This window comes from Alexandromys fortis, unplaced genomic scaffold (assembly GCF_014885135.2).
Source record: "Alexandromys fortis isolate MF-2015 unplaced genomic scaffold, M_Fortis_MF-2015_v1.1 scaffold_5, whole genome shotgun sequence".
NCBI lineage: Eukaryota > Metazoa > Chordata > Mammalia > Rodentia > Cricetidae > Alexandromys > Alexandromys fortis.
The window spans coordinates 10,350,979-10,422,732 of record NW_026067924.1 but is presented as its reverse complement, the minus strand read 5'-3'; the positions used below and the strand labels follow the sequence as shown (position 1 = coordinate 10,422,732).

Genomic DNA, 71,754 nt, shown 5'->3' with positions numbered 1-71,754 from the left:
CCTCACCTCCTCCCAGTCTCCCCACTCCCCCACATCCCCTCCTCAGAGAAGGTAAAGCCTCCCATAAGGAGTCAACAAAGTCTGTCACATCACTTGAGGCAGGACAAAGGCCCTTCCCTATGCATCTAGACTAAGGAAGGTATCCCTCCAAAGGGAATGGACTCCAGAAAACAGTTCATGTACTAGGAATACATACTAGTTCCATTGCCAGTTTCCCCACAAATTGCCCAAACCACACAACTGTCACCCGCATTCGGAGGGCCTAGTTTGGTCATATGCAGGTTACCCAGCTGTCAGTCTAGAGTCACTGAGCTCTCACTAGCTTGGATCAGCTGTTTCTGTGGATTCCCCTGTCATGGTCTTGACCCCTTTGCTCATATTATCGCTCTTCCCTCTCTATGATAGAACTCCAGGAGCTTGTCCCAGTGCTTACTTGTGGATCTCTGCATCTTCTTCTGTCAGTTACTGGATGAAGGTTCTACGATGATAACTAAGGTAGTCATCAATCTGATTACAAGGGAAGAACAGTTCAGGCACTCTCTCCACCTTTGCTTAGATTCTTAGCTGGGGTCATCCTTGCAGATTCCTGGGAATTTCCCTAGTGGAGTAAGGAGGCTGCTTAGCCTCAAAATAATCACACAGTAATTGTATTATTTAAAACACTGCTTGGCCCAATAGCTCTAGTTTCTTTTTTTTTTTTTTCTTCGAGACAGGGTTTCTCTGTGGCTTTGGAGCCTGTCCTGGAACTAGCTCTGTTGACCAGGCTCGTCTCGAACTCACAGAGATCTGCCTGCCTTTGCCTCCCGAGTGCTAGGATTAAAGGCGTGCGCCACCATCGCCCAGCCTAGCTCTAGCTTCTTATTGCTAATCCTTACATCTTAATTTAACCCATCTCCATTAATCTGTGTATTGCCACATGGCTGTGGCTTACTGGGTAAAGTTCCCAGTGTCTGTCTCCGTGGTGGCTACATGTCTTCCCTCGGACTCTGCCCTTCTTTCTCCCAGCATTCAGTTTAGTTTTCCCCACCTACCTAAGTTTTGCCCTATCAACAGGACAGGGCGGTTTCTTTATTCATTAACAAATAAAAGCAACACATAGACAAAAGAACCTCCCACATCACCCTAGTTTTAGGTTTCTCACTAACCCCATAATGGCTCTACCAAAATATTGCTTTCTTGCTCTCCCTCTTTGACCTTTCCCCAATTTGACCTTCCTAATTCCTCATGTTCTCCTCCCCCTCCCCTTCAGCCCTCTCTCTTCTCCCCACCTTTCCAATTTACTCAGGATAACTTGTCTATTTCCCCTTCCCAGAGGGATCCATGTTTGTCTCTCTTAGGATCCTCCTAGTTTCCTGGCTTCTCTGGGGTTGTTATCTGGTTATTCTTTGCTTTATGTTTAATATCCACTTATGAGTGAGTACATACCATGTTTGTCTTTCTGGGTCTGAATTACTTCACTCAGGATTTTTTTTCCTAGTTCCATCCATTTGCCTGCAAATTTCAAGATGTCATTTTTTTTTTTTACCACTGAATAGTATTCCATAGTGTAAATGTTTCCTTTATCTATTCTTCAACTGAGGGGCATCTAGGCTGTTTTCAGGTTCTGGCTATTACAAATAATGATGCTATAGGCAGAGGCTGCTCATGTGTTTCCCGGCTACCCAGACATGAAATAATTACACAGAAACTATATTATTTAAAGCACTGCTTGGCCAATAGCTTAAGTATTGTTAGCTAGCTCTAATATCTTAAATTAACCCATCTCTATTAATCTGTGCATGACCACAAGATGGTGACCTACCAGCAGGGTTTTGTCTACCTTCTGTCTCCTGCAGTGGCTACATGGCATCTCACTGACTCCACCTTTTATCTTCTTCTAACTGCTTGGGAGTCTCACCTTGTTTTATCCTGCTGAGCCATTGGCTAAAACAGCTTTATTCATTAACCAATAAAAGAAACACCTATACAGAAGGACTTCCCAAACCATTTCCCCTTTTCTGTTCAAATAAAAAGAAAGATTTTAACTTTAACACAATAAAATTATATATAACAAAACAGGTATCAAGTAAGAATTACAGTTATAATATTTATACATACTTTATCTTTTATAACTAAGAAAACTGTAATTATAATTATCTATTTTTTAATTCCATCAAAAACCCCAGAAGGATATATTACCTAAGTTAACAGGAAGTGTATTGTAAGCAACTTCCAAAACTCTAGAATTGACAGAGACATCTTGCTATCTGGACAGTCACTCAAAGATCTTTTGTAATGTTGTGGCATCCATTTTTAGCCTACAGGCCCATAGTATTCAGCAGACATTTTTATGAAGCAGGAAATCTGAAGATTTGTTTTGCCTTGAATTGGCAAAGTCCATTAGTTGCTTTTGTGTGTGCCCTGAAGAATGTCTGGCAGACTCTTTCATGAAGCAGGAACCCCAAAGGATGGTCTCATCTTTAGTCAAGTTTAGCAGTCATTTTTCTGTGGGCCCTGCATGTACATTTCATACAGCATACCATCAAGCAATCCAGGCAAAAGCAGTTTCTTGTCCAAATGGCTAGTAAACTCCATATGGAGCCTCTTCTATACCTATCATCTTTTTGAAATAGACTGGTCCTACCATAAGTTTCATTGTCATGAAAAGTCCTAAGTTCTTAAAACATTTTAAATGCCATATTCTATAGGTCTTTGAAAGGTTTGAAGATTATTTAACTGAAATGTATCTCTATATCTCTAGAAAACCTAACTAACATGAGTATAAGCTTGACTATTATAGATGGCTATCTACTAACCTGTATTTCTTAATTATGCATTACATTTTAAGTAGCTATACAAACACAATACCTTAACCAAAAGCAGAAATATGCATAGAACAAAACTGACCTTAAAGATGCATAACCCCTTTAAATGTAAATAAACATTTATAAACAATCATTTAGGGAATTTGGGTATAGTTTTTTTTTTAAAAAAAAAACTGTTTTTTGTTTTTTTGTTGGGCAAAGTAATTTGAGAGTCTACAAAAACCTTTTGTGGGGTCTTAGTCCATCAAACCACATTAGTTAGTCAGGAAAGAATCCATAGGTTCTCATCCTCTGTGGAAACAAAAGAAGAATCTCTTTTTTGAAGCAACATATCCTTAGACCCAAATTTTGAAATCAAGATACCCTAAAACTGTATCTTGAAAGCCTATACAATGAAATGTCTCTCTGTATTTTATTCATTTACAATCAAAAAGTTTAAATAAAACATAATAATAAATATAATCTGGACTCTCTTTGTACATTTTATCGTTATGTGGCTTTTTTTACTCCTTTAATCTATGACTGTCTGTACTCTGTCTTTTTAAAAACTTTGTTTTATTTTTTTAACCGTTTATTTTTTATAATTATTTTTTCTTCCAAGCCTACATATGCCTAGTAAAATCATTGTTTTTGTTATTATTAATTTTAACATTCTGGTATTTATAAAACTTAATTAATATTAAAAATTAAAACACCAAAATCAGAAGTCAATAGTTCGTTAAAAGATCCCTTTGTTGGGTGATGGTGCTGCACACCTTTAATCCCAGCACTCGGGAGGCAGATGCAGGAGGATCTCTGTGAATTTGAGGCCAGCTTGGTTGGCAAGAGCTAGTTCCAGGACAGCTAGGGCTGTTACAGAAAGAAGCCCTGTGTTGAAAAAAACAACAAAAAATACACTTGTGAAGAGAAACAGTGACTTGTTGCACAAATAGAAGTCAATGAAAGCACTGTCCTGAGGTCCTACTGCCAGACTACCGTGTCCCTGCTATTGACTCAAAACTCAGAATACCCCAGAAGTAAGTGCTCTTTCATGGGATAAAAAGAAAACAGTAAACATTACTACTTTTCAGGTGTTGTTAATGGAAAACCTTAGCCATACACACTATTACTTGGCAGATCCATCAATTTACGACTTTATACTGTCACATTAACTATAGCTCTTATCAAACAAGCTGGGATCAAATCATTGATTTAGTATACATATTCCAAAATCATTTGGAGAAACTGCTGCTACATCACATTGTATTAGTCATGGATATCAAATACAAAAATAAATCATATGATGGTATACATGGCATATGTCCATTTGTTTAGATAAGTTTTACTTTGGAAGGTTCACATGTTGAGAATACCCAATACACCTATCATGTTTATTGTTTTAACTTATCCAGGGTGTCATCTAGTTTGGTTGTCATTTTTCATACTACTGAGACTGACTGGGCCTTGTGGCTTCTGCTACTACCCAGAACCAGGAGAAGATGGCATTGTATAGCTATAGTACAAGAAAAGACGAAGACTCACAACTTGAGATCTATTTTCTACCTAATACCCATTGCGGTGGCATTATGATGGGGAAACCAACAAATGAAACCTAATGTCATCATTGGCTCCTTTGCCCTCTCATCTCCTACTTCCAGCTAGTCTCCATAACTAGTGAATCTCCTGCCTTATCCTCTTCAGCCCCTTGTTTTCTCCCACCCCTAATGCCCATCTTGACTGAAGGCCTCATGACTCTTCTTCATTTGGCTTTCTGTACTGATTTTCTCACTGATTACACTCCCTTCCGGACCAATGTACTCTTTTGGTCTCAAGGTGTTTATCCTATAACCAAAGTCTTCGCAAAGTTTCTGGAATTGAGTTTGGGAGTACCGAGGACATGTCCAGGCCTCCCGTCTATCCATTTCCTTCCTCCATGCTTGGTCCTCAGACTTAGGCCCCAAAGCACAGAGTCTCTCTTGCTAGCAGGCTTTTGTAGAGATGTCTCTCCTTTTGGAACTGTCCTTTTCTTAGGCTTCCTTACCTAGTTAGTGACTGGCACTCATGGGCTGCAACCTGGATTGGTGGCTCTTAGGAAGACAGGCCTGGGTGTGAATGCCACCTTGATCATTTCCTTGGCTTCCTAGAACATAATGTTCCTATTCATTCGTAGGAGAAAATAATAACAACCATATGACATTGTTAGGAACTAAAATAGTAACATAAAGGGTCTTGTAGTTTAAAATACAACACTATGAAACCCTGAAGATACAGAGAGGAAAACACCATGCTGTATCATATCTTACCCCAAAGGCCCTGCTTTACCTTAATTATCTTGACTTTGACTCTGAATTCAATCTTAAATGTGAGCAAACTCAGGTACTAGTTTAGGATTTCAACACATGAATTCAAAGGGACACATCAGCTCAACATAACACTCCTCAACTCTGGTTCCTACTGGGCTCCAACCCATCCATTCTAACCAATCCATTCTTTCTCTGAAATGGACTTGGACAATCAGCAACCACACTGCTCATGGCTACCAGTCTCTGAAGCCTTTGACTGCTTAGGTTCTTTCAAGCCTGGCCCACCAGCCATTAAGCAAATCCTTTCTAAAGTCCCGCAGCCTCTCTGGGTGGGTTCACTTTCCTGCCTGGATGTTGCCTTTCCGGTTTTACCAATACTTAGTGATACAGCTGATGCCTTCCCTATGTCCCTTGTGGTGCTAAAAGCTCTTTAGAAGTAAAAACCATGATGCTTACCTTTATATCTTTGCATCTGCTGTATGTAGGTAATCGATATTTGTGGACCAATTTCCCCGCTGACTAAGGCTCTGCTCTTCATGCTAGCCTGGCACTCTCAAGCTCACTGACGAAACTACAGAAGATAAGCTTAGAGTCGGCAGACTCTACAGTGAGTCAGACAAGGACCCTTTAATTGCAATAAAACTAGAAGAGGGAGGGTTTCCAAGGAGGGGCCGGTGATGGAGTGAAAATTTAGGACAACAAACATTTCTCTTTCTCCTTACTTTATGTGGCTTGAAAAAAATTTCACTTCACACTTCATTAGCCAGCTGGTTTAGACTAGAATGTGATGATCGGTGAAGGCCTTCTAGCTCTCCAATCTGATTTCTGTTCATGACTGCAAAGGCGAATTTCCTGATGTAGCTTATTGTTCCTAATCAGGTCCTAAAGCCGGGTTTTCCTTTATAAATGTAGGATAAAAGGTTTCTCTCCCAAAGGTTGAGCACTATCAACTTGTGCCTGTATAATAAGTTGCCTTTGCTGCCTAAATTTGTGGCCTCTCTAAAGTCCAAAGGTTTTTCTTAGCAATGTACCTGTGAGAGCCCCATGGAAGGCAAATGGGTGAGGATGAGACCCCACAAAATCAGCTTTGGCTTCCAAGGATGAGCACATTCCATACAGCCCTTACTCTTCCAGGTATGATGCCTGCCTCCCTTCGTTATGTTCCCCTTTGGAAAACATCATTTATTAATGAAGATCTCCAGAACACAGCATGAGGATGTGCCAATCTTACAGCTCTAACCATCGGTCACCAAAGTTGTTGAACTTGAAACCCATATGGGAGCGTATGTTGGAAAATTTTTTGCATAGAAAAAATAAACGGGGTCATGGAGGCAGTTTTAAAGCTTGGCAAGATATACCAGACTGTTTAGAGATTGTGTACATGTCCTTCTTTCGGTAGACTTATCACTGGATGTGTACTAAACACGGGAGACGTTTTGTTTTCATTTTCGTGTCTCCAGATTTGGACACAAAGCCCAGAACATGGCAGGTTCTTGCTAAATATTGGTTGAATGAATATAAAAGACTCCCAGTGCTTGAGATGGGCACCGTGCCTGGGGTATTTGACACCAAGTCATTGAGTGAGCTGTGGGCAGCAGGCCGCAAAGGGATTTCAGTAAATATGATTAATTGAGGCTTTTATGCGCTAACCCACCACACTGTGGCCCTCTGAAAGGCTGTAGGAGAGTGTTAGTCTTCTTTAAAGTGTCCTTTTAAGCACCATAATCTCCATTTGACAAACTCTCTCCTGGGCTCTCTCATTCTGATTCTGTGAGGGTTTCTAAAGAAAACACTCACAAGGAAGCAGACACGAATGTTGGCTTACTGTGACAGAGATCAAAATACACTTCTCTCCATCAACAAACACTGGTTCCAACTTTCCCTAGCAGCCAGTACTTCCTTTCCAGAAAGCAGAAGAGTTCTCGGCATGAATCCCAGGCCAGTGTTGCCCGTGCTGTGCAGTGATTGAGGGCCGTCATTCTCTCCCCACATTTTACAGGTGAGATTTTCGTAAATGAAAAGGAAAGTGCTTAAATGATAGTTTTGTTTCTCATATAAAGGTAATCCCCATTTCACCAAAACATACCACAGATTTAAGGGAACCAGCTGTCCTGCATTGCTCAGGACCAAAGGGGTTCCTGGTACATTGGGTTTTCAGTTTGAAAATGAGGAAAAATGTTTGGCAAACCAGAACAAATAAGTAACCTCACATGTCACAAATCAAGGAGCCAAACTATTTCTTCTTTGCCCCTGATAAACCAAACATCAAGAAATGTTATTAAGTTTAAGATAATAGAGGGCAATCTTGCAAACAAAACCACTTTTATGTACACATAAATATACATGTATAACACATATATTATATATATCTTTGAAGGAATACAAAAAGAGTGGTAAAAGATTATTACTCTACTTAGCAGAACTACTACATTTAATAGCTGATTAGATTGTTAGAGGAGACTGTTAGTTAGTTCCCAGCTGCTTGGACCCGAAATAATCTCACAGAAACTGTATTAATTAAATCACTGCTTGGCCCATTAGCTCTAGCTTCTTATTGGCTAACTCTTACATATTAATTTAACCCATTTCTACTAATCTGTGTATTGCCATGTAGCAGTGGCTTACCAGGTAAAGTTTCATCTGGCTCCGGTGGGGCTACATGGCTTCTCTCTGACTCCGCCCTCTTTTCTCCCAGCATTCATCTTAGTTTTTCCTGCCTAGCTCTGTTCCCCTATAGCTCTGCTATAGGCGCAAAGCAGTTCTCATTTATCAATGATATTCAAGCATACAGAGGGAAATCCCACATCATTAGATGGCAGATGTCCTGTTTAAAACTCTAGCTCTGTCCACCACTTCACTAAGCAGTTGCTTCTGTTGCTCTACGGTGCTCAGATACACAACTGTAGACTTTGAAATCAGCACCACTACTGGCCCTCAAGTGCCAGAGATGCTATCAATCAAGAGAAAAACTGAACTTCCTTTTGTAGCAAGAAGCAATGGCCTGCCACGGTATGAAGAAAATTCCAGCAATACCGAGAGCCTGCAACTGTTCACTTAGCAGTTAAACACTGCAAAATGACAAGAGTTTATCTCACGTTATGCTTATTTGTAAAAGCATTGTGATGGGGAAGGCAGCAGCATACCACCTAAGTTATGTACCAGTCATCATCCTGCCACCCACTCTATACCTGCATCCCTACCTGCATCTTTCCCTGTCATTGGACTGCCCTTCAACCCCTTGAAAAGCGTGATGGGGAACTGATACTTCCAAGTCACAGATTTGCGTCTGGGGAGACAGAGATCTCACATCACCTTGGAGACAGATTGTACCTTCATTTGAGAAAAATCACCATCAGAGACCCTTTAGTGACATATAAGGAGAAAGAAACATTCTCTTGCATTTTGTAGTGAAGCAAAAGAGGAGTCGAGGCTATGACTAAACTAAATATAAATATTCTAGTCTGTTCAGTGACACAAGATAAGCAAGCCAAATGGGGCACTCTGCCATAGTCTTCTCAGGTCCTTACAGAGGTATTAAGAAAAATCAATAATAATCTTGTGTGACTCATATATACCTCGGGCCTTACTTGCTTAATTTTAACTCTGTGCAACAGCTTTTCATGTGCTAGTTGGTGTCTGGAGAAAGGTTATGAACAAATAACAAAGCTATTAAAAACCCAGGGCAACTAGTACTTTATTGATGGGAAGCCCTTTTCAAGAAAACACAAATTACTGGCACTGGGTGGCCGCTGTGGGTGAGATTGTGGCTTTTCGGCCCCATCCTTGAAGACGGGCAGTGCTCTGTAAAAAAGTAAATCTAAGTGTAGCATAGTGGATAATGGATTGTTGGTCCACCATCAACCTGAGATGTGTTCAGTGTGCGATGAGCTTATCAAACTTATAGCACGTCGGTGATGACTAACTAGTCAAAACAATGATAACTATTAACAAAGGTAAAACCCAAGATAGAATGTCCAATAACAACAGTGTTATTTCATGCTAAATGGACTTCCCCATCACAGTGAGTGAAATTTCTCTTGGGACATTCCATTCTCTCAGGAAAGCCCCTCCTCCCTCTGGTCCTATCTAGGCTATGTGTGTGTGTCTTCACTTCCAATTCGATTTTGGTTTCACATAGAAAAATAATTTTTTTTTGTGAGCAAAACAAAGCTCAAGCCCTTCTTTTGGGAGGAGTTCCAAAATTACATCCAGTAGACCAGTGCAAGATGGCTAAAGCCGCCAGAATCACTGCCCGGAACCACTCTGACTCAAGACGCCCCTTGCTGCCTGCACTTCTAAGCTAGCCTCTACCCTTCTGGGCATGGGGAGAAGCAGAAGTGAGTCTCAGAGAGCAGGTGCAGTAAGTGCCAACGGATGGAGGTCTATGACCAGGGACACTTAGGGGATATCCTACACTCCCTCACACGGCAGCTTTTAGGGTCAGTTTGAAGAGGGTTTGATGAAGATCTAGAGACTGTGCCTAGTGTACTGGAGAGAGGCAGAGTTAGTTGGCAAGCCTCCTGGGTGTGACTTGAGCCCAAGTGAATTGAAGCGCTAGCAGGGGGGGTGGGTGGGTAGCAAAGCGAGACTCAAGTTTGATCTTACGTCGGTTCTGACCTGCCAAATACCAAGATAAAGTCAAATATTCTACAGGGGCTAAGAAGACACCAGTGGTTCAGATATTGCTAGTTGTTTGGATATAGAGTTACCAACCATAAAAAGGTTTTGTTTATGCATTATACATTTTAAAGGAACACGTTCATTGTTGCTGAACCTTTCTTGGCAGGCATAGAGAAAGAAGGACTTGAGTCAAACCATTTTCTGCAAAGAAAATAACCACAAACAATATCCATGATGAAAGTCACTAGGCCAGACAAAGTTTCTTATGCAAGGCTCAGACAGCAGACTATCAAGGACTGGAACTCCAGAAAGCTCAGGGATCTGATCTGATACATCAGCACTGCACCAGGTGGAGCCCAACAGTGTGGAAAGCACCCTTACAAGATTAGCACTCTCTTCCCCAGTCAGTCAGCCTCCTCCTCTCTCTTCTCTGCCTTTCTACCCCCTTTCCCTGCCCTTTCTATCCTTACCAACCCCCTTTTCTCTGTTAGAGTCACATTGTATCCGTTTTTCAAAAGGGAAGTCAATAGGAGTTTGGTTACTATTGGATCATAGAGGGAGCCATCACTGTATGGCTTTAGGGACATTGATACTTGCTCTAGGGAGAAAAGAAAAAGAGAGTTGAGTGCATACATACATCCTCCCAGCAGTTGGGAGGCAGAGGCAGGAAAACTGTGAGTCTGAAGAGAGCCTTGGCTATAGAGAAACTTGCGGGCTAGCTTGGGCTACAAAGCAAGACCATATCTCTGACAAAAAAAAAAAAAAACATAGAAAGGAAGAAGAAAAGGAGGGTGGGGAGCGAAAGGAGGAAGACAAGTAGCTTCAGGGTTGACCGAGTGTCTCGTGTATAAATACATGAAAGATCAGTGGAATTTATGCCTGCCACAATTTAACAGCATCCTGGCTCCGCTTCTTTCCTTACCTAATAGAAATTTCCCCAGAGTGGAGGTCTGACCAAGAAAGGCCCCCTTAGGCTCATATGTTTGTATAGTGGGTCCCAAGTTGGTGGAATTGTTCAGGAGGGAGGTGTGGCCTTTATAAAGGAGGTTGTCACTAGGGGTAGGCTTTGGGGTTTAAAAAGGCCACGCCTTTCCAGTTAGCCTGCTCTGCCTTGTCCTTGTGGGTGAGGATGCAAGCTTTCAGCTGCTGCTCCCACGCCACGCCTTCTTGCCTGCTGCCTCACTCCCAGCCTACCTTGATCTCCTTAGACGCTAACCTGGAACCATGATCCCCAAATTAAACACTTTCTTTTATAAGCTGTGTTAGTCATGGTGCCTTATCACAGCAACAGAAACGTATCTAAGACAGAGATTTAACAACATCCTGGCTGGGCATGCTCCTTTCCTTACCTAACAGAAATCTTCTCAGATTAGGAACTATTTTGTGTGCCTGGTGCCAAGTTCAACAACAACTTTTCCTGGGAACGGCAGTATAACTCAGTGTAAGAATAAGTGTGAGGCCCTGGCTTCAGTCATTAACACCAAAACAAATAAATAAGTAAATAAGCCGCTGGCCTCTGCCTTCAAGAAACGACGGTTTTGGCAGTGGCTGGTTGTGCTAACGGTGCCCGGCAAGTAGTCATGACTTGTGTGTCCACCCACTGTTAGGAAGCAGTCTACTGTTGTTTCAGGACATTGTTCTATAATCTGCTCACAATTTCATTCCTTCTAGGTCTTTCCAGTATTCCTGTACTCTATAGGTCAACAGCCTTTCTTAATGCTCAGATAAAAGCCTGGCAGCATCTCCACAGATCCCAAGCCCTGCTCACCGCTCCACCCAGTCACCGGGGAACCAGGACTCTTGCCTCTCTCCTCTGAATCACACTGCACCTACACGAAGTTCTGAGATCCGAGCTCTGTAAGCCTCTTGTCCGAAAGTAGGAAGCTGCACTGAGTAGGCTGCCTGGGAACAGGTGACATTCTGAAGGATGAGGTCATCCTCTACGGAGGCCAGTTCTGTGGCTAGTCTGTCATGAAGGCTCAGAGGCCTAAGTGATCAGCTGAGCATCTTTCCTCTGGACAGAGCTACAGAAACAGAGAAAGCAATCTGTGCTTTTTCTTCTGGAGTTCTGAGCTCTGCCTTGTTTCTGCATTCCACACTAGCTGGTGTCTGCCTTTCTGTTTCTTTTAGTGCTTTGGCCAAGGCATATTGCACAACTATTCACTTGAGTAGAGGTTCCTCTGAATTCTCTGAAATTATCATTAACATACATAATGGCCTGACTTGTTTCTTGAAGTTCTGCTTGTGGACTTTTATATGTCACGACAAGTGTTATTGCAATCCACATGCAAATATGGGCTGGTGACATTTATTGTGTCATGAATGCTTTACTCATCCGTGATGTTGGCAATGCTGCGGGCGGGGGAATGGAAGGAAGAAAGGTTATGAATGGAATCCTTTATTGGGGTGGAAATATACTTTGTTTCTGGTCTTTAAAACTTTTATGAGTGTGTGAAAACACAAATGAACAAGTACATTGTATATTAGATATGAAATACACTAGGTCTGTTTAGATTTTTCCCTCCTTTTCACAATGAGAAGCTACAGAGAGGAAAACTCATCGAACTGCAAGAGTTGGAAACCAGGTCTTAATCATCTCGTGACGTTAATCATCTTTTCCTCCTCTTCTCAAAAGTGAAATTTGAGGATTTGAGATGAATTCTGGGCATGTGAGTATTCTAGAAAGAGCCATCTCCTACCTTCATTCTAGAACCTAAGGTCATCTCCCTCCATCATAACATGATTAGGATCTGGTTTTTCAACTCTTTGTAGCTTTTCACTATGAAAAGGAGGGAAAACCTAAACAAACCTAGTGTACTTCATATCCAATGTAGAATGTTCTTGTTCGCTTGTGTTCTAGAAAGAGCCAAGGCAAATGCAGGCAAGAGTACTAACTCTGTCAGGAGACAGATGTGAGGAAGTGTGAGCTCATGATCTAAGCTATGACAGCGATATTAATAATAACAGAAGCATAGGCACACAAAGAAGTATTACAAATGTATAGCAGAAGAAAAAAAACCCACATTTTTGCATTTGCCATTTATGTGTTGTGTACCAACCGACAGGCTAATTGTGCTTCGAGAAACTGGCTTTTTCCACGGGAATCAATGACCTAAGGACGGTGAGGAAGATTAAGCAATTTGCCGATCACCTTCATAAACTCATAGCCCAGTGAACCCATTTTAAAGAGGGAAATGCTAGGAAAGCGTTTCATCTTGCCCAAGATGTTCCTAAGGATTAGGGCTAGAAGCTGATCATGTGACTCCCCTAGGAGAGTCCATTAACCATGCTGACCCTAAGCAGCAGGAGTGATGACATCACGGCAGGATGGTGCAGAGGGAAGAGGGCAGGCTGCCCGATGGCAGGAAAAAGAAGACACGTGGGTGACAGGACAGGAACAGGCCCATAAAAGGGAGCAGAAGCAGGTCAGGGCTCATCCTGCGGGCAAAGACAATACAAGTGCACACGAGGGAGGGAATGCCTTTCATTGCCCAGAACAAGGGTGTCGAAGGGGAGAAACGACAGTAGACAGAGTCAGCGAGCTCTTCCCATGATTTTTTTTTAGCATTCTTTAAAAACTTTTAAAATATTTTTCACATATGTTTCTTTCTATTTGTGCATGAGAGAGCACATGCCTTGTGTGTCTATGCATGTGAACACTCACAGGTGTTGCTAGAGGCCAACTTACAGAACTTGGTTCTGTCTTTCCACCATGCGGTTCCCAGGGTTTGAACTCGGATGATCTGGCTTGGTAGCAAGAGCCTTTACCAGCTGGGCCAACTCAACGGCATCTCTTTTTTTTCTGATTTTTTTGTTTGTTTTTAGAACTTCCCCACTGGTTTCTCAGCCAAGAATTCATTAATTGGTTTAACAACTGTTTTGTCTATTTTGTGCTAATTGCTTTCCCAGGTCCTATGGCTAAGTAGTGAATAAGACAGAAACACCCTTTTCAGAAGGTTGCTCTCTTACGGGATAGATCAATATTAAGAAACCAAGTATAATTTCTGATCCTAAGTGCTATGGAAAAAATAAAATGCAGTAATGTTATAGCTACCTGGAGTATCCCTTATAAATATGGTGGCTTAATAGAAAGAAGGGTCTTTAAGATGGTCTTTATTCTGAGACCTCAAAGGAAGCTATGCAAAGGCTTGGGGATTGAGATGTCAGGAGCACAGGACCCTGGGAAAGATCTGGCATAGGGAGCCTAAGAAAGAGCAGGGCAGCCTCTGAGGCTGATTCCAAGTGGGCGGAGGGGCAAATGATCCAGAGCCAACAGAATCAGACCTGTCGCATCAATAGGCATGTCTTCATTCAACAAGTAGTTTCTATGAATCTACTGAGTGCAGGGCATTGTCGAGAGCACAAAATGAAAACGAGAAACCTCTAGCTCAGAGGTTCTCGCCCTTCCTAACGCTGCAACCCTTTATTTAATACAGGTCCTCATGTTGTGGTGCCCCCAATCATAAAACGATTTTCCTCGCTACTTCATAACTGTAATTTTGCGAGTTATGAATCGTAACATAAATATCTGTGTTTTCTGATGGTTTTAAACAACCCCTGTGAAAAGGTCATTTGACCCCCAAGGTTGAGAACCACTGCTCTAGATGAAGGATTTTTGTGCTTGTAAAAGGAAATTTAAAATTTAGGATGGGTGATAGATGGTCCTCAAATAATTTTATTACATGCTAGAATGCAACCTACCCTAGACACAGGTATAAGGGGTGGGGGGCTTTCTAGGAGCAGTAATCTCAATATACTTTCCTGATGGAGACCCTCGACCATTTAGTGCCTCCAGTTGCCTTCCTCTCCTCGATCTGGGTTATATCTCCGCAGAGGTGAGTCACCTAGCCCACCTTTCCCAGAGCACGCGCCTTCTCGGTCTGGGCTGGGTGGGGCAGGGCCACAGGAATCCCCACCCGCCTAAAACTGTCGGCTCAGAAAACCCAGACAGGGGAGCCCCTGAGTCCAGGCTCCGTTTAGCACCTGATTCACCCAGGGAGTCAAGGCACCGCATGCTGCCGGTAATAGGCATCAGGGAGCCCCAGGGGAAAACGTCTTTGGGGACGTGGGGACCCCCCCTACCGTAGCTACCGCCTCCACACACATCCCTCCCCGTCGCTCCCCCCCCCCACACCCCATACCGCGCGCGCGTGCGCGAACTGCGGGTTTAGGTGCGCGTGCGCGCTGGGAGTCCGGCCGCGGGGGCGAGGACCGGTCTCCCCGACCTGCCGGGCAGCCATGCGGTGTCTCCGGCGGAGCGCGCTGCGAGCGCCGCCCTGGCGCCGCCTCCCGCCGCCCCGCCCGACCGCCCGGCCGCGCGCCTTCTCCTCCCGCGAGCGCAGAGCGGCGAGCGCGGCACAGCCATGGGGAGTGGGATGAGCCAGGTAACGTCCGGGCCCGGCCGCCCCTTCCCTCTGCGGCTTCAGCAGCCAGGCCCGGCTCTGCACCGTCTGCCCTTTGAGAGCCCAGCCCCGTGCTGGATGTGGTCTGTCCCCCCCACCCCCCTTGAGACCGGGTCCCTTGACGCCTGCCACCCACAGCCTTGGCGAATCAGGCCAGATGGGCGGTTTCTGTAATTTCCTCTTCTCTTCCCCAGATTTGTGTGCGCGTGCACAGAAAAGCCGCTCTGGTGGGGAAGTTCACGGAAATCCTAGAACTGACCTGGCTTTCAGTGTCTGGAGTACTTGACCCCAGGTTGTGGGGCTTCCGTAGGGCAACCTGTTGGCTGGCTGTTGTGCACACTGGGCCTTTTAGAAAGTCTTTCCTTGACCCTGTTGCAGCGCAAACCCTCTGAAACGGTGTCTTCACCCCCATGCTCCAGGTTGAGGATGGTCTGGCGGAGACAGCCCTCTGGGGTCTGTTTGTGCCAACCTCAAGATTAGGAACTTGCTGGTTTAAAGGGAAATCTTACTATGAGTGTAGATGCCCGGGACTAAGACAAGCACATCTGTATAAGGATTTTAAATATTTCTGGGTTTGGTGAGCTTCTGGCCTTGTGTTCCACCTCCAACCCCCACCTCGTCTCCATGTTTATGGGCACTAATGGTGTGGATTGCTTTTTCCTTTCTCTTCCCTTCCTCATCCCCCTTTCTTTTTTGTCTCTGCTATGGGATGAGGGACACTGCAGTGGTTTAGTTATCTCCATGAGAATGAATGTTGAGGCAGGGATCCAAGACAGGGAACTGAATGAACATGCCCTTGGTGGAATCTTCCACGCTCCTTGTTTCTTCGCACAGTCTCCGTGCTTTTGCGTGTTGTAGACACCGAGGTATTTTGGTGGCTAGGATTTAGTTCACTTAAAATTTCTTTTGCCAGTGATCGAATTTGAAACAAGCTCCCCCTCTTGGATATATGCTTGCATTATGTTCCCATTAGCGCAGGGATCCCGCAGCACTGAGCCTTCCCGCTTTTAAAATCAGACCAGCAGAGACATCAGTCTGGGCTTGGAGGATCTGTTTGTTTTCCCACTAATCGTGGCTGTGCCTCAGCTTTCCTTTGGTATTTCTAGTTTGTTCCAGAATTCGCTGCTCCTTTCTGCATTTGGTTTCTAGTATTTTATACTATAATTGAAAGAATAGATTTAAATGTGCAAACGATCACCTAAGGAATATTAATTTCACTTTCTCAGTAAAAGTGGTAATATTCATATCCACATTGTGCTGTTTACCTTCCAAAGGAATGGATTTCTTGGCTATTTTATTATCATAACTGTCTTGTGCAGAAACAATTTCCAGTGTAGAGATGGAAAACGATAAACGCACAGAGAGATTTAGATGCTCCAGTGCTCCAGCACAGACTGACTATGTACTGTATATGGGCCAGGTGTAGTGCTTTTGGGGACAGAGGGAGGAAGCCAGTGCAAATGACAGAGAAGTCCTTCTCAGTGTAGGCCACCGCTTGTCCAGTAGAAATATAACTTGAGCCAGATATATCATTTAAAATTCTCTAATAAAATTTCTTTGAAATGTAAAGCAGATGGTGATTACCTTAAGAACATTATTAAACTGAGTATATTTAAAGCACTTTAACGTGTAACCTATAAGTAAAATTATTCTTCCAATACATTTTTTTTTCCTGCCGTGCCTTAAATTCTCACTAGGTAATTGCTGCACTTGAAATGCTCAGGTCGCTGGCTAATGACCACTGCGTGACACAGATTGCCGTGTCTCTGTTCCTGGCTGTGACTGTGTGGTGGAGCGGGGAGGGATAGCTCCAAAGGTGGAGAAATAAAGGCTCTAAAGATAATTTCCAGAGTGTGGGGAAAGTAGGTGTCAATGTAAACAATACCTTCAGCCCGGTAAAAGATCCCTGCTAGAGTAAAAATACTTCATCTGAAATAGAATTACCCAAATTACAAGGCAAGGCAGTGGCGGAGTAAATTGTTGGATGCTGGTGACCAAGATCTTTTTCTTCCATGTATTGCTGTCTGACTTTAGACAGGGTTCCCTTGTTTTCCCTAGCTGGGAAGAGAAGAAAAGAACAGTTTGTTTCCAGAATCAGCAGAAGGTGCTAACAGTGGAGATGTGATTCTAAGAACATAAGTAAAATGATGATGCCTTGGAATTTAAGAGTGTCGCTTAGAGGGTGTTTACGTGAGGTTCTTGGGGCAGAGTTCTTCATCACATACAAATTGGTCATCTTTGGCAAAGAATTACGGACTAAACAATGCACACTCCACTCTGACCCCTTGGGCTAGCAGTTTTTACCCTCTGCCCTCACGGTAGATCTTCTCTGTTTCCTTGCTGTTACTCAGAGGATGAAAGGGACATGGCCCGTGTCTTCTGTCCAGTTACAGATGGGAGAAAAGAGCAACAGAGAGCAGGCAGTGGAGCCATTCTTTTTGAGTTCATCTCATGTGCCTGTACTTTACATGCTCTAAGGAAGCTGCTTGCCCTCTTGGTGTGGATTGGGAAGGGAGATTTGGAGAGTCTAGATAAGACAATACATTGTGATGCAAGAGGTGGTAGGACTGGGTTTGGATCCCTGTTCCCATGGATTAGAGGAGAAGAGAGTTCTCTTTCCCTTGACCAAGGCTGCCAGTTTGTCTCAAGTAAATCCTAAAATCTCTTTAAAAAAAAAAGTCAGAAAAGAAGACCCCCATACATTAAGATTCATTGCAAAACAATGTCACTCTCTTCCTTCATGTTTGACTTTGATAAAGGAGGCGTTAAAGGCAAGCAGCTCCAGCTGCCTTTTTTTTTTTTTTTTCTGACTTTTTTGTCTAAGTCCCCATAGATGTTCTGAGCCGGCCAGGATAGCAGTCTGTGCTGCCTGGGTTTTTTTAGCAGTGCTTTGTTGCCGTGGGGTAGCTTGCTTGTTCTTCAGCAGCTGGGTGATGTGATGCTGCTCATTCCGTGCCTGTCTTTCACACGAGGCACACAAAGCTTAAGGAACCAGGGGCAGGAGAGATGACTCACTACACAGGCATGAGGATCCAGGTTTGATTCTCAGCCCCTGTCCCAAAAGCCAGGCATGGTGACATGTGTTTAGAACCCCATCCCTAGGAAGGGGGAGACAGCAGGATCTCTGGGGCTTGATGTTCAGCCCCAACTCACTAAGTTGTGATCCTGTCCAAAAAAACAAGTGTAGAGTAATTATTGATTAAGTTTAAATGAGCCACTTTTTCCCTCTATATATACACATGCTCACATACCCCCCACATGTGTGTTCATGCTCACAAATACACATACATGTACACAGAAGGAACTGGCTGATTTACCCACCTGATGAGTGGCAGAGCCTGCACTCAGAACTGGTTGGTCGGGCTCACAACCACAGAGCAGAGGGCCTCATGGCATGACTGAGGGACCAGCCTACTAAATGTTTCTGGTAATAGTGGGGCTAACTAAGCACACTGTTGTATGTACATGTCTTTTTTTCCGTGAAGTCTCTGAAAGGCAGTTGACTCAGTTTTCTCAAGGGTTTGGACCAACATGTTTTTAAGAGGCAGGATCTATAAATAGACCTCTCTCCTCACTGTCTCTTCTTAGTTTTTAAATACTGCAATACATCATTAAAAACAAAATAAAGCCAAAACGCTACTCTCTTTATTAAGTTTGATATCACAGAGAGCGGCCCCACGTGCTTCTGTGTTCTCCTTTAGCTTGATCAGCCTAAGATAATGACAGGTGGGCAGAAGCTGTGCCATCGTAGGTCGGGTAGTGAAGATCCCCAGGCTCTGGCATCTTGTTCTCTAGGACCTGCCAGTATTGTTTAGCTCCTTAGCTTTCACCGGACTGGTCTGGTGGCCTCTTCCTCCTCCTGCGCCTTGCCTGGGGAGCGAGGGTATTGTCTTGACATTTCGTGGGAAGCCTGCTATGGCCTCTGTTGGTATTTTGCACGAGAAGTCCTCTTGGCAGGAATGTCAGAAAGCCTGACTTTCTCTTCCTGGATTCATAAATACTTTGAAAGCCCTTCAGTGGTTAGCACAACCCAGTCTCCATTTCCTCTAAAACGGGTAGAACAATGCCTCTCCAGTTACAATTCACATTCTTGGGAGAAGCAAAAGAGAATTTTAGGTGACATTTTTACAAACTGTAAACGTGTACGCGAGCCCTGTGGTTAGTGTTCTTGGGTTTGTCTGCTGCTGAGCACAGGGATGTGTCAGACTTGGATATGACTAATATCTTCTCTGTGAGAAAAGAGGAGTGAAGAAAGATTGCTGTTCCGAGGAGATATGTGTCCCCAAGTAGAGCAGGGTCCCTCGCCCACCACCTAGTTTACACTGGACTTGATATTTATGTGCTCTGCAAGAATCACAGTGACCTAAATGGCTTGTCAGGCCTCTACCAGTGGGTGGCATTTGCATCTTCCCCTACACTGGGACAGCCCCCAAATCTTGATGTATCTCCTGGGGTCAAACTTGTCCCGGTTGCCAACCTCAGGCCTAGTGTTCTTTGTGTTAGGTCCCCTGAGGCTCATTTGACCTGGGACTGGGAAGTTATCAGCAGTGGACCTAACTCTGCTGGAAGTACTGTTTCAGTGTGGGAAGGGACCGGAAGTCTCACATCTCTGTCCTGCTAAACACTGTTTCCACTGTCACCAGGTACCTTGGCTGTTGTTCATGCATCCATCCACCCACCATTTAAATTGTACAACACACACCTGCTGCTGCCAAGCCCCAGTGCTAGTCCCTGTAGTAGGGTAAAAAATACTGAACCCAGAAGACGTTCCCCTAGGCATTGGTTCTGTCATGGAGGACTCCAGTTTAGAAGGTTAACATATCTGGGGCTGGTGGTCGGGCATGGCACCCTAACAGTATGCCTTTCCTCTACCCCTGAAGCTTGTCCTCACTCATTTTCTCTCAGTCTGTTGTACTGGGCATTGAACGTAGGTCCTCACATATACTAGGCAAGTGCTCTACCACTGAGCTGCATCTCCAACCCTTTTTGATTTATTTTGACTCAGGACCTTGCTATGCCCAGGCTGGCCTTGAACTTGTGGTCCTCCTGCTCTAGCCTCCCAGGTAGCTGGAATCATAGGCATGTACTAACATGCCTGCTCTTTTCTGCTTTACATTACATTTTCATTTCATGTTTCACAGAACAGATGCTTGAGGTGGTGTTGTAAGAATACACGGGGCACACTTAGTTATGGTTTTTTTTATTGCTTCATAAATCTATGACCAAAGGACATTGAGAAGTCTGTGATATTTCACTCTTCATGGAATTCACCAGAGTTTTTTAGATGTCCTTGGATTTGAAACCCAGAAGTCCTTTTGACCCTGGAAGAATCCAGAAGCCATATCTACTCGAAATACAGCTTTTGAGCCAGCTGCTTGATCAGGAGTTTCTCTCTTACATCTTTTGGATGGGGTTCTCAGATTCTGTGGCATCTTCCATTATTTTCAACGAGCAGCTTCTTTATCCACACTTTCTGATGCCCTGTTCTAGCCGCTCTCTGGGCCCCCGAGCTTCTTCCATGCTGGCTGGCCAAGCCCTGCAGATGCTGCTGTCACTGGAAGCTACCCAAGCAAGGGAAAGCCTTTGACCACTGGCTAAGCCTGCTTTAGGCTTTGCCAACTATGACCTTTATGCCCCCTCTATCTTTGATTTGCTTCTTTCTACCCTATTGATGTTTATTTGCTTGTTTATCATTAAAGAAGTACTTCCTTATCTACCTATGACAAAAACAATCAGATTTAGGAAAAATGTAGTCAGCCCTTGGTATCTGTGGTTCCACATCCATAGATTAAATCAACTTTGGATTTTTTTTTAGATCCTCTATTTTTATTGTTTAAGGTTGATAGCTTTCCTTTCAATATTTTAAAAGTTAAATTATAATTACATCAGTTTCCCCTTCATTTTTTCCCTCCCTGCAACTCCTTTCATCCCACCCCCCTTATACTGTGTCAAAATCATGGCCTCTCTTTTTCTTTAGTTTTTATTGTTATGTGTGTCTGTATGCATTTGTGTGTGTGCACACATACACCTAAATATGTAAATACAACCTGCTCAGTCCACCTAATATTACAAACACACACACATATACACATATGAATGAATGATTTCATGGAGATTGAACAAAAAATTTCAAAATTCCAAATTTGTATTTGTACCAGCCTCTTTATAGCTTGTTAAACTCCACATAGCTTCCAGCAAGAAATGTAAATCTTGTAGCCTGACAGAAAGACCTATCAGGATCAAGCTCCTCCGTGTCCTAATCCTCAGTCCCATACTAATGGGTACCTTCCCAATCTCATCCACATCCCAGAAGGTGACTGTGATGTTCCATTAATACAGCTTCAAGGGCGTGAACGCTGGGTCCACTAATGAATCATAGCCGTTTTATAGATCCTTGCTATTTTCATAGCTTTCATTCCAGTACTGCATAGTAGGCCTGTGATGGTTGCTTCTATCCTGAGGATGTATAGCTTTCTTTTCAGTGTTGATTGTAAACGTCTGTATGGTTGAATTATGATAGTCCACATCCATTTGTTGGTCCATAGAATGTGTAACTCAGACAAAAAAAAAACCTCATTCTTTACTATTTGGTATCATATTCTTTAAAGACCAGAGACCCTGAGAAATGGGCCATGAAGGTGGAAAGGCTCTAGGCAGCCAAAAGCTGCCGGGGAATCTCAGCTTGGTCCAGCTCCACGGTGAACACGCATTATTATATTGTCTTATGACAGGAATGCTATGATGCCTGTTCTGCCCTGCTTCATAAAAATAGGGACCTTGAGAGGCTGACACTGAGGAGGCAGGGGACAGGAGGACTGTGTGGCTATAGCATTTGCATGTGTGCAGAACCAGCAAGCCAAGGGTAACTGGAAATTGCGGCAAGGAGGTCACTGGACATACTTTTATTTTCCAGAGCATTTTTGTAATTGGATTTCACTGTCTTTGCAAAAGACTGACGAGGATTTGCTTGGTACTTTGAAAGTCATTGGGTGTTTGTGAAAAGTACCTTCTCTATGTAGCATCTCAGCCCTTTGAAGCCTTCATGGGGGCATGGGAAGTTTTCTAGTGCCGCAGAGAAGCCGGCCTGCCGCGGCATTACTGAATGGGCTCACAGAACACTGTGGCACTGTTAGTGGCACTTGGCAGTGAGCACTGTGTACAAAGATCTTGAGCATTGAGCGCGTGTTTGCCAAGGCAGTGAGGGAGGTGCAACGGGGAGTGCTGTTTCTGAGTCATCCCAGCCCTAAGCTCAGGGAGCCAAAGGGAGCTGAAGTTACAGTCTGTTCTCAGGGAAGAGTGGGAACTGGGTATGGTAGGTGAGGGGCCCCAGGTCTGGCTGGGAAACTTTGTGAGAGCCTCACCTTTTTAGGCAGCAACACTGTCCACTTGGCGTCCTGTGACAGTCATGTCTGTGTCTCTTCCAGATCCTGCCTGGCCTGTTCATTGGCAACTTCAAAGGTGAGTGATTGCTTTGTGTTTTATTGTTGTTTTGTTTTATGGCGGCAAGTACACATATATCACAGAGAGTAGCACTGCAGCCATCTCCATGTCCAGGTCAGAAAGCTCTAAGTTTTTCACATGTGTAACTATCACAACCATCTATTTCCAGAACTTTCCCTTTTCCCAGATTGAAAATCTGAACCCCTAGCCCTTCAGGGTTGGGCATATGTGACTCTGGTTTGAGACGTCTGACGCTTGCCAGGTGATACCTTTCTGAAGGCGCCCAGGAAGACCTGATTTCAGACTTACAGGCTTTTAAAGTTAGTGAGCTACTGTGCACATGTGCACAGCCCACTGCCACAGTGGCTGTGGTTGTGAGTTTCCGTTTAGAATGCCCAGTGATTTGAGGTCAGAAAGTCCTGAAGGTCCACTGTCATCATGCAGCAAAACTGATGAAGGATTTCATGCATGCTCACGCCTGTGCTGAGCTTCGTGAGAGAGAGTGATCCAGAGTAGGGCAACTGCGCTGGCATCTTCTGAGGCAGCAGTGGGCAGGAGGTGCGGCAGGAGCGGCACCAGCCAAGCCTTGCTTCCCTCTCTTTAGGGACCTGCAGCCCACTGGGTCATGTGTGGTAGAGTGGTCCTCTTTATTCAAGTCTTACCACCAAACCACAATTTAAATGGTAATCTGTTCTAAAATGTACTTCATGGCTAATGAGAAATTTTAAGTTGATTATGGTCATAGTTGCACAACTCTAAATGTACTAAAGAACCACTGACATGTATGTATGAGTCTATGGTGTGTGAGTCATGCTTGTACTTGACCATAGCCAAAGGCTGAGATGCTGCTGTGTATTACAACACGATAAAACAAAATAACAGTTTAAAATAGTTCATTAAGTACGCTGTCCCTCAGTAGGGGCTGGCTTTAGGACCCTCACAGAAACCAAAAACCAAAGTCAAGTCCTTTATTTAAAGTAATACAGCACACTCCTAGAACCCCAGTTGTTGAGATGGGGACTAACCAGCCACAGGCCAGTCAGGATCCCCAAGGCCCTGGCTGATAGGAAGAAATCCATGCCCTACCTGATGCAGTTCTGCTGAAGTAGAGTCTAGCCATCAGGGGTCCTCAAACCCTGGCTGGTGGGAAAACATCCATGGGCCCCATTATGGTAAGCAGCTATGTAGTGGAGAAAGAGAGAAAGAGAGAGAGAGAGAGAGAGAGAGAGAGAGAGAGAGAGAGAGAGAGAGAGAAAGAGAAGAATGGTTCATGTGCTGTGGGAAGAGGCAGAAAGGAAGAAATGAAGATGGTGAGGGGTAAGTTGATGTTGGAGGTCATGGTGAAGGCCATGAGGAGTAGGCTGATGGGGAGGTCTGCTTGCCACCCAGGGCCATGGTGACGTCCGGACCAGGCTGCTGCCAAGGGCCATATCCAAAGCAACCAGGGTCAGTGCTGACATTCATGGCTCCTGTTGCCATCAAGGACCATGCTTATTCCAAGGGTCTGTGCTGCAACCTGGGGCTGTGTTAGGGTCCAGGGACCACACTGCTTCTGGGGCTGTGACAATCTGGATGGCCTTTGCTGCTGCTGCCTGGGGCCATGGTGGCAATCAGACCCAGGCTGCTTATAAGGACTGTGTCTATATGTCTGTGATCCTACTGCAGGCAAGGTCTGTGTTGAAGACTGTAGTCCATGTTGCCACCAAAGGCCACATGAAGGCTGGGGTCTAAGCCCCAACATGTGGCCTTGTTCATGTCCGGGGCCACGTTGGAGTGGCTGGGGCTACCACTGGGAGCTAGGATGTGAACCAGGCTGTACTGCTGCCTGGAACATGTCAGGGTATGTTGTTCAGCTTCAGCTGGGGTCTTTGTTGAAGTCTGTGACCCAGGTGGCCACTAGGGCTCACACAGAGGCCCAGGATCTTAGCCACAGCCTGTGGTTTTGTTGGACTGGGTGCAGCCAGGGACCATACAGATCTGGGTGGCCTGTTGTGCTGCCACCAGGGACCATGGCATCATCTGGGCCCAGGCTATTAGCCTAACAACTGTTGGATCATTGTAATTAAATCTATTTCTTAAAAAAAGAAAGTTAAATTAAAAGAAGAATAAAAACCCCCATTGTCTCATCTATATGAAAGCCATCTCTACCTAACACAGGACGGATGTTGTGTGAGACTTGTACTCTATTGTTTAGGGAACAATGACAAGAACAAATGTCTGTATATGTTCAGTCCAAATGCAAGTTTTTCAGAATCTTTGATCCAATTTTGGTTGAACCTGTGGATACATTTCTTATGACTACAGGGAAGCAGATTTGTACAAGGCCAAGCAATGATTGCGAAAATGTAAATCTTGTTGAAGTGGGAGACCCTCATGTTGAGTGAAATAGCCAGGCTCAGAAGGACAAGTGTATCCTCTCATGTGGAAGTAGAGAAAAGTGGAGCGGGGTTAGTAAAAGGACAGGAGATGAAGCACAGGACACGAGTGGGGAATGGACTGCAATTTGAAGCCCAGGGTGGTTGAATCAATGAGGAGAATCTTTAGATTAAAAACAAACATTTTAATATTATATTTAAAGACTTTTCCTGACATTGACAAATATTTAGAAGATTGTTGCTTGGTTTTTGCTCTGTCCCAGGGCTTGTTGGGAATGTAAATGACCTAGTTTGACTGTAGACCTGAAACTCAGAACTAGTCTTTCCAGTGTGATGCCTAGAGAGATTGTGCATGACAGACCCTTAGATGCACACGCAGGGCACTCGAGAGAGGAGACATTCCCTCTTTATTCCACATTTTAGTAAGTATGTTTACTGCTTACCACACATATTCATTTCTAGCTGTACATGTTTGTACAAACTGTGTTTCTAGTGTACTTAAATTTGGTGCCTGAATTTTCCCCTTGTCCAGAATATTTTCCCATGTCACCCGATATTCTTGAGGAACAGTTTCATCGAGTACTTGCTTTCTCGTTCTTTTTCTCTTGTATCCCTTTGAAGAGCTTGGCGAAGGCCCAAGACTCAGAAGAGTGGGCCTTCTTCTCCTTGCTGGACTGTTTTGTAGATTACACAAGATTTCTAACTCAGAATATACCCCCAAATTAGTCTTTTTCCTATAGCTGGAAGCATGAGAAAGTGTCCCAGATCCTTATGAGGATGACATAATAGTCAGTTGGTAACTCTATGTAGACTTTCTGGAAAACCTTCTGGAGTTTTGTTTATTTGCTTTATAGATAGAGATATTGTAAACCATAGTGGGTGTGATGTGGATAGAGATATTGTAAACCGTAGTCCTATCTCAAACTTTACCACTGTCAGGGTAAGAACTGTTCAGTGTGCTCCTCTGTCTCCTACAACAAGTGGGTCCTTGGATTTTACTTTCAGCTTAAGTAATGATTACGAGGTGGCTTTTTAAAATATGTTTGTTATATGTATCTCACGTAAAAACATACTAGTGCATTATATTATAACATCTTGCATTTCCTCCTTTTAACAGCCTCCCGATTACAATGTTTTTTTTTAATTTGAGTTCTACACTTGAGCTATGAAGTTATATTAGTCAGAAATAATTTAAGGCAAAATACATAAAAGCAGTAGTCCTAAATTTACCAATCTACAGTATTCTGGATATGGTCAGTGATGAAGTATCAAGAAAAAAAATCTGTAAATCATATGCTGTTTTCTGCCTAGACTTTAAAAGTGACGAACTCATAGAAACTATTAAAATGTTCTTCTTTTATTTTTGATGGCAGATGCAAGAGATGCAGATCAATTGAGCAGGAACAAGGTGACGCACATTCTTTCTGTGCACGACAGTGCCAGGCCCATGATGGAGGTAAGAATTTGTGTTTGTGTGTCTCTGTGTGTCTGTGTGTGTGTGTGCCTTTGTGTCTGTGTGTGTGTGTCAGTGTGTATATGCTCTGTAGAAGTGTATATGACATTAGTGAAAGCAGCCATATTTTGACTCCAGTATGCGCCTGTGGTCACTGGCTGGATTACTATGTACTCAAGTTGAATTTATTCTTGTGTCCACTTTGGACATCATGTGACCTGATGGAGAAGGCATCCTTATTGTGCCCCTGCTGTATTGCTTGCTTGCCTTTTTTTTCCCAAATGCCAGAAACTAAACGTATGTTCCATTCCCTTTGAATATGAAGGATATTTAAAACATAATATATGGTGGTTTATACATATGCTCCCAGCACTCAGGAAAGAAGATGGCTTTGAGTTCGAGGCCAACCTGGGCTACACAGTGAATTCCAGCCTGGCTTAGGCTATAGAGTGAGACACTATGTCAAAAAATAAAATAAAATTCAGGTTGAGGGTGTCTTGGTGGTAGTGTAGCCAAGCACTTACGAAGATGTAGGCTCCATCTCTGGAACTGCAGGAAAAAGGCTAAGTCAGTAAGACCTATTGCTGCTTTCAAAATTATTTGTCTAAGGAATTCAAGTTGCTCATTTCCTGGTGTTTTCCACAAGAGTTCTAATACCATCTGTGTTCAGGAGGAAAGGACAAAGGAAGGCAAAGCATCCCTGTGATTTTTCCCAGGCGTGGTCTGAACAGGCACAGTCAGTGGAGAGCTGTTGTTTTAGATTCATTAGTAAACAGGGTGTGTCTGCTTGTACACTAATTCCAAAAACATCTTCAATTTTACCCTGACGGACGGTTTGAGCTGTTGCTCAGGACCAAATCTATTTCTGTTTCTACTGTGACACAGCCCAGGTTAACCTCCTTTTAGAAAACAATGCCTGTGTGGTTGTGATACATGGTTTCTTCTATTTTAGGGTGGGGTGTTGGGAAGGGAGGGGTACTTGTTCTGAAAGAAAGAATCCTGGTTTAAGCTGTTTTTATTGAAAGTCATATCATGCAAGAATAGGTAGTGTTTATTTATGTATTTTCCTCGGCCTTTGGAGCGTCCAGGTTTTAGCTAGAGCAAACCAATCTAACCTATGTAGACAAAAAATAGAGACTGTGAAGTGGCTCCTAAGTGTGACTGCAGCAGCTCTCACTGCTTCCCAGCCGTCTCCTCCACTCCATCTTCCTGGTGGGAAGCTCACACTTCCTTCCCTCTGCCGTTCCCCGGGGTGTTTGCTGGGCCCTGCCTTAGCTTCAGTGGGAATGACAACCTTTTTTCCCCCCCAAGTCCGGCAGTTACTTTGAAAACAATTATTCCATTTTTAAATCTGTTAATGATAGTTTGTGTTTAAAATATAGACAAGTTAAACTGCAAAGTGGTCATGGCTGACTTCCTCTTAAATCACAAGATGAGGCTTGAGGTTTCCTTTATTTTAATAAATTGCACAGCCGTCTTTCCACCCTCAGCCACTAGGTCTGCCTTCTATTGTCTACTCATTTTAATGGAACACATTGTCATATGAACAATGCTCCTAATCTTCTAACTTCTGTCTACATACAAGGTCTCGAAGTGTTAGAAGCCCAGCCTTCCTGTCAAAATCCCCTTCTACACACAGAAACTCTGGCTGGGCTGGAAAGTAAAACAGGTGGGGTTGTAACCCAGGTAAAAAGAAGGCACGGTATGCATGAAACGTCAGAGCTCTGGGCAGACCGTGGGCCTCCATTCTGAACACACTGCATGTCCATTGGGTTCTGTGTATTTTGTCTATAGGGACAGATTTTACAAAGAGAGGAGGGAAATGAAGAGAGGGAAGTCATTGTGCTCCTTTGTTAGTGTTTATTGTTTCCCCAAAGCATCATCATCTTACACCCACAGTTTACCAGCTGTGCCTTCAGGATCTCCGGAATATTCTGTCATAGCCGCTGGATACTATCACTACTTCAGCTTGCTAACAAGTGATTCTGTGGTAGTTCACGTTTACTAAAGGTTACACCTCACTTGTACAGCATAACATGGTTTAACATTGTGCATGTTATTGCGGTCTTTATTTATGTCATGGGTGACCCCCTCATCAGTTTTTAAAAAGCTGTTTGATAGCCTCTGTAGCTGCATGTGTGGAAGCTATGTGGTGTGATGTATACACAGTAAGTTACTGAAATTCCAAAGGTTCGGGGACTCGTTTAGTCATCTTCTCTCCGAAATTCCAAGATCAGCTCCAGAATCCATGGCCTAACCAATCTGGAGAAGAGGCTGGGAAGTTATTGGGCTGTGGTCTTCCACAACTCTGGGTTCTGATGGCCCTCATCCTTGAAGGTGGGATTGTGTACAAGGCTACATAAGTGCACTGAGCAGATAGATCCTCTGCTTAGCAGGGAGCTGTACCTGAGGGTAGAGGATGGGGTAAGAAAAGAAAGAGCCAAAACTGCATTTTCTGAGAACTTCAAAACCAGACATGTGTATGAGATGCCCCTAGCTTACTCTGGACAGCCTTTCTCTGGAGTGGATAGGTAATAAGGAGATGGCTGCTTCCCCAAATCAAGAAATTTTAGTCCTGTAATATCCAGGCAGGACTTCCAGAAGCATGGCTACCTTAGAGCAATATATGGGGCTCTACCGTGCAGATACTTCTTGGGTCATCTCAATAAATACCTCAAGGGTTTTCAAGCATTAAAGTTATTATCAACAAGGACTTTAGAGTCCTCAGACCAGCTTATTGCAAGAGAAGCCATGTGAGAGCATGTGGTCCCGTCATTGGATAGGCTTCAAGAATTGATGAGGGGATCAGAGAATTCTCAGAGGGTGAACTTCTGTGGGAATGGAGTGTAATGCTTTGGGGAAACAAGCTAAGGAAATTTAGTAGGCCATAGACTCCTCTGAAAGTGCTGGCGAGGTTGAGAAGGTAAACATTCACAAGCTGCAATATAGACACATATTTTCATTGTCTCTGAGCAAGGATCTTGTGTGCGTGCCTGTTAATGGGACACGTGACTGCTCCAGTCTTGTGTAACTGTATTATCAGAGTAACCAAAGAGTACTTGAGCATCCGCTGCACTGAGGCCAGAGAGACTATACTCAGACCTGCCAGCTAAGACTGCCTTTGTACAGCTTGAGCCTTTCCACACTAGAATCTGCTGTAGGTAGAAGGGGAGGCCCTGTAGGTCTAGTACGTATTGGACATCCATCCTCTCTGAAGGTAGCAGTCTTCTTCCTGTCACAGCTCGTGGCTAGTACAGTGCCCTACACTGCATCCACCACAGTCAGATGAAAACCTGGCTAGTCATTCTGCATTACAGATCTTATTTTTCAACCAAATAAAGAGCTCATGCTTTGTTAGATTTTAGCTTGACTGCGTACAACTTGCCATTATTTGATTAGTTTTGGAGAAAGTTCCCAAAAGTATCTAACACTCATACCAAAGTGCCTAGAGGGAAAGATGGGAAACCACTGATCTCAGGCCTCCAAAGTGACTGAGCCATTGTCTTTGGCCAGTAGAAGAAGTGCTCCCAATGAGTCAAGGTTTCTGTGGCCTCTGGTGCATGGAATAAGATAGTCCAGGAAAAGAGGTCTGGGACTCCAGTTATGGCCCTCAGAGAGTTTCTGAGATGATCTTCCAGAATGAAGACACTTTGCTTGCTTGCTTGCTTGCTTGTTTGCTTGCTTGCTTATTGAAACTCAAGAACAACTGCAGTGCAGGCAAGCTACGGGTCTCAGGAACTGCCTGGAGGAGGAGAGTGGAAGAGAGAAGGAAAAAGTCATGCTGCCACACTGGAATGGAAATCAGACAAATATCTACAGTTTTAGAGAAGGGAGCCTCATGTCAGGGAACACTTTGAACACACAGAACGAAGGCAAGGAGAACTTGGCCTTCTTAAGTAATTCAAGAAGATGCACAGAGCTGCACAGCTATGGCCCTGTAAGCTGCTGTACTATGGACACAAATTCTGGAAAGGGAAGGTATCTCATCAGAGGACTGATTCTTCTGTCTGTTTTTAAGGTGAATCTGCCTTTCTAAGAATGGTCCCATGGCCAGGAAACTGGCCAGGACCAACTGGACTGTTAGGTCTCTACCCAGGCCAGAGATTCTGTTTTCTTTACCAAAAGTTTTCCCTTAATGGGCCTTCATTGCTGCTTTAACACCTCCCCATCCCCTGTCTCTGAAGAGGTGACTCTAAAACCATTTAGGAACCAGGTCAGGCTCATAACAGAATGACAACCCTCAAAAACCTCACAAAAGGGGCCGAGGAGATGACTCGCTCAGCAAAGTGCTTGCTTTGCAAGCATGAAGACTTGAATTTGGATCCCCCAGTATCCACCTAAAAAACATCAGGTCCAGCAGTGTATGCACTGGAAAGGCAGAGACAGAAGAATACCTGGAACTTGTTATCAGCCAGTTTAGCTGAACCCATAGACTCCAGGTTCCGGGTAACCCTGTCTCAGAAATAAGGTGAAGGGTTATTGAGACATCTAACTTTGATATCTGGACTCTCTTACACACACGTACATGCACAAACCTGGACAAACATTTCACACACAAATTAAAAATAGAGAAGCACATAGAGTGACTCCAGCTCCCTCTGGGCTTCTAAAGAGCTATAATTCCCTTTCTGTTCCTACGGCCCCTACCCCTGTGTATTGCTGGAAATCAAATTCATGCTAGGCAGGTGCTGTAACACTGAGCCACACCCTAGCCCAGCCCTGCCTTTTGTGTGACTGTTCCCAGCAGAACTGGGTTCCCACCTTATGCTCTTTCCTGACTCCTTGTTGTAAATGTAAACAGCCCTAAGGCATCAAGGCCCCATGACTACTTTAGATAGTTTGGTGAGAAGTTAGTCTTTCTGTCTTAGGCCAGAGATTTTTTTTTCCCCAGCATGCTCCCTGTCACAGTCCTTTGCTGCCATGGCCAGTGTTTTTAATGGTAGTGTTTAGAGATGTTTCCACTTTAGGGAAGGGGTGTACCAATTGAGCTCTCACTAGCAGTGTGCAAATGTGCCTGCTTCCCAGTACCAGCACACTTTTATTTTTCAGGCACGAATTAGTTGTCCAAACTAATGGATTTCATTATGATATTTCCATGCCTGATTTGATAATATTTACTACCCTCTTTTACCCTCCTTTGCATTTAGCAAAATTTCTGTTTTATTTCATTTTTTGGTTAAAGTCTTATTCCTTTCCAAGACAGCTCTTCCCCAGGGAGGCTGGGAGTCAATGGCATATTTGCTACTTTAGCATCTGGTGTGTGCAAGGACTGAAAGTGTGCTCACCACCCCCCATCTGCCTGGGCAGAACCTTTATTCCATAGGCAAGATTACATTCTGATTATTTTATAAGTATTCACAGTTATTGCAGCCTAGTGAAAGAAGAGCTGTGGCTCATGGTAGGTTCAAGTCAAGCAGGAACAGCAGACCTGAAGACCTGAGGGTGAGTTCTGTTTTCCACCCATAAATCTGGAGTTGTTTCACTGAGCATGCATTGAATGGCCGTAAGCAATGACTAGGAATTCATTTAATCTTCTTATGGTGTTATGGCCAGAAAAAAACTGGTAGAGAGAACCAGAATGTAAGCCCCTCTGCATGGCCCAGACACTTCACTATGATTTTGTGAACCTTCAAGACTTCCAAGCCTAGCAAACAGACTGCTCTATTCTTACTTTTTATGATATAACTTATCGGGGTGACTCCACCTGTCAGCAAATGGGCCCTGGCCAGGGTTAGACTCTGAGGTCTTCTCATTATAAAGGCAAGGGTCTTTCTCCTGGACATAATCATTTAAGACTATGATTTGGTGTCAATCACTGAAGTACATGTTACTAATGCATTTATAGGGGAAACGATCAACACATAGATTAATTTCAAATAAAAACCGTCTAGATCTGTAGTTACAGTATTTAGGGTATAAAAATTCTTCATCTGATTCTATGCTTGGGCTGTGGCTGAGAACTGTTTGCATTTATTAAGTGTTTCCTTGATGAATTGCAGGGATAGTAAGTGCTTGAAAGTCAATACAATGCTTGCAAAAGGACTTGAGTTTTATCTCCTGAACTGATGTTAAAACCAGGCATGGTGGTTTCTGTGTTTCATCCCAACACTGGGGAGGCAGACAGATCCCTGAAGCACACTGGGTGGCTAGCCTAGTCTTGTTGGCAAGCTCCAGGCTAAAGAGACACCTTGTTTTAAAAAATGGTAGACATCACCTGAAGAACAGCACCTGAGATCGCCCTTCTACCTCCACTTACATGCTCACACATGTGCAACAGCATATACACGAATACATGCGATCACACACACACACACACACACACGCACGCACAGAAGTGTTTCCTTATTTGAGAGACTAGCATTAGCTTGGTGTCTTCAGAACCTAAAGATTGCTTCAGCATTGAGGAGAGGTTAATAATGTTAATTTTTTTTCCAATTAGAAGCTCAATAATGTTCGTGGGTGCTGAGGAAGTAATATTGAGCAATGAAAGGTTTCTCCCTTCCCCTGAGAAAAGAAACAGCAGCCTGTCTTTCTGATGTAAAAATTCAGAGTTTGTTTCATTTTTCGTTCTATGTATTTGCCAGCACCTGCAGGAAACAACTACTTTTCACTATTAATAGAAATGTTTTACCAGTGTTCTCGTTCCCTCACACAGCGTCTTCATATCAAAGAATTTAATTTTGCATTGATGAACTCGATAGAGGAACAAAATTTATATATTTGTGTGTTACGTGTTTAGCAGGTAGATTGTATTAGCTGGAATTTGGGTTGAATGTTTTTGTTTTTAAGCTTGAGTTTTGTATTTTGAACCCTTTTCGTATATATGTTAGGCAATAACCATCATGTTTTCATAGATAGGCATTTGTGCATTCATTCATTCATTGTGTGATCAATTCTCACTGTGAATCCCAGTCTGGTTTACATTCCCTATTCTGTCTCGGTCTCCTAAGAAGTTTTGTTGGCTTCTGAAATATGAAGCAAGGCAGAACCAGTGTTAAATGTTGTTTAAAGTTTAAGGGAAAATGCTCCTGTTCGTCCCTTCTTGCCAGTGTGGTTCAGAATGATAACGCATGAATGCAGGGAATACTGATGCAGTCCAGCCCCTTTCGTCAGCTTCGGTAATCACTGCTGCATGTGCTATCTCCCTGGACAAGAGAATGAGACCACACGGTACTCCTCTGTCTTCATCTTGTCTCCTTTCCTTCAAAATCCCATCCTAGGCGTCTTTCCATTTCTGTAGTGTCTACACTTTGTGTTCTTAGTTGGGATATGAAATTTGTCCATCTGTGACAACATTTGTTTGATGCTCAGAGTCTTTTTGGTCCATGTAACAGTCTTGAACCCGCAGGTAGGCGGCTGTCTTTGTGGCAGCTTTCTTTGGTTCCAGTGGTGTGCAGCTTAGTCTGGCACACAGGGATGTAGATGCTGGTCAAAGAACTGTGTCTATTTGAAGCCCCATCCCAAAGTGAGAAACCATGTGTTTGGTCACATGTGGCTCATTGGTGTAGGAAAGCAGGCCTGTGTCAACAGTGATTTCCTCATGTCTGGAGCTTGTGGTGCAAGAGGCTCTGATTAGTGTGTTACAGCCTCCCTCCCACGGGCTGCTGTCGCAGTTCCTGCCTTGCCAGAAAGTAGTGGTGTACACGGGATTTGGTTTTGTGGTGCTGCCCAGGCCTCTTTTGCAGAATCACTAACCTATAATCCCCTCAGAAGGGTCAGTGACTTCCTCATGACATTTGATTGGCAATGGAAGATTAAATCTATAAAAAAGATGACGCATCTTCATAATAGTCAGTCCATAGAAACTTTGCCATGTTCAAGGTAGGCACATGGAGTTGAAAGAGATGGTCTCAGACTTCGTGGAGCCTACAGTAAAATCATAGAAACTGAGGTAGAAATTTGTGTTCTGGATAAGAAGGGCATCTACCCAGGCACACACCCAGGTGTTACCTCCTCCTCAGCCTCTCTTGTCTGGTGACCACTGCACTCCTCTGTGTGTTAGGCCACAGAGACCTAGCGGGCAGAGTGCATGTTCAGGCTTATCCCAAGTTGTGGAAACTGTTAAGTCGCATTTCTCCTAGGAGAATGGACTCCCAAAGCCATTCATTTTAAACACACAGAGGTGTGCAGATGTTTGGGTGCAGAAGTTCACAGACACTCTTGGTAATGGTGTAGCAGTGGAGTTAGTATCAGCCAACGCATATGCAAAACTACTTGAAGCAATTCCAAAAGAGGGGATGTCTGTGCATTTAAAGAAAGATCTCATTAAGAAACAGAAACAATAGTAGCAAATATCTACAGTATGATCTCATTTATGTAAATTTCAAAATCAGCATTTATTTCTTTTACATATATAAAGTTGTAAATACACAGGCAAGGTTCTGAAAGGATGGTACCAGACTCCCAAGAATGGGGTATTGTTTTATTACGTTCTCTTATTCCTTACTTTACTTGTTCCTAAGAGCAATGGTCCTCAACCTTTCTAATGCTGTGACCCTTTGATACAGTTTCTCATGTTGCAATGACTCCCAACCATAAAATTATTTCATTGCTACTTCATACCTGAAGTTCTGCTACGGTTCTGAGTTGTATGTAAATTCTGATATGCAGGTGGTTTTAGGCAGCCTGTGGTGGGAAGGAAAGGTTGCTGAGCCAATGCTCTCGGTGCCTGTAGCAACAGCAGGTAGATGGTTATGCATATCAATCAGACTCAGCCTGACAAGATACTGCATTTTTTATCACTGTGTGCCGTGGACACATGTGTGATATATGGTATCAAACATCCTTTGTGGTCTGTGGTCAGCAGATGCAAAGAAAGTGCATCACCCACTTCAAGTTGTCTTAATCTTCAAAGGCAGAAGCTAGCCCAGGACATGTCTGTCATGACAGAGGCTTTATTTTGAACATCAAAACAGTGTTTCTACTGGGTTGACTGGATATGAGTGCATTTATGCTTTGCTTTTGGGGTTCACAGATTGGCCTTGTGCTGCAGCTTAAAGCACTGGACCAGGGTTCCTGCTTTAGATGGTCACTGTCTCCATTAACCTGCGTGGTTTTGTTTCCTATTAGCATTGCACATCCACCCGTCTTCCCAGCTGGTAGTGAAGCCCAGTGCCTTTGGAAACAAGCTGCTGTTTGCCCTGGGATTATGTTCTGATTGATGGTTGTTTCTAGCAACCTCAGCTGGTTCTCACTTCTCTAGGAGAATTTCGAGTGTCATCTAAAAAATCAGTGGTACCTATTCTGCTCAGAGATTGCAGGGCCTTTCGTGTGTTCAAGCAAATTTGTTTGAAGTTAACCCCAGACTTAAATAGATATGACTCAAATAGAAATAATTACTGTAAGGATCGAAAACTGTCTAGTAATTGCTCTTTCTTAAATCCAGCTGTCTGAGTTTCTTGTGTGGGGGCAGCCAAGTACAGAAGAGATTTACTCCTATCTGCCTGTTTCTGCGAGCAGCTGATTTGCAAACGGAGCACTAGTATAAGGCTGCATGGGACAGAAGAAAGGCTGGAGCCCCAATACCAGATTTATTCTTGGGGGGAAATGATGTTTTTTAACCTCCAGAATGAAGGAGCTCCATGTCTGTCTCCTGACAGTGGGGCCAGACGTTTTACAAGCACCTTGTCCCTCTTCTTCAAACTTCTCTGTAGTACTCTTGCTCACGAGCCTACCTAGTATAGGGAGCACAAAGAGAAATAAGGGCTTCCATACTGATGCAGGCATACATGTCTTCATAGTGCTGCAGAGTTGCAAGTATCTGCCAGATATAAGGGGCCACAAGACACCCAGGAGGATATGACAGTTGACGAGATTATACCAACCAATTATGTTTGCTTCTGGAAGATAATCAGTTTGCTAGGTGGTGATGGAGAGGATGGTTGAGTTTAGGTATGTTTCCTAGTAAAGAATACTGCGTGTGGTGATATGGGCATACAGAGGCAGGGTGTGTCCTGGCCCGCAAAAGCCCAGCAGAACACATTATAAGGGTGCCCAGGCTGGAAAAGCAACCTCACAGATGATCAGTTATTCATCAGGCGTAAGAGTCATGTGGGAAATAAAGGCTTGCCCAAGATTTGTGCACCAAGTCAAGTGACTCAGGCAGACTGCTTTTCCAGTAGTCTAGATGCAGAAATAGAATGGAAGGAAGGAGTTTCATGTCCTGGAGACCCTTGGAAGCTCTTGCCTTATTCCTAGTTAGAAATAAGGGCTTGACCTGGAATGCTGGGGGTCATATTTGTTTTCTAGAAATAACTGATCAGATTGGATCTGGGATTCTCCCACAAAATGATACAGCAATGTTGAAAATGAAAGAATAGGGAAAGATTCGGAAGCAAAATGATGCAAAAGAAGGAGGGACTAACAGCAGTCTTATTAGACATACACATGATATGTGTATAAAAGCCAAAAGGTCAACCACATAAAGAACAGAAGGAATAATCCATCAGAAAGTTGTAGCAACCTTTAACCTTTAGACAACTCATAAACAACTTTGAAAACTAGAAAGCCATTTCTCAGGTAGAGTGGGAAGGAATTATCTAGTGTTTAGTTATGGGGTGAGGCAAGGGAGGTGTCAGAGTAGCTTACATAATAGCTTCATGGGGCAGGCACTTGGGCCATGGGTGGATTTGCACACACCCTAGAGCTCTGAATGACATGCCTCTGCTGTATTCCAAAGTTTGTTGGAAATGCAGGTCCATTCATTGCTCCGGAGAAAGTGTTGGTTGAACACAAATATTTGAACCTCTTTTCTGTAAAATATACAGCCACTTCATTGGTTTTGAATAAAACCATAGAAGGAAATACCAAGCTAGGAAGACCAGAAAATCGTTTGTTCCATTATTGTGTTGGAAGCATAGCAGAGGATGTCTGCAGCCCCGGATCCACACTGTGAAGTAGCTCTGTGTGTGTCATTCCTGTTAAGTCCTTGTACATTCTAGTTTCTCTCCATTCTTCTGGTTATCATCTTTGTGATTCTCTGCAGGTGCATCACAGGGTAGTCTGACCCTGGACTAAGTGTAGGGTTTACATTTTGTTTTACCTAAGTCTCTAGTTCCTTTGTTATGGACCCTCAGCTTGGGAGACCCTTACTCATGTGGCTATTACAGGTGACCAAAATAAGAAGTTATGTTACATATAAAGCAAATGGGACAGGGTTTAATGGGCATGTGAGGCCTAAAGGTGTTTAAAGACTGGCTCAGTTTGGTGGAAGTAACCAGATAGCATCTAGAGAGGGAAAGTGTGTCTCTGTCTCTGGATTGGGATGGTACAGTGTATGACTGGCACACACGAGACACTCTGAGCACTGTGATGAGCAGGCCAGTGTCTATCCCAAGGGGCTCTATGTGCTGCAGGCTCTTTAGGAAGAGGCCTCAGAATCTACAATCACAAGTTTGAATGGCAAGTGGAAACTGTTCAGTGGTAAGAGCTAAATTGGGGCTCAAGGTTACTATGAACACCATTATTGTTCTTCACCATAGGAAAGATGATTGTTAAAATGGATCCAGGTTTACTTAAGATTAGTTTAAGCAAATTTGCTATTTTCAGGTTCTCTTAATTCATTGCTGGATAGTGACACAGGTGGATCAGTTTCTGCCCACACCTGCAAGGGAAGTGATGCAACTTATTTAAACTTCTGAGTGTGAAGCAATAATAGTGTAGCTGGTTCCTCAGTGCAGGCCGGACAAACAAGCTGTGTCCAGAATGCATTTGAAATGTGCTCCCTCCCTGTAGCCCGAGTCCCTGGGATGTTCTGGGGACTTGTGTGTGTTGGGGAGGATGGCATCTGCCCCTGGATGGGCACTGAGACATCACTTGCCCCTTTCAGTTGCTACCATAACCGCAACAGTTACCAATTTCTAGCCTTGGTTACAGACCAGGAGGAATATTGGCCACCTTTGACCTCTTTGATGGGAAAGAAAACAATGCAAGGTCAAAGTTATAGAAGGTCAAACTGCCATGGTTCACAGTGCTGGACTCACTATGTTCCCAATATCTTAAAACCTCTCTCTTTTCTTAGTTCTTTTCCTCCTTCTCTCCCTCCCTTCATTCATTTTTTTTTCCATTTTTTTCTTTTGTCTTACTAAGGATTTAACCTAGGTCTTCTGCAAACTAGGCAAGTACTCCCCCACTAAATTACATCTCCAAAACCGTTTTCAGGCAGTGTCTCATTAAGTAGCCGAGACTGGCTATGCTTTGAATTTATTCTAGCCCAGTTAGACCTTGAACTTGTGATCCTGCCTTGGCCCTGCAAGTAGCTGGGGTTACAGGACTGCACCACCAGGTCTGGCGTGGAACTTCTCCTTCTTCCCGCAGACTTTCTTGCAGTTAAAGTGAGATGAGCCACAGCACTCTAGGCTCCTTTGCCGAGAACCTCGGTCCATGCCGGAACAAGGAGGCTGTAAGTGAGAACCAGCTGCCTCCCTTGTCACTTGGTGATTCTGGGGTGAGGTAGCTTGGGTGAACAGAACCAAGCCAGCACATCGAGAGTCCCACTCTTAGGAACTTGCCAGCACGTTGTAGCAAATACAACCTCATTTCCCTAAGTTAGAATTCCTTTCCAAGGAGCCGGCTCTGTGGTCCCAGGGAAAGGCAATTACTTATTAAGGATGGTGAACTTCAGCCGCACCCCGTGGGAAGTCTACCCTCAAGAAGAATGCCTCTGGCTAACCCAGGAGGAGCAAGTGTTCTGAACATCTCCTTTGTTTGCTGCTCCTTTAAACTAAGATTCCCTGCCTTTTCTTATGAAAACTGTTTACTGTTCTTCCTGCTTCTGCATGAGCAATGATGTTATAATCAGTGTCTCTAACTGGTCATTCTGAGACCCTGGTGACCCTCTGACTCCTTGGTGCTCTCTGTCCTGGGGCTTCCCCAAAGTGAGCTCTGCCCAAGGTGGCCCGGGGCTTCCATCTGTGCCCAGTGCTAGAGTACACAGCTGTCAAAATAAAAATAGCCTATCAGATTACTCAGAGTGGAAGGGGGAGGGGTGTGATAAAGCACTGCCCATCAAAGGGAGGCCTGAGGACACTGGTGCCTGCGCTAAGAGTGCAGGTGCCCTTCCAGCTGCACCTACCATGTTGTAAATGTCAGGCAGTACCATGGCAACCCTGGCAGCATTCACAGTTGACCACATTGCAGAAGGATGCTGCTCTTCGTATGGAGGAGAAATGACAGATGCCAGCCTCTCCTTACTTCTCTCTAACTGCTCAGCTCCTGAATCCTTTCTACTCTGAAAGCTCCTTGCCCTGCTCATGTTGTTCAAACACTTGCTAAATTTGACCTCTACTTTTGGGAGCCTGAACCCCACAATCAAGGAATTCACCAGCCCTTACAAGTAACACCCAGTTCTGTCAATCTTTACCTCCTTCTAAAACATCCAAGGTGGGGTCCAGAGAAGGAACAGTAAGCCGGACTAGGGTGTCATGGATGCTGCTTAACCCTGAGGTGGTGGCGTAAGCCAGACCGTCCTTCTGGCTTTCTCGGGTGAGGCACTTCAAGAACTAATTGGCTGTGGCATCTGAGAAGAGGCACTGATACTGTTCCACACTGTGCCCTGTGCCCTCTGGAACACATTGGGCTTAAGGGGCAAGCATGTCCCACTGAGAGAGTGAGGCTGGCTGGGCAGATAACTCTTCTGGGGTACTGTTATCTAGTCTGTGTGGTACTGTTTGCTGATAGCTGAGCAGATAGGCAGGACCACCATCAAGTGAGAGCCACCGATCACACACCTGGTGTCAGCCATTTCTTGAGCACCTATTTTATATTAGCATTGTACTTGGGGTCATTCACATTTTGATCTTAGTTCCTCGTTTTATTAACCCCCCCCCCACTCAATAGCAGAGTAAAGAAGAGAATGAAGTGCAGCTATTGTCCCTGAAGAATGCAGTTCTAAACCAGCAGTATGCTGAGTCAGATACCATGACATTGGAAAAGAAAGTGAGTGTCATGTCCTCTGAATGGGTGTATGAAAAGGGTCTGCCTAGACCAGGGCTCAGTGCCCTTTTGTCTGTCAAGGCCAGGAGAATAAGGATTTGGGGTGTAGAGGTTCTGTTAAAGCTTCTCCACTCGTCTGTAAGCATGGAACCAGGGATGGTGTATAAGCAACAAGTTTTACTGTGCTAGGCAAACACAGGCCTCAGTTTGCCCTCCTTGCCTTTACTGTCAGTGCCTAAGAGGTCTCTGTTACAATGGCATGCATGATTCCTGAGGCTAGCTGCCATAAAGCTTGAGCTGTGTTATCCCAGTGTAATGGCTTCTGAGAGTGTGCAAATGGCTTTGCCTTATACTTAATACTCACCTGTTGCAATTTTCCATTCTTTTTGAAATTAAAATATAATTACATCATTTTCTTTATCCTTTTTTCTTGCCCCAAACCTTTTTCTTATATCCTCCCTTTAAAATTTATGGCCTCTATTTCTTTAATTGTTGTGTTTTATATATAAATCCATATATATATATATATATATATATATATATCCATAATTTCAGGGTTGACCACTTGGTGTTGGGTAACCAATTTTGGGTCTCTTCCCTGGAAAAACCTTTTTCTCCTGCTCTCATTATTCCTTAGTTGCCTGTAGCTCTTTGTCTAGAGTTGATGCCCCATGAGACTTCCCCATTCCATGTTCTCGTGTCTATTTCTGTCATCCTTGTTCATATCTTCTCTAGGCAGTCATTGCAACAAATGACAACCATTACAGAGAACCACGGTCCATCAAAATAGAGAGAATAAGCGACTGTGTGGTCCCCAGCCCCTGCTGATATATCTGCAGCACATCCCTACCTGAAGCTCAGGCATCATAGCAGAGAAGGGGTGGGCGGTTATAAGAGCCAGAGAAACAAGGTATTTCTGTGTGACTTTTTCATAGAAATGTCAGAGAAACTAGATCCATGACAACTCATTCTAATGGCTGCCGAAATTTTTCGTTCTTGATGAGCATGTTTACCATGTGTCCTGCTGAGACCCTTAGTAGCATCAGGCAGTGAAAGCTGGAGTTCAGGCATTCTAAGAGAAGATACCAGTGTGGCTGCATGGAGCCATTGATTCTAGAGCCAGCTCCAACTTTCATAGCCAGCTTAAGGGCTGTGCCTTTAGGACGTACAGTTTTGAAATTCTAAAGATGCATCCCTTTCGAAGAATCTTTTTCTTCACTCAAAGGCATTTGCTACTGCTTTTCAAGGAGCAAGAGCCGAGAGACTTAGAAAATGGCTACCACTGTAAGAATCTGGAATAAAGCAGCCCAAGCCTGGCATGCTGGGCTAAGGCGCCTACATTCTAGGGTCTTGGAGACACTTGGAACCCAGAGCTGAGGTCCCTGTAAGCCGACATGGTGAGAGAAGCCTGCAAAGAGGCTCTGTGCTATGTTGAAGGTCTGCTGAGGAAAGGCCATTGAGAGGAGCTGGAGGGAGAAGGAATCACAGAGACTGGAAACCAGAGCTCGGGAGGAGTGTGGGACTCACATGCAGGCCAAGCTGGGGACGGTGATAGACTGGGGCTGTGGCCACACTCCAGGACTTAAATTCTGATCTTCTTTACTTTTCAGATTCAGAGGTGCTACTGAGTATTTTTTTAGGCAAACATGGTCAGATAAATATGTATCTTTTACAGAAATAATGTTTTCTTATTGATGTTCTCTAATTAGTTTCTGAGTAGCAGTTTCTCCACAATCACTTTTTGATGTGATTGGATGGCCACTTCCTCTTCACGAAGGTACACTGCAGGATGCCTGGGTTTGGAGCACATATAAAACTGGCCCCAGATTTTCTGAATCACAGCTGTACACCAGTAACCCTCACACTGAAGCAAACCCCGAAGAGGTGGGGAGGTGGGGCAGCCCGGATTTCCCTCATTGCCTTCCTATAATCCATCCCGTATGGGCCAGAGGAAACCCCTTGTACTGAGGCCACTGCGGTCTGTCTTTGAAATACCTTACACAAAAATAAACGTCAGAATCCTCTTCTGTCGCTCTGACAAGTCAAATGTATGTCGTTTTTTGACTAACCTGAAAGAAGCAGCAGGTGTAGAGACTTCTTATTTGCATCTTGGCTCACAAAATCAAGCCCAAGGCTAAATCTTACCTCTGCTCTGACCGTCCCACTCCCCCCAAACCCCACCAAGGACCACAGTGTTCTTGGAAGTTGTTATTTGTGGTATAGTGCCTAAATTTAGGCTGCAGGAAGAATCAGTGGCAAATGAGTACTTTCAGAAAACGTCTTTTCAGTTTAGAATCTAGACTTGAGGCTTGCGTTGTGGAGTATCACTACAAGGCTGTGTTTATCTTCAGAGGGGATTTAGTAATTCCATTGACATTTTTGCCATGATACTAGAAATTTAAAAAGAAAGTGACGAAGAATATAGACCTTATTGTCTATTGCTTACTTTCTATACTGACTTCTGATTCCTTCTCAGATCGCACTCTGAGTGTTTCTAGATTATTCTTCCTGGGGAAGTAACTTTGACTTATACTTTTCTGTTTGATAGTGTAGTTTTTTCAGCTGTTGTAGACTGTGGGTAAATCCTTAGATTGAAGAGAGACATCAATCAAAACTCATCGACCAGGCACTGAATTTGGCTACACACACCATAGAGGTGCCAGTCTCCAGTGCCTCTCTGGAATAGACACTCTTGCCGGAGGGGGGGGGGCATGTGAAGGGGATTAAAGTGGTCTCCCCTAGAATGTGCATGTAATGTAAGTTTCAAATCAGCAGTTGTCATCTCTGGGTCTGTGGTCTCTAAGAATTCAGTTTTTCACAGTTTTTCTTACCTTGCGGTTTAGATGAAATGCAAAAGTACTCAGATCCACAGAGGCAGAGGAAAGACTGGATATCAGCAGGGTTAATGGATGGGAAAGGAGTTGGTGTGTAATGGGAACCCAGATATGCATGATGTTGATGATTTGCAGCCATGAAGATGTTCACTCGGGAAATATCAGTATGTTACCTGGTACAGTGCCTACATCTGTGGTCATGGATATTTAAAAGATGAGACAAGGAATTCCCTTAAGTCCACAAGTTCAAGGCCAGCTTGGGTAACATAGAGAGTCTCCAAACCAACACTAACAACACTAACAAACAAACCAAACCTACAACTACAGCTACTCAGGAGACAAGGCAGAAGGATAAAGTTCAAAGCCAATTTTGACAACTTAGTTGGACCCCGTCTCAAAATAGAAAATAAAAGGAGGGCTAGGAATAGTGATTTAGTAGTGTGGCATTTGCCTTGCCTCAATCTCCAGCTCTGCCAAAATAAAAAAAGTAAAATAAATTTAAGGTGGTAAGTTTGCATTCTGTATGCTTATTTTACCATACTAGAGATGAGTGTGGTGCTGATACTTGTGTAGTATGGGTGTTGGGTGTTTCCAGGTTTTTTACTTCTAATCCAAAGGATTGAAAGTGAGTGCATACACAGATTTGCAAAAGTAGCAAGGAAATTTTTCAGAGAACAGTAGAAAAGATCAGAATACATTGCAAGAGAGCAGGGGTACAGATAGTCCAAGGATCCCTGAATATTATTCAGGGCTTTCTTTATGGACTCAAGAAGAACTTTGGCTACTTTGGGTATAATTTGGATGGTTTTATATTGAATGATAGATTATTTTTCTACTGTGCATGTCCCCATATGCGTCTCATTTTAAATATATGCATGCCCAATTTTGCATAGGCATAAGCTGCTAAGTTGAGGATTCTTCCTGAAAGTTTACTTGGGCAGTTTTGCGTTACTGTGTATATTCTTCATACTAGATACACTGGGAATATACTTGAATAGAAACTATCTAAATTTGTTTGTCTTAGGGGTAGAAAAAAAAACAATTTTTGCTACTGTTCAGAAGGGGGATGTACATGTAGCCCAGCAGGTAGGGATCCAAAGTTGCTATGTGCTTTATTTTGAGAGAGGGTGATATGTACATACATACAGGTAAGGGATCTAGGATAACTAGTGCCTTACTAGAGTGTGGAGGTGTGTATAAGCCAAACCAGGTAGGCTCTCAGATTACTAAACTGTTTCATCGACTTCCTCAGTTCTGTGAGTTGTTTCCACCAGTGAAACACACCTTTGCTACACGATTTTGGAGTTTTGATTGTTTCTGTTTTGAAGCAGGGTCTCATGTAGCTCAAGCTAGCCTCAGACCAGTTAGATAGCTGAAAACGGTCTTGGACTCTGGTCCTTCTGCTTCTGCCTCCAAGAACTGAGGTCAAAAACATGTACAATGGCACCGAGCTGGCTTTGTGGGTTTTGTAGCAGTGGGTAAAGTTGTGGTCTGGCTTCTGATCAAGCAAGGTCAGTTTTCCTTTTAATTCTATTTTTTCTTTCTGGGAGTGAAGAATTGGTCATTGGGGACAGTGCTGAAATTAGTTCTTGCTGGGGTTACAGGCTTATTCTATCCTTGTTTCATTAGGACTTGAGTATTTCGAACTGAAAGATCTGCTTAGCTGGCCTCCTGGAACTCTGGATGGGCCTGTTTATCAAAAAAGATGCCATATTTGTAGGAGGAAGCCCCATTGATTCACCCATCCTGCCTCTAATACTAAATTCTAATAATAGCATCCTTTTCTTTAGACAGCTAAAATAACTTTTCCATTCTATGGCGTTCTAGCCCCTTCTAGAAATTACTCTCTTGCGTCTGTTTTTAATATTTCTATAAGGATTTAGTTGTGTTGTTTTATTTAAAACAGGTACATAGCATTTGTGCATATTTTGCCACATGTATATAATGTGCAATAATCATATAAACAGTTCATGTCACCTCCATCCTCTCTGCTGTTGCCATGTTTATTTCCCTGCCAAACTCTGGAGTCATTGCCTCCGACATCCCCTTTACCGTTGCCAGTCTTCTCCACATTCCTCCACCCTACTGCCTGCCTGGGTTCTAATATCCACTAGGCCTCTCCTATGAGAAGAGCAGCTTTAGCTCCTGTGTAAGGAAGATCCTATGCGCTGTCTGTGATGCCCTCAGGGTCCGGCCATTGGCTGTAGAAGTGAGACAGGGCTCTGTTTCTAAGTGCTTCATCTTAACGTCCCTGTGAGAAAGAGCGTGGCCCTGCTTAGCTGCATCTTCTGAAAACAGGTCACTGGATTCTCAGCAGACTCTACTGTCTGGGTGTCTGGTAGTTTTGAAATCATATTTGAAACAAGGAAGAGCTTGGCCTCTTTCCTGGTTTTGTGATCAGAAGCTTGGCCCTGCTTCTCAGGTCTATCATTTTAAGTGTGATTTTTAGTTTTGGCCCAAAGAAAGACAAAAACCCTACCTTTGAGTGGTTATTATACTTGCTGAAACAGAAAACTGAAAATCTGTGGAACTTTTGAGAATATGACAGTTCTGGCTTATTCAGATCAAGCCTCTGGTATGCTTTCTGAACTTTCTTCTTCCCCAGTGATGTCTGTTGATGTAATTTCTCTCAGAACTTTCTTCTTGACCCAGTATTGTCTGTTGACGTAATTTCAAAACCCAAATACAAGAATTTCAGCAGGAGCTTCTCAGGGAAGATCCCTTGTAACTCTTTTACTTCTATCCTGTGTTTTTCTGATGTTTGCACCATGTGGTCCCTGGAGTGGTGAATATCCAACACGCACAGTCGTTCTCTGTGGGCACAGAGCGTTTGCACCTTCTCTTGTCTCTTGATTATGATGCTCACTTCATCCATATTCTGCTGCCGCCACCCAGAAGGCCACACTAGGCTAATAAATAGCTCTTCCAACGTTCCTATAGGAACTGTGACCCTTGAAGCTCAGGTAGATCAGTACAACATGAAACTAACTGCTCTGTGGTTTGAACAGTTGTGACTTGATATTTAATAGCTCCATAAGTGCTAACTGGCTTCCCACCGGCCCACTACTATTCTGAAACACCATAGAAAGGGCTCAGTGTTTTATTTTTCCTTATTCTGTAAGCATCTTATTTCAAGCAACAGAAAAACAATTTTATTATGATGTATTCCAAAACATTAGAAGGAACATGAGGCAGAAAATGTGTAACAAACGGCATACTACTGGAAACACTGTTGCTATTTTTACTACTTGTAGATTTTTCAGGTTGTTGGAGTTTTCTAAGTTCTTTTTCAACCTCCTTTCTGATATTCTTTCCATAATGTCAGTAAATGCATCCTGCCCTCCATCCATCTCTCTGTGAAGCTCTCCGGAGTACAATCCTCCGTATAGATCAGAGAGGAAGCATCCAGTCCACACATGGGTCCAAGGGTGATTTGAAGTCAGCCCAGCTTTCTGGTGGCACAGGGGTCTCAGTGCTGCTTTCTGAATTAGTAACTAACTGTTAAAAGCTGTGCACATGTGCAGGCATCTGACGCCTGTTGTAGGTAGCTGTAGTTCTGCCTTCTGTGGCCTCAAAGATATCTGTGCTTTGTTAATGACTAAGTCACGATAAATATATGCTCTTGGGGGCAAACAGCTAAGCCTTTTTGACAGTTTTGACTCCTTCCATGACTGGATTTGCATATTTGTTATTGTAGGTCATAGTGAGGTGGTTTGTGTTCCTTTTGAGTGTCACTCGAGCGTATGTAGACAAGGTGCCCTTTTCATGGCCTGAAACCCAGCTCTCCCCCTTTCCTGATGGTACTTACCAGCACACACTCACCCTGCACTCTTCTCACGCCGCCATCTTTTCAGATCTGATTAGCATTTAGCCTCAGCATGCAAACTTGGAGTGAATGCCTGCCATGGGCATCCGTCCAGGAAGTTAACGTTCTTGTGCTTATATGTACGTACAGTTTTTGATGCTACACTGTCTTGTCTTTTTCTCTGCTTTGCTTTAACAGCACAGGGTACTCAAATGTAATTGAGAGCCACATGTTCATCTTTGCGAGATGCATGAATGGGAAGCTGCTACCTGCCTGTCTCAACTATGAGGGCAAGGAGCCTAGAATGACATGTTACTCCTTATCCTGTGACTCACACAGAGAGAATGCCTTCCACCTGCTTCCTATGGCTGGTAGATTTTCCTGAATACTGGGCAGGTTCTACTTTGTGGGTCCAAGCTTATTTCCTTCTGTGCATCAGGCAGCACAGATATGAACCTGGCCCTCCCTATTCAGCACAACCTAAAGGAAGCACATTGACTCCCATTTACCCTGGTGACAAGTGTTCCAGGTGTATGCACTCTTAGTATGCCAAGCGCTGTTTGGCCTAACCTCTGTCCATTCTCTTCATTGTCTCTATTTTTGTTTATCTTCTTAGTACGTAGACTGGGCTGACTTTAGACTCTACTAGAATGTGGTGGCTAGCCATCAACATTGAGAGGGGTAGACATTTTTTTTGTGCTGTGCTGGAGGGTCCACTTAGCCCTTTGCCTGACTGGAGTAGCTAAGTTGAGGTGGTAGTAGTGCCCCTGAGAACCCTGTCCTCTGGACGTCCGGACTGCCCTGAGGATGGAGGGAGTCTGTGGGAAGAATGGTTCCACAGCATTTGGACCTGACCACCTAACTGCCTGCTTTCACTCAAGAGCGAGAGCGAGAGCGAGAGCGAGAGCGAGCGAGCGAGCGAGCGAGAGAGAGAGAGAGAGAGAGAGAGAGAGAGAGAGACTGACTCCCTATCTCAGTGGAAGAGAGGACAGAAAGGACCTTTTTGGTAGAAGTACTTCCTTTCTTTTCAAATTATGCTTTTAATATGCCATAAGGTTTGGAAGAGCTTTAAATGTTTAAAATAACTGGTCGGTGTTCCCAGCATAACACAGTCTCAAGAGCCTAGGAAACCTGAAGAGAAGGGGCCAGTGGGCTGCAGGTGTAGTCATACAAGGCAGAGCCCACCGCCTCCCTCCCCTTTCCTGCCAATGGGCTCCCACTCTTGGCAGAGTACATTTGCTCTGGGATGAAAACAGAGGTAAAACTCATCTCCAAGACTCAGTCCTGTACAAAAAGATACAATAACTGTTGTATATGATACTTTTTTCAAATCCTGATTAAATAATTTGATTCTTTTTTTCAAAGTTTGAAAAGCTGCACAGAAATGGTGAGGGAAAATTAATCTTTATTTTTGAGTTTTTTTCCTGATGATCTCCCCCCCCCCCCGATAATGGCAGATGGGAAGGAAGGGGGTTGTATCTTTCAGGTTTTTATTTGCTGACAGCATGTCATACTCTGAGCCAGTGTCAGCAAAAAGGGGCAGATTAAGAGGCAGTTGGAGGCTTCTGTTTTCTTCATAAGAGCCGGAGAAATGGGTTCTATGCTAAAGTCCAAGGACCAGCTCAGCTTTCTCATTATATAACTTTCCCCATATTCTGCCTCCACCTGTACCCGCGAAGCCTGAGCTGCTGTCCTCTGTCCCTGCCTTCTGTAAGCCTGCCCGACCTAGAGGGCCTGGTCCCAGGGTGGGTACTGTACTGTCTAGTTACAGCTCCAGCGTACCTCCTGGGGGCCAGATGAGCACTAAAAGTTACAGAAAGACTTCAAGCAAATCTACAAAGCAGGTTGCATTGTCACCTCCTCTCCCAGGGAACTTGGCTACCTCTGTATCATTATTGTACATCAGGCCGACCTCTCCTACTAGCTAGTTCTTCTCTGGCTGTCCAGGACTTAGTGACAAGATTCTGTGACATTTGCCAGATATGAGAGAAAACTCATGAATGGTTCGTCTGTCCTTTACCACACTCCATTACCAAGGTTGATAAGATCTGTGTGCCCTGTGCTGATTGACACTGAAGACTTGAGAACTACTATGTCCGTCTTTTCTGTAGAAAAGTAAAGCCCTTGTTCTTTTATAAAACTCCAGCTCAGCATGATTTTAAATCATTACCTTTGGTAATTTTTCCCCTCAAATTAGGGGGATATAAATATAGTAGTTTATTATACAAGCCTTTGGTGTTCTGTAAAGCAAGCGACTTTGTTTTCAGGTTTCAAAGGCCCAGTAGTGGAATTGTAGTTCTTATAACACTAACATGACATAGAAGGCTATGGCAGGACATCACAGCTTTCAGCCCTTCTTAAGGCATAGGCTAAGAGTGCCTCCTCTGGGGATATTCGGGATCCAAAGGAAACAGTATGAGAGCAAACGTTACGGTGAGTTGTGAACGTCAACACTGACGTGCTCAACTCCTGTTTTCAGTCCCTCAAATGTTGTCTAAATTTGTTATATATGTTGCTTGCAAACCAAAGCATGAATATTGAGATACCCGTGGAAAAGAATCAGGAACCTGAATTAAAGTTTTTCCTCGGTTCCTTGGCAACAAAAGATGATTAAAAACTTCTCCTTTTTATTTTTTTGTTTTTTGACCTAAGTAAATGGTTCCTTTTAAGTCTTTATTCCCCCTTTGTATCATCTTTTTTAGTTTTATTTATATACATGTATATATATATATGTATTTTTTTAATCTTTCTACAGGGAGTTAAATACCTGTGCATTCCAGCAGCGGACTCACCATCTCAAAACCTGTAAGTTTTTTCTGTGTTATTTGAAGAAACTAAGAACAAGTGCAGTGTGTGCTCCAGCAGTTCTTGGGCCAACTGAAAAGCAAATGTGGGATTCTGCAGGAAATAAGTGAACACTTGAGAGCATCTGTGGAGTTGCTGCTGTCCTTGCATAGCTACTATCCTGAGGTGGAGACGTGAGTCTGCAGAAATCCTAACTGGCTCGGCCGCTGCAAACTGCGGGTGGAGGCACCTTGTTATTTTCCAGTGCTACTGTGAGACATGAGACTGGGTGCCCCAGGAATGCTCTTTTTAAGAAGACTTGAAATCTAGGGAGATGGGCCAGTCAGTAAAGTGCCTGCTGGGCGAGCCTGAGGACCCGCGTTCAGGACCCCCGCACCATGTAAAAACTAACACAGGCGCATATCCATAACCTCAGTGCTAGGGACCTAGAGATAAACTGACCTTCAGAGTTCATTGCTCAGCTAGTCCAGACAAATTATGGAGCCCCAGGTTCAGGGAGAGACTTTGAGGTCGGGGAGAAAAGACTGGCCATCTACCTCTAGTCTCCACATACATGTACTCGTGTGCATGCACAGCATACACACATACACACACATACACACAGAACACCTGGAGTGTAGAGAAGATGCCTTAGTAAAACATTTGCCATGCAAGCATGAGGACCTGAGATCTAATCTCCAGAGCCTACATAAAATGGAAGGTGTTGGCAAATCTCTGGAAGCTCATAGGCAAGATTGTCTGACCTGCATGGTGAAATCCTAGGCCAAATGAGACTCCGTCTCAAATCAGAAGTGGAAGTACCCAGTACCCAAGTAAAGAAACAGGCAGCATTAAATTGATTCTAATATTTTATTAATCCAATATATCTAAAATGTGGTTATTATATGTAAAAATATGCATGCTAACTCTAAAAATTCCCACGATATTTCCACCCCTGCCCTCACGCTGTCACAGCGGTCTGATGTGCATCCTCTGCCCGGAGAGCTCTTCTCTGTCAGTCTGTGCTCGTATGTGGTTTACATCCTTTCCCCTGCAGGACGGTCTAGACCTCAACCTGGCTGATCGGAGTGCCCTGCTCTTTCTCGTTTGCCAGTCCATTGTGTTGTCATAACTGTATAAACCTTTGACATCATTTTAGGCCTGTTTTATTTTTTTTTCACTCCAAAATATATATGCCTATGCTTTATTTTATTTGTGTATATGTGTGTATGTGTTTAACATATGGGCATGAGTGTGGGCTTGTGTGTGCCATGCTATACACTTCGGAGATCAAAGGACAACTTCCAGGAGTCAGTTTTCTTCTTTTATTCTGGACTCCAGGGATCTAATCCAGGGTTCAGGCTTGTGCAGAAACATGTTGGTGTATACAGATCTTCTTTGTCAGTGAGGCAGATTGTATTTTCTGTCCCGACTGACAGTCTTCTTTAAAAGTTGCTGGAATATCAACCATCCTTTAGTCTTCACTGCCAGAGAACAGAGAAATCTTGGATCCGGCTGTAACTTTATAAGACCTGCCTGTTTCAGGAGGGACAGAGTAGGTCTACAGTTCAGTGGGGAGTCGGACAGGGGACAGCGGAAATAGGGTTAGACCAGGAAAGCACTGTGTAAATGGGAAGTTGGTCCAAGCTTGTTCTGCCCAGGCCAGGGGTTGTTTCTACCCCGACTCTTGATATTTCACAGAGAGGTGAGACTTTAAAAGTGAGAAAGAGAGAGGCAAGATTTTACTAGGAAAACAAAGTAGTAGCCTACCCTGGAAGGAGAAGCAGCAACTTTAGAGAACTTCCTTGGTTACCAGTCGTGTCAAGAAACAGAAGTGGTTGGAAGGGCATGGTCCCTGCGGAAGGAAGTGAGGCGCTGCCTTTCTCCGAAGACCACAGCAATCTTCTGCCCTTGTTTTGGTGACTATTTTTGGAATGATTGCTTTGCTCTCATCTCTAACCATGATTCAACCATACAGTTGAATGTGTCAATACCTGATTGGCAGGAATCAAGCTGGAACCTATCCTGGATATGTGCTGCCAGGACACATGGCCTCTGGGCTTTGAGAAGCTGTAAGATTTTAGCTTTTCTAGGAGCTAAGTGCCATCTTCAACTTCCATAATGGTGATCTAACACAAGTACCGGCAGTCCTGCACTGTAGACCAGTGAACAAGACAAAGCAGTCAATTTATCTAGTCTACACTTACGTTCTCTCATCTGAAAACATCCATCACTAGGATTCGGAGAGGCAGTTATGCCCATGAGCATGTCTCTGTGTCTTCCTGGCACTTTGAAAAGTGTGGATCTATCTCTACTGTGCTGAGTGTCTTCAGAGTTACAGGAATGATTGTAGAAATAAGCTTTGGTGACTTAGGTTTTGTTTATCTGTTGCCAGTGAAGGTGTTTGAGTGTTTTCATATCTTTTCTGTTGTGCTATAACAGAACATCTGAGATTGGGTAATTAAGAAAACAAATAAGTTTTATCCCACAGTTCAGGAAGCTTGAAGTCCAAGATTAGGCGGCCACATCTGTTGAGAGACTTGTGCTGCTTCCTAATACTATGATGGAAAGACAGAAAGAGTGAGCGTGTGTGTAGAAGAGATGAAAGGAGGGCCAGGTGCTTGAGACATTCATAGAGGCTCTATGCCCATGACCTAGACACTTATACCTGGCCTGTCTCCCAGTATTGCCAGATTTAGGAATTAAGGTTCCAATAAACACATTAGAAGAAGCGGCTTTCAGACCATAACAATGAGTGTGACTCCATGGTAGAGTCAAATGATTCACCTTAAGTTGGCAGTTGGAATGCTTTCCTCTGTATGTTCTAACCCGTTTAGGGTTTCCTGTGTTACTCACTAAATACGAGGAGTTCACAGTGAACCTTCACTTCCTGTGTCATTGACTAATGTGGATGGCCACGAGATCAGTCTCCTTTTTTATTTAAATAGATCTAAAGATTTATTTTAATTTTATGTATATGAGTATTTTGCCTGTTTGTATGTCTGTGTACCAGGTACATGCAATACCCACAGAGACTAAGAAATGGTTTTGAATCCCCTGGAACTAGAGTTGTTAGCTTCCACGTAGGCACTGGGAATTGAACCCATGTCTTTCGGAAGATCAGCCAATGCTCTTACCACTGAGCAATCTCTCCAAACCAGGATAAATATTCTTAATGTTGGGGGCAAAAAATAAATAAATAAGCCAGGAGAAAAACTTGAGTAGTTCGTAAAACTTGGGATTGGTAACCGAGACAGCTATCAACTGACAATCTTCGGAGAAAAACTTGAGTAGTTTGTAAAACTTGGGATTGGTAACCCAGACAGCTATCAACTGACAACCTTCGGAGAAAAACTTGAGTAGTTTGTAAAACTTGGGATTGGTAACCCAGACAGCTATCAACTGACAACCTTCGGAGAAAAACTTGAGTAGTTTGTAAAACTTGGGATTGGTAACCCAGACAGCTATCAACTGACAACCTTCCGTCTGACCACATTAACTTCTTGTGCCTGTTCCCTCTCTTCAATGTCAGAACTAATCCTGGAAGTCTGCACTGCTTAGTGTTTTAAACTTAGATACTGGCTTAAAAATGATTTTCAACTTTGAATGAAATGCTTTATTCTCTAAATCTTGGACTGGGGACATACTCAGTGCTAGAATGCTTACCCTATCTGTAAGATAAAGATTAAATACTTCTTTTTCTGCAAAGTCCCAAACAGCAGGAATTCTGGATACTTTACTTAGTGAGAAGTGTGCGACCTCTGACACTTCGGTCACCTGATAGCCACTTGCTGTGAACTTCAGAAAAGTTGGTTTTCTGTCTTGGCCTTAATCCTAGAGAATCTCCCCCATCTGACCTTCCATGAACTTAAAATACAGAAACCTGGTTTGAGATAACATTAACACAAAATTTTAGCTCAGTTCCCCCAGCCACCTATTCTGCCCAAGTCAGGAAATATAAAAGTTCAAGTTCTCCGTGTCCCAGTAACCCCACGACCCTAGTGCGGTATGTTTTGCATGATGTTGTCATAAGAGACATGCTAGAGTGGGTGTTTGCACATTGCCGTGCTTGTGTGTCAAGTGGCCAGTGCCGGCACTTAATACATGAAGGTTTGCAAACCCATTGCGTTTGTTTTCTCTGTGGTTTCTCTAAAGCAAGTCATTTTAACCTTCTCGCTCAATAATCTGCCCATCTCCTTGGAGATCTAGAGTATTGAGATGATTATGAAATTGGATATTTTATTAATTCTTTAGTACTTATAAAAATGAGATTGTATTCTCTCTGTATTCAAAGTAAGGAATGCTAATGTGTTTAGAAAATAGTGCTTAGATATGTATTCATTTGCATTTGCTTATTCTGTTTTTATTACACAGTGAGTTGGTGTTTGTAGCCAGGCAGCACTAAGTTGATAATTCTTTCCTTTTCTGTGAAGTCTGAGGGAGCTCTGTCATAGGCTCTGGAGTCTATAGCGTTGCTTCGTTACGGTAGTCGCTGGTGTTCTGTGGCTTCAGAACCAAGTGGGTGTCGTGTTTCTTGAGATTTTGTGGAGAGGTGAGCATGAGTACTACACAGAGCTCTGTAGGGGAAATCACGGAACATTCTGGTCTTAGTTCACCACCCTGTCATTTTGTCTGTGTTGTCTATGTGTAGCTGACAGTGTATTCCCGTTTTTCTTTCATTTGCCATTTTTCTGTTGTTTCTGAGCAGCTTTTCAAGATCAGAGGTAGATGAGCCCTTGCACCACTGTAGCTGTGCGTCCAGATGGTTCTTGAGGTCTTTGCATCACTCACTCAGTGATGTGCTCCTGCTCCTGGGGTAAATGGAGATCTCTGGAAAAGATACAATCAGTGTTTGCTTCAATCGCCATCAGAGTCCTCTGGTCTCAGACTGTCCTTGTTATTCTTGAATTAAACTCTTCTCTTGACAAGTGATTCCATCTTAAAGGTTAGAGAGATGTGTTTGTTTTTAAGCTATCTTTTTAAATGGATGTATCTAGCAAAAGGAAAAGTGTGGTATACATATCCTCCAATTCTTGTGTAATGGTGGCAGTTCCTGAGCATAAAGTTTGGGAGTCACTGTTACAAGTGTGAGTTGTCTGTGTTTAATGCAGAGGGATTGCCTTCAGAGATCTAGCTGAGAGATGGGCATGGGATCCTGGGGTGTCTGGACCAATTTTGCCCCAAGAAGAATATCCCATCATAGAGTGCTCAACCACTTTGCTTTAAAAAAAAAAGGGGGGGGGACTATAAAGTGCTTGCCTTTGCTGGGATTTTCTCCTCACACATTTGGATTCAGAGGGTGAGGAGAAACATTGTATATGTCTGTGGCCTTTGCTGTCAGCACAACCTCATTTGATACCACCAGCTTTAAAGTAAGACCCGCCACCATCCCAGGTGGCCAGGTCACTGGCCTCCAACTCCAGTAAGCAAAAGGTGTTTGTTGTAGGGGGCTGCTTGTTAGTCCCAGCCGTCCAGAACCAAAATACACAGAAACTGTATTATTTAAATCACTGCTTGGCCTATTAGTCCTAGCTTCTTATTGGCTAACTCTTACATATTAATTTAACCCATTTCTTATTAATCTGTGTATTGCCATGTGGCTGTGGCTTAGCGGGTAAAGTTTCGGCATCTGGTTTCTGGTGGGGCTACAAGGCTTCTCTCTGACTCTGCCCTTCTTTCTCCCAGCATTCAGTTTGGTTTTCCCCACCTAGCTAAGTTTTGCCTTGCTATAGGTCCAAAGCAGTTTCTTTATTCATTAATGATAATCACAACATACACAGGGAAATCTCACATCAAAAGGGCTGAACCTAAGGACTGTCAAATCACCTCAGGATCATGGTATCTGAGATCATGGTTCTTAGAGCAGCAGGAAGTCTCCGCATGAGAGTGTCGTGTGGTGACTTACTCTATCTACCATCTTTTATTGATCTGGTCACTCATAGCCTCTGAAATGGAGAGAGAGTGGTTGAGGTACTGGTCAGTGAGAAGTAAGACCTGGACCCCCTGGCTAACCCACATAAAGAGCTCCTCTCCACCAGAGCTCCTCTCCTCCCTGAGGTGTTCTCTTAGGCTGTTGGCACTGCTGGATGTGTATACACCTGTAGACACACTTCCTTCTGCAGACAGGCCTGTGGCAGTCTTTGTATGGAAGTGAAGGCTAACTGCCAGCCAAGTGAGGAGCGAAGAGGGGACTGGGTTCACGTAGACAGCATGTGGTGGGATGGTGCTGCAAATGTGTGCTTCTGCTTCACACTGCAGCGGAAAAGAAAAGAACCCAGACTGTGGGTATTTCCCACTGTGGAGGAGGGAGTTTAGTGACCAGAGCTTGGATTTATGTCATTTTTCCCTGGAAATAACCCCCCCCACACACACACACACACACAACTCTGTCTGCATCACCCAGTTTTAAACCAGAGCAGCACTGGGCCAGCCCACCTCCTGGTCTTTCTTGTAAAAGGCATTTCTAGGAATGTCTGCCTGGCTTGGCCCAGTGCCTGATTTTGTATCTGAGTCAAGTCTCAGGGTGGAGTGTTCCATCATCTCTGTGGCATCATTGTGCTCTCAGACTGAGACAGCTGGTGTCCCCATTACAGATGCTTGCCCAGCAGCTCCATAGGCTGTACCCCCAGCACAGTAGTGGCCATTAACAACATCCTGTATGCTGTCCTTGATTTAGCACCTGTCACATGCAGACATGCAAACCAAAGGAAGGAAATGCTATTTGGGGGGAAATAAGTGAGGCCACCTCCCCAGGCCTCGCAAGGCTCCTTAACACACTGTTGTGAGCTTGGTGCAGGTTTGAGTGTTGTTCAGTCCACTGTGGCAGGGTTAACTCTTGAATCCAGGTTCTACGTCACAGTATATAGGAACCCTGATTTCATAATGCATGAGTCTATGACATACAGGTGTGAGAAACAGATTTAAAAAGTTGCTGCCGGCGTGGCCTCAGTAGAAGAACTGCCCTGCCCTCTGAGCCTGTAGAACAACCCCTCCCTGAAGACTGCAAGTCCTGTGCGCACTTCGAGGACTTCTGCTGGCTTTGCCCCACTGTGCTCATGGCAGAGTGTTCTGAGGGGTCTGTGGGCTTCTTCCTCCTTCTGCTTTCTGGTCTGCTTCTGTGGCTCTCTCTGGTTCTCTTTCCCTCCTTCGCGCTTATAGACCAGTGATTCCCTACCAAGAAGCAGTACCTGTAGCTAAGAATTTGTGCACACTCCTGACAACCTCAGTGTGAGCAGCCTGGTGGACAAAGGAATGTTCATCTGGTCTGCAGGGACTTTAGAGTCAGCATAGCCTGTCAAGTCTGAGGTCTGGAGTCCATCCCCTATCTACTGCAAGGAGAATGGACACCTCTGTATAAGCCACGAGACATGTTGCAGCCTAGTAGCTTGGCTGGGATTTTATTGCCTTAATAAAAGACCAAAACCAAAAGCAACTTGGGGAGGAAAGGGTTTATGTCATCTTACAGCTTGTTCATCATCCTTGGAAGTCAGGGCAGGAACTGATGTCGAGATTGTGGAGGAACAAAGCTTACTGGTTTGCTCCTCATGGCTTGCTCAGCCTGTTTTTGTGTAACACACAGGACAACCTGCCCAGGGGTGGCACTGCCCACAGTGAGCTATGCCTTCCCACATCAGTCATCAAGTCAGGAAACTACACTATAGGTTTGCCCACAGGCCAATCTGGTGAGGACATTTTCTCAGTTGAGGTTCCCTTTGCCAAAGACTCTAGCCTGTGTCAAGTTGGCATAAAGCTGGCCATAAAGGACACTTCTGGCCTAGGTGAGGTGGCTTGGACTTTTTTAATTCTTGAGTTAGTTTCTGATATGGGAGGGTGCATTTGGCTGTAAGTAGACTGTCTCTAATGGTGTCTCAGGGAGAAATGACTGAAACCCAGCGGGGCAAACGCCAAGCTCTGCATCTCCGTGTCTGACGTCAAAGCTCTTCTGATCTCCAACTCCTGCCAGCTTTGTTGACAACACAAACTCTTCTTTTTCTTGGTTTATTTCTGAAATTACCTGGTGTGAGTGAGAAGGAAACACAGAACACACAACAAACCCACTTAGGAGTTTATTAGAGGGGGAATGCACAGGCCTGGGGAAGTCATTGAGCAGAGAGAGAGAAGAAGATGGCGCATCCAGCTTTTAAAAGCTGCCAGCACATGCGCACAGAGGGTTGATATGGCTACGTCATACGCAGAAGTCGGGCTCATGCATGCGGGCAAGGGCTTAGCTGAGTCATACATGGAGGATGTAATACACCTGTGTGTGGGTCACACAGACCCCTTTAACATCCCCAGGGGCCTTTAGGCACTTCTGCCTGAGGGCTTGTCTGCATATGCATGGCCTCTAGATCCTGGAAGTATCAACCTTATTGTGGCTAAAATCATTACAATTTCCACTTCCTGTTAGCAGCTCTCCATGGCAAGTATCCATTGACTCTGGCATCTCCAACAATTTTTGGGTCTCCGAGGCTTCATCTTCACAGCTTCACACAATGACCTTTCTGGATCTCTGTGCAGAGATACCCTTGCCTCCTTAGTTTTGGAGGGCGATTCCATAACCCCTTTCTTCTGTTCTTGACTCTAAAACCAGAACCGCTTTGCCAAGCTGCCAAGTTCTGCTGCTTCCGGGGGCTGGAACATGGTCTCCTTATTCAATTACATCTTCACCAGCATTTTCTTTTCCATAGTTTCCTTTACTGCTTAAGTTTGCTGTTCTGGAACGTGCTCTGTAGAGCTGTTCCGGGCTGGCCTTGAACTCATAGATCTGAGGCCTGTCTCCTGAGTACTGGGCTTAAAGGCATGTGCTGCCATGCCCAAACCTATGCTCTTCTTTAATTCCTTTCTGCATGTTGGAAGCTTGGCTGGATTGGATCTTGCCATGAGGTCTCCGCTCCCTTTATTCTATCCATTCTTTCATTTCATTTGTTTATCTCCTTGAACACAGGACTTAACTCCATTCTACTTCTTGGTGCTACTTTTCTCCTCAAACTGGACATTTTATATTTTTCTTTGCTCAGCTTGCCTCTTTTCATTATAGATCTTCATAAGAGTGAGTGCTAATAACTCTACAACAGCGTCTATGCTAGGCTGTTTTGAGATTTCCTCTGCCAGTGGAATTAATCCAAAACTCTTAATTTAGTCTCAAGCAGACTTTACAGACAATGGCAAAAAGCAGCCACATTCTTATCCAAAACATCACAGAACTAGTCTCTAGGCCACAAACTAAAATTCTAAGCCTCTGAAACCTCTTGAGCCAGGCCCACACAGTTCGGGTCACCCTCAGCACCACTGTCTTCCATGCTCTTTTGGGTATGGCCCTGTAAGCCCCACTTAAAGAATATAACCATGTTTCTAATCCAGACTCCCGAAGTGCACATTCTTCCATCCACATACTTCCTAACAAAAACATGGTTTGGCCCATCATAGCAGTTCCCCAGCCCCTTTCTGGTATTTGCTTCTGTCTTAGCTGTGACGAGACAAGACACAAGAACTCTTTTAAAGGAAAACATTTCATTGGGGCTGGCTTACAGTTTCATGGGTTTAGTCCATTATCATCTTGGTGAGAAGCATGGTGGCATGCAGGCAGACTGGGTGCTGGAGAAGGAGGTAAGAGTTCTAATCTTGATCTGTAGGCAACAGGAAGTAAACACTCACACTGGGTGTGACTTGAGCATATATGAGCCCTCAAAGCTGGTTTCCACACTGACACACTTCTTCCAACAAGGCCATACCTACTCCAACAAGGGCACACCTTCTGGTAGTGCTATTTTCTATTGGCCAGGCACTTAACACACAAGTCTGTGGGGCTATTTCTGTTCAAACCAGCACACTAACTCTTGCCAACATAACCCCACAGAGTTCTTCTGTAGCAGTAGCTGGGCATCATTTGCCCTGTCCTTCTGCAGGGAGAATTATTCCTTACCAGCTGTCTCTCAGCCTTTCCTAATCCCTGGTAAATGGCCAGTACTCAGTGCTTATAGAGAAACAAATGGGGCACATAGGTAGCTTTGGGGGGTTCAGTGCTTTAGAAACCATCTGAAGGTAGAATACACCTGGTAAAAGGTTCTGAGACTACCCATCGCAACCTTTGCTTGGCCCATGCAAGGGGCCAGTCAGCTGCCAGAGAACTTGACCATGGTCTCCTGAATAGTTGTATGCTGAGCAAGTGCATAGAAAAGAAGGGACCCAAAGAACCATGACATTCACCATCATTGCAAACTGCAGAGTTTGCAAAGCGCACTGATATTTTACCATGTCACCTCTGCGAGCCGTCATCCGTGCTTTCTAAGTCATGCTTCTAAGGCCACACACAGCGGCAGAATGGGTTGAAACTAAACTCTCCTTTTCCCATAGGTCCAGTGATGAGAATGGCCAGGGGAGGGGGTTCTCTAGGGAGATCATTACAGCCAGTGTCTCCAAGATCTCCAGGGTGTCAGAAATAAGCCGGCTTCTAAGACTTGGGAAGACCACATAACAGGGATACTTCCCTTATTTGAGCTCTGAGGCTATACAGTGTTCACAGCCAGTGTGAGAGGCAGATGAAATAAGAAGTTAAACAAGAACTCCGTGTGTCTGTCAGCAGCAACCACATGATTCAGGGATGACTTGAAGATAAAATCTGGAAAATTCTGATGATTGGAGGCCTTTAAGCCTCACTGTGCCTATGACCAACTAAGGCTTAAGTAGCCCTGGTCCCAGTATGGTCCAGCTCTAGATGGGGCAGACTCTAAGACAGTGGCGCTCATCTGTGGGTCATGACCCCTTTGGGGTCAAAAGACCCTTTCACAGGGGTAACCTAAGATCATCAGAAAACATAGGTGTTTACATTATGATTGATAACAGTTAGCAAAATTACAGTTATGGAGTAGCAATGAAAATAATTTTATAGATGGGGGTCACCACAACATGAGGAACTGTATTAAAGGGTCTGTATTAAGAAGGTTGAGAGCCACTGCTCTAAGACATCTTAGGAAATCCCAAATGTTTCTTTTCTTCAGATGATAAATAGTAAATGTCACTTTTCACTTTTTTTGTGCATAGGACAAGACATTTTAAAGAGAGTATCAAGTTCATTCACGAGTGCCGACTCCAGGGTGAGGGCTGTCTTGTGCACTGGTAGGTGTGCTGTCTCTTGATAATGTCGTCGTAAGTTTGCTTTCTAGTTGGCGTCTTTTTATCTCGGATGCCTTTATAATGCTGTAATAAAATACTATGACCCACACAACTTACAAAGTAAAGCATTTAACGGGGGGCTCATGGTTGCCGAAAGTTAGAGTTCACAGTCGTCATGGCGAGGAGCATGGCGGCAGGCAGGAAGGCAGGGTGCTGGAGCAACAAAGGGAGGCTTACGACTTGATCCACAAGCATGAGGCAGAGAGCTAATTGGAATAGCCCGGGCTTCCGCACCCAGACAGAGTCACTGTCATCCCCAGTGACACCTCCTCCCAACAAGGCGTGCTTCCCAGTCCTTCTGAAACTGTTCCACCAGGTGGGTACCAAGAATTTAAATATATGAGCCTATGAGGGCCTTTTTTATTCAGGCTATCACACTTCCTCCGTGTGGTTAACCAGTCCATGTCCTCACAGCACTCGGTAGATTCTGGATCTCAGATGCATACTGTACTGCTGCCCTCCTCCGCCGGGCCCTTGTTTCCTTTGGCAGAAAGAAAACTGACTGGTTTCGCTTTAGTTTTTGCTTCAGTCACTGCTAGGATTTCTAGGGGTTGTTGTCAAGGTTAGCAGGCACAAAACGCTGTCATTATCAGCTTGATATTTTATTAGAACAGCATCTTATGTCTCAGCTCATCTGTTAGACTCACACCAGACCCCATGGTGGCCGTTCCACAGCCCTGCTTCCTCCTGCAGACTCTGGTAGTAGCTGTGGCTGTGAGAGCCACATAGTAACACCAGAATATTTCCTGTCCACTTTCAGGTTGGGGCTTCTGTTGTGTGTGTTTGTCTCTAGAGCTTTAAAGTGATCCAAGCAGACTGAGAATTAAGTATTTTATTGACAAGGCCCTACCTTCAGTCTGCTGTACTTTGTATCATAAATGGAAACTTGGCACTCCATATCCATTGCTTCAAATCCATGATTGCAACCATGAATCAGGACTATCCAGGAAAAGTATGTCTATACCAAGTCTGTACACACTTTTCTCGTCCTTATTTCCTAAACAATTTAGGATAACAGCAGCAGCTGCTGCGCCGGCATTTGCATTGCTGTGTGCTGCTGTGTCCCTAGAGATACATGAAAGTGTTGGGGAGGAAATACATAGATGGCACCCAGTGCCTTGAACACCATGAGTTCTGGTATCTACAGTGAGTCCTGAGACTAGTGACCCGTGGTCAGAAAGATCACCTGTGCATACATACAAACACACACAGGGACAAGAAAGGCAAGCCGGCATAATTAGCAAGTGTAGTGTTTGTACACTACTCTGATTTTCACTGGGTAGGCCCTAGGTGATTTATCACCTTTGGAGTGATAATAGCTTGCAACATTCTGGAGCCATTGCTCTGTCATAGTTAAAGTGGAGATTGATCGTATCTCCTGTGTCTTGAATGATGTGTGATACTAATTAACTGAAAGTGTAAGTCTCTGAGTGAAAGCACTCCCTCCCCCACTTGCGGCACAAGCAGTGTGCAAAGGTGGCTCTCGGAGCTTGTGCTGGCGTGGGTCAGAGAAGCCCATCCAAAAGCTGTGGGCCAGTAGTCCACGAACAAAAGGACACGAGATGGTTCTGTAGCTTTAAGAATAGTGTTTTTCAGATTTACACAGATTTATGTTTTGACATTAAATAATGTGCAGTACCTTTTTTTTTGCTGTAGTGTTTTAAAAAGCAGGTAGTATAGCCAATACAAGTGATATTTGTTTCAACCTTCCATTCCATTGAGTTTAAAGTGCCTTGGGAGTGCAGTTAGAAGCACTTGATAGAGATTCTGAAGCCCCAGTCCCAGGGTCTCACTAGGCTTCTGGTGAATTCATATCAAGCCTAAGAGGATATATTTGTTTAAAATTCCCTTGCAGTTCCTAATAGAAAGCCCTGGTGATGAGATAGTGCTTAAGAGGAAAGTTTATTATTGTCACTAGAATATTCTAGTCCTGATATTCTAAGAATTCCTGTTTAATGTATTTATGTATATCTGAAGTTTTTCAGAAGACAAGAATATTCTCCAAGCTTCCCTATGTTCATTCATTGATAGAGCGCTCTGAGGAGGCACAATCTTCTATGTCTAAATTTGCATGTGCATTTAAAATCAACCCCTTGATGGTATGAACCACCCAACAAACACCCTCTGAGTTCAGTCTGCCCACCATAGTGCTCTGCCTGGTTACAGCAAAACAAATCTAGACGCTAAGGTTTAGAAAGGGTTTCTGTAGTCCATGTTGAAGATGGGTACCCAAACCTTGAGCATGCTAGGCAAGTGATCTACCATTGAGCTGCATTCTCAGCCCTTTCGTGAGCCTTAAAAGTCATAGACTTGCCCTTTATATATATGGTAGCTAAGCAAGCCATGAAGCCTTCAGGCTCTGAGTGGAATTGTTGCAGAGGGTTGGAAGCTCTAAGGCCCTCACCATGCTGCAGTTACATTAGTGCCCAAGGAAATAGAAAATATCCAGGCTGTGTCCTATAGAAAAACTGTGGAAAATGAGGCCGAGATGCCTATAGAACAGTTAAGATCCAGTGAAACTGGAATAGAACAAAGTTCTTGGTATATTTCTGAGTAATTCTCTGGTAAGCCCTTGCCTGCTTCTGTGAAAGCCTCAGGGCAGACAGACTTTCTACCGTGAGGTCCTTTGTTTGGATGGATGGTGGGGTGGATCTGCAGTTCTTACACTGTCTCGGTTCTACAGCCTGGCCGGAGTCTCCAGGAGTGTGACTCTGGTGATCGCATACATCATGACTGTCACTGACTTTGGTTGGGAAGATGCCTTGCACACCGTCCGAGCTGGGAGGTCCTGTGCCAACCCCAACCTGGGCTTCCAAAGGCAGCTGCAGGAGTTTGAGAAATATGAAGTGAACCAGGTGAGTGTTCCTTGAGGAATTTTTCAAATGCACTCAGCCACCCTGGGCCACGCCTCACCCTTTGAGAATTGTGACACTGTAACTGAAGGGCCCACAGATGTTATCAGGCCAAGGTTTCCCTGCATCCCTGCGGGGGGGGGGGGGGGTGTCCTGCATGCTCTGTGCTCCTGCATGGCAGCTTTGCCGCTTTGCTGTACCAGGTTCTCCATATCTGCTTGTTTCTCTCCCTCTGGGTGTAGTTAGCATTTCCGGGTTTGGCCTACTTTCTTCTTACTTTTTCTTTTTCATATCCCAGCCTTTGAGCTATTAGAGTTATAACCAACCAGATGAGAGTGGAAGGGGGTGTTTCCCATAGTAATTATGGTAACTCAAGTGTCAGGTTCTCGGCTGGCGTAGATGGGGTCACCTCTCTATGCAGTGGTTCTGAATTGCGAACCTTAACTCGTGCTATTTTCTCCCAGAATTCTTTGCATCAGTCCTGCTGTCACAGGCAGATGGCACAAGAATACATTTTTCTTGCATGCATTTTAGATTCTTTAGCAGCAGACAGTAACTGCTCAAAGTCTGCTAAATAGATGGATAGTTCAGTAGATTTTCAAGTCTTGAGCTCAGACTGTTGAAGGAACAGCTCTTTCTCTTGCTTGCCATTGGCTGTCAACCGCAAAGCTATGATTATCTGATGCCCTTTTATTTCCGTGCTTATATTTGGGAACTTCACCATTGCTTACAAAGTGAAAGTCACTGTGCATGTGTGTGCGTGTGTGTCTGTATGTGACATTTGGGATTTGTTTGCAACTCTTCCAGTATCGCCAGTGGCTGAAAGAAGAATATGGAGAGAACCCTTTGCGAGATGCAGAAGAAGCCAAAAGTATTCTGGGTAAATATAAAGAGCAAGGGCGCATGGAGCCCCGGCCTAGCACCAGGCGGTGGAGCAGCTTCTCAGCCCTGTCTCCTCTGACCTACAGTAACTACACGACAGAGACCTAACAGAGAGATGTGGTGTTTTCCTTCCTGCTACGGGTCTTCTTGGTTGCCTTTAGGCTGGTGTGCCTGGTTACTGACTTCTGCCTCTGAGGACTACAAAAGGAGGTCACAGCGAGGCGGACCACTCAGGGCTCCTTCCCCAGCAACCCTACCCTGCCCTGCTCAAGGCCTTTTCACTCTGCCCATCTTAACCCAGTCTTGGCCTCACCTGAGCTTGCTGTGCCTAGGATGTCGCTGGGCTGCTGTGTATTGTATTGTATGCGTGCGAGAGTGTGTGTGCATGCATGTGTGTAAGGGTGTGCCTGTGTGCCTGCAAATGTGTGCATTGTGAAAGGGGATACTTGTCAAGGTGTCTCGGCCTGTGAGAACTGAGTCTCCGTGGTGCTGAAAGTTAGAAATCCCTGCCACCAGAATTGGGATGGCCACATGGAAGTCATTTGAACTTGGCCTCTGAAAAACTGCTCACCGTGTACCTGTGATGAGTGAGAACTCAGGGCATGAGCTGGAAACAGTGGTGTTCCGGAACCTGAGATGGTGCAGAGGAAGAAGGTGACGTGATCCCTGCAAAAATTATGTCTGGAGGGACAGGGTAGGGGACTTCAGAGACTTGCCTTGGGCATGCTGGGCATATCAGGCCCTTGCTCCCTGTGGCTTCCCGCCATCCTCTACCTGCCAGCCAGACATATCCCTGAGTTTCACTTAGTGCCTGCTCTGTCTGGGAGCAGTGTCATTTGAGTTGATGGTGACAAGGAAGACCTTAGCCACAGTAGCCCTGCACCAGAGGTCTGGCCTGCCCCTGTTTGCTTTCACACACTCCAGCCTCTGGTTGGCCTCATGTGCAGGGACCCATCTCAGGTTTGTATGGACCTGCAGCAGTTGGGAAGGTAGAACAGTTGTTAACACCATAGTGGTTTAAAAATGCCTGAGCGATTCCTGAGCTCATTGGTATAGGCTGTGGACGTGACCTTTGACCTCAGCTACCTCACTAGATTTATTTCTCTCCTCCTTTCTTCCTTAAGGCGAGGGTTGCTTTGGTATACCTGTCAATTCTGCTTCATAGTTGAAAATGTTAGTTATGTTGCTTTTGATTTTTAAACCAAAGAGAAAGACATTTATGTCATTGAGCTATTTAAAATTTTCAATTTGGACTTCCATGAGGTTTTCTAGTGGGTCAAACCCCAGATTCTGGCCATGAGAACTCCTCAGCTTGAAGTTTGTGGCAGAAGGCACCCCAAGAATCTATGCATGGTCTAGTCCGTTATGTCAACTCATATTCCTTAAGCACCCAGAGCCGTATGAATGAATGAATGAATACACTCAACCTCTCCCTACAAAGATGCTGCCACCTGGTTTCTCTGAATTCCATCACCAAAAGAGCCCCCAAATAAGAAGAACAATCTTTCTGTGTGTGTAGAGCATGTCAAATTTTTGAGCCCTTTGGGGCCCAGGAAAAGTAAGGTAGCCAACTCTCAGTGTGTGTGTGTGTGTGTGTGTGTGTGTAGTGAGATGAGGTATCTGTGAACTAACTCGGCATCTTCAAGTAAAACAACGTGTTTTAGAAAGGAGTATGACTGCTGGGTAGGAAAGCAGAGGGGAGAGCTGCCAGAGCGCAAGGGTGGATGTGAGGCCCTGGCACTGGAGAGAGAAGGACAAGCAGACCAGTAGGGCGGTAAAGTGAAGCCCAAACATGTGTGCACACATGTGAACAGCTACACGTATTCAGTAGGTTCTCAACTGTCTTAACTTTTGTTGCCAGTAACATTCTTTCTTCACAGCTGCCCCGGGAATTCTGAAGTACTGGGCCTTTCTCAGAAGACTGTAATGTACCTGAAGTTTCTGAAATATTGCAAAGTTCAGGCTGGTGCTGCCAAAAAGAAAAGTGACATAGAGTTTATTTTTAAGTGTCCAGTAGTAATTTGTAAACTTGTTTGTATTTTCATTTTAAATTGAAAGCATGTATAATCATGTTGGAATACATTAAGAACTATGGAGACTCTGTGGCAAGAGAAAATATTTGCCTTAACTCCACTACTGTGGTTGTTCCTTTGCCCGACGGTTGCTCGCCCAACAGCCTCAGGAGCTCTATCACACTGCTTTGTTGTGTTTCGTGAAGTAACTGCTTCTCATGAGCGCTGCCCAGGGAGGAAAGCTGGCACCTGGGAAGTGTACTGCAAACTCTGCCCTCCTGTTAAGTTCTCCAGCTCAAGACACATCCCAGTGTGTTATGTCATCCATGGCTATTGTTCTTCATGGTAGAATTAATTACCAAAAGCTACTCACATTCATCAATAAAGGGCATGTCAACCAAGTCTAATGTCATGTGCCGTGTATTCTTCTGTGACATGTGAAGGTCACGTTTGTTTGTGGAGGGTCACAGTGCACCTGGTCTTGGCACAGAAGACATGTTTCCCTCCAGAAGGCAGGCAGCATACGTTAGGAGGGGCACATAACACACTGTCTGATTACTGAAAGATAAATAAAAATGTCTTGGAATTGTTGGGGCTGGAAGTGTCGCTCAGAGTGAAGCCCTTACCTTCTGTGTTTTATCCCTGGCACCAAAAAGAAAACCTCATCATTTCTGGGTGTAAAGAAATTCAGATGCAGAAGTGAAACTTGCCCTGCAAAATGAAGAGTGAGTGCTTGGTCTCTCTGGTTAGTGCATGTACCACAGGGATGCATTGTCCAGGCAGTCCACAAACTCATTCCAAATTCATTTTCAGCTCTTACTATGAAGGGTCACAAAACTCACCCAACAAGGCCAGCTCCTGAACTTTTCTTGTCTAAATCTGGTGAGGGTTATCTTAAAGGAAAGGCAGGTGATACCGGGAGCCTTGGGCATGCCTCCCAAACCAGCTGTGAGACTGTGGGGACCCTGAGACAGCAGAAGCCAGGCCCCATCACAGTCCCAGGAGAACTGTCATGCCTACATAGGGGAAAGGAAACATAGCAGGAAAACAGGTTCGTGGGCCACAGACCCAGTCTGCCTAAGCCAATAGCACCTGTAGACTGATGTCCCTTCCTGGCTGTCCCTTGCCATGTAACCACATCTGATGCTAACACCAACTCCTCCACTTTCTAAGCTTAGAAAAGGAAGTATTTCACTCCCTGAAGGCTCAAACCTGAAACCTGCAGCTACCCTCATGGGTGAGCTCCTGGGTTGCAGTCATACTGTTTTTATCTGGAAGCTCCCTGCCCTAAGGTGGCATTGATGTGGTTAGACCAGAAGCCCAAGCACTTTCTCATCGTGACCAAACCGAGTACTTGAAGGTAGAACAAGATCCTGAAGATGAGACCTGGGATCTGCACACACACATGGGACTTCTGCTTGTAAAATTGGGTGGGTCATGGTCCAGTGCAGTCCTCGGGCTGGTTTTCTGCAGCACAGATGTATTGCAGCCTGTCCCTCAACATCACTGTCCACAGAGGGAAACAGGATCCACCTCATTCCTTCTCTGACCTGATGCATCTGTCTTCACCACAGCTGGGCCCCAGAACAGTATACTGAGGTAGTGATGGCCAAACAGTGGGGTAGTTTAGTTGGACCTTTTCATCAGGACCGCCACGCCCCAATATTGACATGGAGACTTATTAATTATAAAAACTGTGCCAATAACTTAGGCTTGTTACTAAAATTAACCTTGTTACAACTTAAATTAACTCATTGTTTTAATCAATCTACCTTTTGTCTTGTGGCTTTTACTATCCATCTGGCTGATGACTCCCACCTTCTTCGCAGCGTCCTGTGTGCCTAAAAATCCTGCCTAGCTATTGGCCATTCATCATTTTATTAAGCCAATCAGAATGACACATTTTTAGAATGTACAAAAAGATTATTTCACAACAGGGTAGAACCAGTACAGCTGCCCTTGGTGCCATGCAGGAGCAGAAACACTATTCCCACTTAAGGGGACAAGGGGGCTAAGGGAAGGCATCTTGAAAACGCTGCAGCCTCATTTGAGACCTGACATCTAAGTCAGTGTCACTGTGATGTGAAGGTGTGAGAGCTCGGTATTGGGAGCCATGAGCCATCCCCAGGGACTAGAACGCAGCAGAGCACAGGCCGTAGTGAGGAACTGTAATGCTGGTTTAGGCTCGACCCTTACCTGAAATGCTAGCACCTGGAATTGGTTTGGATTTGGGATGGTTCACTGATTAGAACATTTTCGTGAGCATCAGGAAGTAACTGTCTTAGGCACAGGGCCCTCCAGAAATCTAAAATACATTTGCTTCATATGAACTTGAGTATGTAGACATGACCTACAGAGTCTGTAGGTAATTTCTTTATACATTATTGCCAGCACATCTGCATTTTGACTGTTGCTGTTTGCTTGAGATATCAAGTCTGGGATTTCCCGTTTGTGGAAAATACCAGTGCTCAAACAAGTTGGATATAGGAACATTGTGGCTTTCACATTTTTTTAGAGTTACATGCAGCCAAACTGTAGTGGCAGCCAGTTGTCACTTGCAGAGGTCCCACGACTCCAACGCTTCTCACTGGCTTCTTCTGACCTTCTGTGACTTAATCCTGAACTGAGAACATTGCAAGGAGCTAAGGGCTATAGATTAGTTTTCTGACGCTGCAGGAACTCATTGGATGGAGCCGGAGAAGCAGGTCTGTGGCCTGTGTGCATGAGGAAGGCTCTTCAGTGTCCGCACAACAAAAAAGGTGTTTGCACCACACAAATGAAATGGGAAATAGTTTCTTCTGAGCCAGATTAGAGCGTCCATGGCTCCAGAACAGGTTCAGGTTGTCCTGAATGACATGTTCCACTCTGAAGTCAGTTACCTTAATGCTGTTTTGTAGTTTAAAAAATTGAAAGTCAAATTAGTGCATATACCAACCCCGTTAGCAGTGACATCAGATGTGCAGGTCTCGGGAAAGTGGGGCGATCACTGCTGTAGGTCTCAGATGGTATCCAGTCTTATTCTTAGCTTTGAGTGTGATGGACGCTATGGGTCTGCTAAGTCAATTTAATCCAGATGTTTCCCCTGATCGAATGATGTCAGATATAGAGGTGGGCAATAAATAACTACCGTGGGACTACAGAGAGCCCAAGATGACTTTGGCTCTGGATCTCCAGCATTCCGTGTCTCTGTCGTCCGTCACTCAGTCTACGAGACTTTCACTTCACGCTCGGGTGTTGTTGAGAATGGACGGGAGGCCCATGCGGAGGCAGCTGTGACCACCATCCAGGTGAAACCCTGAGCCAGGTCAAGCAAGCAAGGAGACTGGAGTTGAGGGAGACTAGGTGAGGCAGGAACTGAGTGGCTGTGTGTGTGTTGGGGGGGGGGGAGTTTGAGCTTAGGGACCTGTCTGCTCTCTGGGAGCGTGCTCTCAACACTGGTACTTTAGTATTGTCTCCTGCACAGCATGGCAGTGTGCCTCTGCCGTGTTCAGGTTAGCTGTAGGGGAATGCTAAGGAAGAAACTGATAGTTCTCCAAGAAGGCTTGTCTCTGTGTGCAAACAACTTGTCCACAGAGCCCCCAGAGTCACATTCATCCACCTTAATGTACTAGTCAGCCTCCAATTTCCTAATTTTGGGGAAAGGTAATACTTTCTAAAAGATTGATTTTTGTCTTCTGGCCAGTCTCTCTCTCTCTCTCTCTCTCTCTCTCTCTCTCTCTCTCTCTCTCTCTCTCTCTCTCATTGTCAGAACTCCTGGGAGATTAACTTGGTCACCGGGCTTGTATGCTGATTACACTTGTCAGCTTCACAGAAGATGAGGTCACCTGGAAAGAAAGTACCTCATTCAAGAAAATTCCTCCATCAGATTATCATGGAAGGATTTCTGTGGGACATTTTCTTGATTAATGTGGGAGGGCCCAGATCACTATGGGTGATGCAAGCCCTGGATACACGGTCCTAGGAATATAAGAAAGTAACACCTTTAATCCCAGCAATCAGGAGGCAGAGACAGGCGAATCTCCATGAGTTCGAGGCCAGTATGGTCTTCAAGAGCTAGTTCCAGGACAGCTAGGACTGTTACACAGAGAAACCCTGTCTCAACAGAAAAAAAAAAACAAAAACCCAAAAAGTAAACTTAACAAGTCATGGAGAGCAAGCCAGTAAGCAAGCAACATCCCCCGTTGCCTCTGCTGCAATTTGCCTCCTGATGCTACCTTGAGTTCCTGTCCAGACTTCTCGGGGTGGTGGACAACAAACCATAAGATGACATAATCCCTTTCCTCCCCAAGTTGCTTCTGATTGTGGTGCTTATCACAGCCATGGGAAAGAAAGTAGGGCAGGCCTGTGCAGGGCATGGAGTCACCTTGTCCTGACCCGGCTGCATACCCTGGCCTGAGTGCTGCTACTGCAGCCAGTACTGTACGTTTGCCTGCAGAAGGGAAGGACCTGCATGGTTCCCGGAGGCTCCATCTCCCCTTGCTAGGCAAGTCTGCTTGTTCCAGCCAGACACCTCTGCTGGGCTGCAGGCAGATCCCCACGTCCATACCACTTCCCCTACCAAAGCTGCCGACAGTCTGTCCTGTTTCTCAGAGTCCCAACCATAAGCTTTGGCGCTTGCACTTGTCCCAGAGGAAAAGCTCCTACTAGTGGCTTTTTAGTTTACTGAGCACTGGTTCTTTTCTCGTTTCTGTCTTGGCAGGAAACCTGTTATTTATCCACAAATCAATTCAGTTAATGGGGTGGGGGCACACATGCATGCACTCAAGGTATTTGTTTTTATTGCTGCTTTTTTTGTTTGCTTATTCATTTCAAAGAAATCCTTAACCCCCAGAGGAGTAGCATGTGCCGTGTCTAGGACATGCCAAGCTCAAATACCTGGACATTCAGGTCCTCGGGTGATACCTGTCAGTGGCTGAGGAAGCATATGAGCCCATACCCTACAGCCAGAGCTGGTCACCAGCCAGTGTTGCATGCCAGCTCTCTGCTCATAGAAATAGGGAACACACATAGAGAGAGTCACACCCTTGCCATCGCACATCATCTGGCTCCTCCCATCCTGACCCTGAGTTATTAATAATTTTATTAAGAATGTGCTTTCAACACTC

At 44.4% G+C, this 71,754-nt stretch overlaps 1 protein-coding gene across 2 annotated transcripts; it reads left to right on the top strand.

Moving 5' to 3' along the window:
- The first annotated feature begins 14,923 nt into the window (after positions 1-14,923).
- Dusp22 (dual specificity phosphatase 22) lies at positions 14,924-67,169 on the top strand. 2 transcript variants are annotated; one of them, XM_050142547.1, is made up of 8 exons: positions 14,924-15,090; positions 22,533-22,566; positions 26,297-26,379; positions 49,703-49,752; positions 60,772-60,846; positions 63,587-63,758; positions 64,563-64,635; positions 66,518-67,148. In XM_050142547.1, the coding sequence occupies exons 1-8, from the start codon at positions 15,070-15,072 to the stop codon at positions 66,562-66,564; spliced, it is 555 nt and encodes a 184-aa protein (XP_049998504.1). In that variant the 5' UTR covers positions 14,924-15,069; the 3' UTR covers positions 66,565-67,148. The 2 variants fall into 2 exon arrangements, with proteins under 2 accessions (XP_049998504.1, XP_049998503.1); XM_050142546.1 differs by having other exon boundaries at positions 64,563-67,169.
- The last annotated feature ends 4,585 nt before the right edge of the window (positions 67,170-71,754 follow it).

Bases quoted from the DNA above. Each gene is read 5' to 3' on its own strand.
- Dusp22 (XM_050142546.1), top strand. From the start codon at position 15,070: ATGGGGAGTGGGATGAGCCAG. The intron at 26,380-49,702 runs GTAAGAATTTGT...ATCTTTCTACAG, and splicing joins GTGCCAGGCCCATGATGGAG to GGAGTTAAATACCTGTGCAT. The intron at 49,753-60,771 runs GTAAGTTTTTTC...TTTTGTGCATAG, and splicing joins GACTCACCATCTCAAAACCT to GACAAGACATTTTAAAGAGA.